The sequence below is a fragment of the Oryx dammah genome, unplaced genomic scaffold, assembly GCF_014754425.2.
Source record: "Oryx dammah isolate SB20612 unplaced genomic scaffold, SCBI_Odam_1.1 HiC_scaffold_27, whole genome shotgun sequence".
NCBI lineage: Eukaryota > Metazoa > Chordata > Mammalia > Artiodactyla > Bovidae > Oryx > Oryx dammah.
In genome coordinates, this window is record NW_024070211.1 from 14,619,460 (window position 1) to 14,691,548 (window position 72,089).

General features: G+C 42.4%; 1 protein-coding gene across 1 annotated transcript; it reads left to right on the forward strand.

Annotated features, from left to right (window-relative positions):
- Positions 1-19,297: 19,297 nt before the first annotated feature.
- On the forward strand, positions 19,298-35,309 carry ZBTB8B (zinc finger and BTB domain containing 8B). The gene is made up of 3 exons (XM_040228042.1): positions 19,298-20,594; positions 31,207-31,385; positions 34,591-35,309. The coding sequence occupies exons 1-3, from the start codon at positions 19,616-19,618 to the stop codon at positions 34,906-34,908; spliced, it is 1,476 nt and encodes a 491-aa protein (XP_040083976.1). The 5' UTR covers positions 19,298-19,615; the 3' UTR covers positions 34,909-35,309.
- The last annotated feature ends 36,780 nt before the right edge of the window (positions 35,310-72,089 follow it).

A 72,089-nucleotide genomic window follows, 5' to 3' on the forward strand; every position in this document is an offset into this window, starting at 1 on the left:
GGGTATGTTATATAAAAGGAATCAAAACACGGCCTTTTTGTGTCTGGCTTTTTCACTTGGCATGTTTTTGAGGTTCATACAACTTGTGGAGAAGGCAATGGGAACACACTACAGTATTCTTGCCTGGCAAATCCCATGGACAGAGGAGCCTGGTAGGCTGCAGTCCATAGGGCCGCGAAGAGTCAGACACGACGGAGCGACTTCACCCTCACTTTTCACTTTCCTGCATTGGAGAAGGAAATGGCAACCCACTCCAGAGTTCTTGCCTGGAGAATCCCAGGGACGGGGGAGCCTGGTGGGCTGCCGCCTATGGGGTCGCACAGAGTCAGACACGACTGAAGTGATTTAGCCGCAGCAGCAGCAGCAGCATGCAACTTGTAGTATATATCAATACTTTGTTCTTTCTTATGCTTGAATAGTATTCCATTGAGTGTTTATACCACATTTTGCTTATCCATTTATCTGTTGATGGGCTTTGTGTTTTTTTTCTAACTTTTGTCCATTATGAATAGGGCTGATGAATATATTTGTGGTTAAGTTTCTCTGTGAATATATGTTTTCATTTTCTTGGGTATATACCTAAGAATAAATGTATTACTATATTTCTGGGTCATACTGTAATCCTATCCAACTTTTTGAGGAACTTATCAAAACTTTCTGTAGTAGATGTACCATTTTACATTCTCGTCAACAATGTACAAGAGTTTCTGTCTCTCCATAGCCTTGTGATCTTTGTTATTATATTATCTGTCCTTTTGTTTAAAGCCATATTAGTGGATGTAAAGTGGTATCTCATTGTGGTTTTGATTTGCATTTCCTTAATTGCCAATGATGTTGACATCATTGTATGTACTGGACATACATGTATGTGCTGGACATGTGTATATCTTCTTTGAAGAAACATCTATTCAAGTCCTTTGCTCATTTTAAATGGGGTTGTTTGTCTATTTATTGTTCAGTCGTAAGAGTTCTTTATATATTCTGAAACCTTATCAGATATATAATTTGGACATATTTTCTCTCATTCTGTAAGTTGCTTTCAAAATTTTTAATTTTTTGAAGTCCAAATTATCTATTTTCTCTTTTGTTTGGGCTTTTGTTGTGAAATCTAAGAATCCATTGCCAAATATGAGGTTGTGAAGATTTACCTCTATGTTCTCTTTCCTACGGGTTTTATAGTTTTAGATCTTATACTCAGGTCAATGATTCACTTTCATTAATTTTTGTATGTGGGGTGAGGTAGGGATCCAACTTCCTTCTTTTGTATATGGTTATCCAGTTGTTCCAGCACCATTTATTGAAAAGACTATTCTTCCCTTACTGGTCTTGGCTCACTTACTGAAAGTCAATAGACGTTTGGGTTTATTTCTGGACTCTCAATTCTATTCCTTGGTCTATATATTTATTCTTATGTAAGTACCACAGTGTATTGATGATTGTAGCTTTGTAGTAAGTTTTGAAATCAGAAAGTCTGAGCTTTCCAGCCCTATTTTTCTTTTTCAATATTGCTTTGGCTCTTCAGAGTCCCTTGCAATTCCCCATGAATTTGAGAATCAGTTTTTCTATTTCTGAAAGAAAAAAAAAAGGCCGTTGGAGTTTTACTAGGGATGGTGTTGAATCTGTAGGTTGCCGAGTGGAATATTGTTCTCTTAATAATATTGTCTTCTAATCTGTAAACATGAAATGTCTTCCCCTTTATTTAAATCTTTTTAAATTTCAACAATGTTTTCTAGTTTTCAGTACACAAGTTTTTTTACCTCCTTGATTACATTCATTCCTAGGTATTTTATTCTCTTGGATGCTATTGTAAATGGAATTGTTTTCTTGATTTCCTTTTCAGATTATTCACTGCTGGAATATAGAATCAAAACTGATTTTTGTGTGTTGTCCACGCTCTCTTTAAATATACTGACTGATGCCCATGGCATGTGGGATGCTCATGGCTAATGGGTTGCACTCTAACCCATGCTGATCCAAACAGCTAAGATGTATTTACCAAGATTGATTTTCCACTTTCTTATAAACATAATCCTGAGACAGCAATATTCCCAGCTAAGAAATTACATTCTCTTACAGGCAAGAGTGGTCATGTGACTACATTCTGGCTAACAAAATGTAAGTAGGAATTATTGGGTAGGGCTTCCAAAAAAGCTCTTTAAAAAGCTGAGCTAGTTCAGTTGGTATATATCTTTTGCCCTCTTATGTTCCCTTTCTTCCTTCCTGGAGCTTGACTTTAATGACTGGAGCTCCAATAGTTATCCTATGACCCAGAAGGAATCTTAAATATGAAAGCTGTGTACTAGATGACAGACAGGATAACCAAAGGACCTAAGTCCCTGATGATTTTATGGAATGACACAGCCCTGGCTGCCTACCTCTGGACTTCTCATTTCATTAGAAAAATTAAATCCAGAATTTAAGTTGTAGGTTTTTCAGGTCTTATCACTTAAAATTCCTACTTTAATCAGAATTTCTGTTTCTGCAGAAAACAAAATCCACCCTAAAGAGGGTAGATTCAGGGAGGAGGTAGGGTCTGGGGCAATGAAGAAGCAGATTTTTGCAGGCTGGAAAACAGGTTATCCTTTTATTACAGAAATGAAACACACACACACGCACACACACACACGCTGCTCAGTCGCTTCAGTCATGTCTGACTCTGCGACTCCATGGACTGTAGCCCGCCAGGCTCCTTTGTCCATGGGATTTCTCAGGCAAGACTACTGATGTGGGTTGCCATGCCTTCCTCCAAAGCATCTTCCTTGACTCAGGGATTGAACTCACATTTCCTGTGTCTCCTGAACAGTGCAGGCCGATTCTTTACCGCTGAGCCACGGGGGAAGTCCCATATGTACATATGACCGAGTCTTTTTGTTGTATAGAAGACATTAATACAACATAACATTGTAAATGAACTATACTTCAATAAAATAAAAAATAAAGTAACAGAAGTGAAATATTTATTCCCAGTGTTGTCTGTCTAATCTTGGAAAGCAGGTCACAGGAACTTCCCTGGTGGTCCAGTGGTTAAGAATTCATCTTGCATTGCAGGGGACAAGGGTTCAATCCCTGGTAGGGGAACTAAGATACCACATGTCCCAGGGCAACTAGGCCCTCTTGCTGAAACTATTGAGCTCGCATGCTGCAACTAGAGGGTCTATGCTCCACAGGGAAAGATCCCGCCTGACTCAATGAAAATCCCGCATGTTGCAACTAAGACCCAAAACACAGCCAAATAAACTATTTTTTTTTTAAAGAAGAAAGAAGGTCATAAACCAACTGAGGTAGTAGCTTTAGGAGCTGGGGTAGGAAAATTCGGATTGTTGGTACATGCTGGCTCCTTCTTGCTACATTTAGTAAAGTCCTTTGATGGAAAGATGCCCTACTCACAGTAGGGCAAGCCAGGTTGTAAGAAGAGATGATTGGAGCATAGCTTTACTATGGAAGGAACTCTGCTTAAAGCCTGAGATCTAAATTGACTAGAACCTCATCATTTGGTCCCTTGCACAACTGAAAAAGCCACCTGCCTCTGTTTCCCAAACTGGACAGGCCATTCCTGGTGCCAGCAAAGTGGTTGCCTTGAAAGAAGATTAGACTGGCTGTAGGACCTTTTAAAAATATCTTTCACCTGCCAGGGCTTGTGTGTAGGCTTAGTCCTTCAGCTGTGTCCAACTCTTTGCAACCCCATGGACTGTAGCCCGCCAGGCTCCTCTGTCCATGGGATTCTCCAGGCAAGAATACTGGAGTGGGTTCCCATTTCCTTCTCCAGGAGATCTTCCTGACCCAGGGATCAAACCCGCCTTTTGCGCCTCCTGCATTTTGGGAGGATTCTTTACCTTCTGAACCCCTGGGGAAGTTCTTGGGGGATTGTATTTGGGGCCATTTCTGGGTCTTGGAATCTATATCACCGAGAAATGGGCTGTGGTGCTCTATCAGGATCCAATCAAGAAACAGAAAATGTATCAGTTGTTTTAAGAGAGAGCATTTAATACAAATAATTGGTAAGCAGATGTTGGAGAATGAAAAAGGCCAAGAGAGAAAGTATCATAAAGAGAGTAACTGCAAGAAGCAGTTACCACCCCTACCTCTGGGGCATCATAGGGAAGAGGGTGGAATCATTTCAATTTAGATATTAATTTCTTTGGCTGTGCCGGGTCTTAGTTGCAGTGTGTGGTATCTTAGATCTTTATTATGGCATGGGAACTCTTAGTTGTAACATGTGGGAGCTAGTTCCCTGACCAGAGATCAAACCCAGGCCCCCTGCATTGGGGGTGAGTAGCCTTAGCCATGGACCACCAGGGAAGTCCTGGAATCATTTCAGTTTAGAAGCTCTAAATATATTTACAAAGAAAAAAATTGGACACCAGTTAAATCTGAATTTCAAATAAATGATGAGCTATTTTATATGTAAATAGGTCCCAAATATCACAGCGGACATACGTATACTAAAAAAAATTATTTATAGTTTATCTGAAATTCAAATGTAACTGGTGGTGTTGCTTTTCTTTGCGAAATCTGGCAAACGAAGCTGGAACCCAGACCTCTGAGAAGAGGAGGCAGCTTGCAATCCCAGATATTTCTCAGGGGACACAGTGAAATAGATTCTATGAATGTTAGAAAATTACAAACCAAAATCAACTGCCACTACTGGAACAAACTGAAGTTGCCAGAGTCAATATCATCGCCAAAATGATGCTGAGGGAATAGGAATAGATAGGAAGAAGGATACATCTTCACCCTCTTCCAGAAATGCAATCTCCCTCTGGGGTCCCCTACTGGCAGCTGGCAAAAAAAGAACTGTGATTTCCCAGAGTCTCAGCTCTGGCATTACAAAGCGGAGCCTTGAGGGTGGGTTTGAAGCTGAGAGACAATAACCAGAACAGCTGGGCAGCTGCCTAGAAGGACATTTTCTCCAGTGCCACCTCGGATGTGGATACAGAAAACGGTGGACTAAGAAGATCCTTCCAGAGAAGAGATCCAGGGGCTGCCTGGCTCCCAAGAATTTACAATATTGACTGGGCAGGAAATCCTCACTATTCCTGCCCCAGAGGGTTTAATAATAGTGTTGGACAATTGCCATGACTTCTGGGGGTTCACACTCTCTACTGTAGCTTTTTTGTGAATTGCAGGTTTCTTTTTTCTTCTTTATCTTTGGGTATTGGGAGTGCTGAATGACAGGCAGGTAGTGTTTTTCACATTTGAACTTGATAGAGAAAACTGCACATCACAGACAGACTTTCAGTGAGATGTAGTTAACAGGATCGGACTTTACACGGCCTGTAAGGGAGGAGATAAGCATGTTTGATGTTTAAGAATAAATGCACGTGGATGTGGGTGTCCAAAGAAGCGGACTGTGCAGAGAGGGAGTAAATACCATCCTTCACAAGTTCTTCCAGGGAAGAGAAAAAGTGGGAACATTCTCCAAGGCATTTTATGAATTTGACATTACCATGAAACCAAACCTGAGGATAGGACGAACATAAAAATTAAAGACCCATCTCAATCATAAACATGAATGCAAAAACCCTAAGTAAGGTATTAGCAAGTCAAGTTCAGCAATTTATGAAAAAGGTAACAATTTAATGACCAAGTTAATTTTACCTAGGAATGCAACATTCGTCAATTAAAAAAAATCTGTTAACATAATCCACTGTATTTGTAAATTAAATGAGAAAAATCATGCATTCACCTCAATAAAGGCAGAAAAAGTGTTTGTAAAATTCAACATGTATTCATGATTTAAAAAAAAACAAAAGGAATGGTAATAAGAGGAACTGAACTTTTGAATCAGACTCATATAAGTCATAGCTCTTTCCCTATACTAGACTAGTGATTTAAAGGAAAAAGGCAATCACAAAACATAGGTAAAGTATTTTTCCCTTGGAGAAGTCCAATACTGTCAAATGGAGCTCCCCATTTAGAGAGCGTGTCCTTCCATTCTAACAATAAGATGTGTTCTAGGGACCTCCCTGATCATCCAGTGGCTAAGACTCCGAGATACCAATGCAGGGTGTGTGTGTTAAGTAGATTTAGTCGTGTTAGAGTCTTTGCGACCCTATGGACTGTAGCCCACCAGGCTCCTCTGTCCATGGGATTCTCCAGGCAAGAATCCTAGAGTGGGTTGCCATGGCCTCCTCCAGGGATCTTCCTGACTGAGGGATTGAACCTGCGTCTCTTATACCTCCTGCATTGGCAGGCAGGTTCTTTACCACGAGTGCCACCTGGGATGGATACCAACACAGGATGCTTGGGTTCAGTCCCTGGCCCAGGAACTAGGGTCCCACACGCCAAAGGCAACTAAGCCCGCACATGGCAACAAGAGAAGCCTGCACACCGCAGAGAAGCCACTGCACAGAGAAACTAGAAGAAGCCAGTGTGCCACAACGAAGTGCAGCCAAAATAAAAATAGATAAATGGAATTAAATAAAAATAAAAGATGCCAAATGCCACAACTAAAGATCCAGCATGCTGCAAAGAAGATGGAACATCCTGTATGCTGCAGCTAAGACCCAGCGCAGCTAAATAAATAAATACATGTTACAAAAAAGAAAAGAAGGATGTGTCTTAGTTTCAGATTTAGCAAGTGAGGTGTGTTCTGAGCAATATGTGGGAAGCCATTGCTTCCTTTTGGTTGTGGAACATCTCCATCTTATATCTGATTAATTACACTGCTTATATTCCCCATTCTCTGCTTAGCCACGCTCTCCATAAATCCGTAAAATCCAGGATTATTTACAGTAAGCAGTTTAAACAGGGCAGGTGTTTTTAATCCTATTAAAAACATTTCATAGATAAGGATTTTCTGTTACTTTTTGCTAGTAAGTATATATTCTTATTGTGTTTATCAAGAGCATGGGTTATTAGTGTGTATACAAGATTTGACCAGGGATATTTTTTTCCCCTTTCATCTCAGGAGAAAGAGGGAGTGGGTTGCAGCCCTGCTGTTAACTCTTTTCTTCCCATTAGGGAACCTCCTTAATCCCCTATGGCATATTTACAATAAATGTACTTTGTATATTAAAATTCTCCAGAGAATTCCCTGGAGGTTCAGTGGTTAGGACCCCACACGTTCACTGCCGAGGGCCCAGGTTCAATTCCTGATTAAGGAACTAAGATTTCACAAGCCTTGCAGTGTGGAAAACACATTCTCCGAAATAAAAAGTAAAATCAAAACAAAACAGCAACAAAATTGAGCTGCTCGTAGCAGAGGATCATTCGTGTGGCTCCCAGGGTGCCAAAAAGTCCACCTAACCATTCTTGATGAGGTCAGGGTTTCAACTGGGAGTAAAATGGACTGAGGGGCCATCTGGGATGTGACCCAGGAGTTAGCACTCAACCCTGGGAAAAATTCACAGTGTTTCACCCAAGGGAAAATGTGTTCACTTAAGAATAAGCCTGGCTGCTCACATTGGCAGGTCAACCCAGAGTTGCTGTTGGGTTAAAATGATATGTATTAAAAAGTATCCTGGCTTTCATTGAGGAGTAGCATATTTGGTGGTGACCACTTCCCGATTCCCCCGAGATGAAGAGAAATGATGATCTAGCCCCTGGAGATGCAGAGCAGGTGGCATGCCAGGGGGTGACTTTGCCCTGTGCACAATATTCATAGTCTATTTTCCAGGACAGATCAGATGTCTCCTGACAGGTGTGCAACTTCTGTCCTTGCATACTGTTGGAAATTGCCCAGCTGCTCCTGGCTCTGCTGTTCAATTACTTTACACAGGCACTCTCAGCGAAAACCTTGGGAAACCCTCAAGAAGAGATGAATTATCTGTTGTTCCTCAAGTGGGTCTCTTTGGAGAGAAACGATCTCATTATTCCAGGTGCTCCTCATTAGAACAGATGTTGACTGTGGCGGGTCACAGTATGTGCAGAGATTACACTGGAAGGAATATGGTTGTCAGTGTTTTTGGTTTCAGCACTGTAGCAGCTGCCATGACCTCTGTCTCATAAGTGGCCCTGTCATAGGCCACATGGGGCTTCCCAGTTGGCTCAGCGGTCAAGAATCTGCTTGCTAATGCAGGAGACGCAGGAGATGTGGATTTGGTCCCTGGGTCAGGAAGAGCCCCTGGAGCAGGAAAATGACAGCCCACTCCAGTGTTCTTGCCTGGAGAATCCCCTGGACAGAGGAGCCTGGTGGATTACAGTCCATGGGGTCACAAAGAGTTGAACACGACTGAGGGACTGAACATGCATGCCCCCAGTTGGTCACACATGTCAAACCCTGGGGCGCCGGTACCGTCGTTGCCCAATGAGAGACTGAGTATCATAAGTTCTTGCCCTTTGCCAAGACTGCCTAAATGATGACTTGCAGAGGCTTTAAAATATATTGATATCTATTTATTTATGTGGTTGCCCCAAGTTTTAGTTGCAGCATGAAGGATCCTCGATCTTCATTGCGACATGCAATGAGATCTTTTCATTTTCGGGTGAGAACTCTTGGTTGCAGCATGAATACAGTTCCAGGTACTATACAGTGTAAGGTGTACCTGGTTTTTCAAATTTATTTTATTGAAGTATAGTTGATTTTACAATATTTTAATTTCTGCTGTACAGCAAAGTGATTCAGTTATACATAGATACACTTTCTTTTTCATATTCTTTTCCATTATGGTTTATCCCAGAATATTGAATATAGCTCCCTGTGCTATACAGGAGGACCTTGTTGTTTATCCATTCTCTACATAAAAGTTTGCCTCTGCTAATCCCAAACTCCCGATCCATCCCTTCCCCACCCTCCACTCCCCCTGGCACACACAAGTCTGTTCTCTATTATCTGTGAGTCTTTTTTTTTTCCTGTAGATAAATTCATTTGTGTCATATTTTAGATTCTGTATGTAACTGATACCATATGGTATTTGTCTTTCTCTTCCCGACTTACTTCATTTAGTATGATAGTCTCTAGGACTATCCATGTTACTGCAAATGGCAAAGGACATTTCCACTGTTCTCATGTCTTGGCTATCGTGAATAAGTGCTGCTATGAACATAGGGATGCATGCATCTTTTTGAATTATAGTTTTGTCTGAATATATGCTCAGGAGTGGGGTTGCTAGATCAAATGGCAACTCTATTTTTAGTTTTTTGAAGAACCTCCAGACTGTTTTCCATAGTGTCTGCACCAATTTACAGTCCCACCAAGAACACAGGAATGTTTCCTTTTCTCTACATCCTCTCCAGCGTTTGTTATTTGTACGTTTTTTAATGATGGCCATTCTGACCAGTGTGAGGTGGTACTTCATTGTAGTTCTGGTTTGCATTTCTCTGATAGTAATGCTGAGCTCTTTTTCATGTGTCTGTTGGGCATCTGAATGTCTTCTTTGGAGAAATGTCTATTTAGATCTTCTGTCCATTTTTTAATTGGGTTGGGTTTTTCAGTTGTTTTTGAGTTGTATGTGCTGTTTGTATATTTTGGACTAAGTCCTTGTCGGTCATATCATTTTCAAATATTTTCTCCCAATCTGTAGGTTGTCTTTTCATTTTGTTTATTGTTTCCTTTGCTGTACAAATGCTTATAAGTTTGATTAGGTTCCTTTTGTTTGTTTTTGCTTTTATTTCTATTAGTACGTATCTGTTAATTCCAAATTCCTAATTTATCCCTCCCTGCCTTTCCCCTTTGGTAACCATAAGTTTGCTTTCTATGTCTGTGAGTCTACTCCTGTTTTGTAAATAAGTTCATTTGTAGGGTATTTTTTAGATTCCACATATAAGTGATATCCTATGATATTTGTCTTTGTCTGACTTACTTTCACTTAGTATAATAATATCTAGGTCCATCCACGTTGCTGCAGATGGCGTCATTTCATTTTTTTTAGTGGCTGAGTAGTATTCTATTGTATATATACCAAATCTTCTTTATCCATTTATCTCTAGAGGGACATTTAGTTTGCTTCCATGTCTTAAAAGCCCCTATATTTTAGCAGCTTGGAATATTTCTATCATCTGGCACAGCAATAAAATTTGATACCTTAAATTCAGATCCTGGATCCAGGGACTGCAGAATTAATAACACAGGGTGAGTGCCATATATGGCTGTAATTAAGGTTAAGGCACCAATGACATGACTTCTCAGGTTAGACGATGTGAGAGGCTGAGCTTGGAGATGCCTCCCTTCCCATGACTATTGCACTGCCATGGGATCAAATGTCCTTGGATCCTGAGCTGGTCATTGGGAACTGTGTGACAGGAGAGCCACCCAGAGAGTAAAGATGTGCTGCTATTCTTCTCTTGGCGTCTAGCTTTGCAAGAGATAAATAAACTGCTTTTCTCTGATGAATTGTACAATGGTGCTTGACTGACATTTCACCTTTTAAATTATTTTTATTTAAATTATCTAAGTTGTCTTTAGAGTGAGCTGCAGTTTAACTGTTGACAAGCTCTACAATATATTGTGAACCAGCCCTCTCCATCTCTTCCACATCTACCCTAACCCCAGCTATCAGCATCTTTTACTGGGACCACTTACTATCACATCATCTCTCTCCACTGCTTAAGTTCTTTCAAAGGTATCTCATCCCAAGTAAAACATACCACAAAAAATCCAACCTACAATTCTCTACATGATCTGGCTTCTGCTCCTTTATCCATTCACATTTCCTGTCACCTAGACTGGGATCTACTTTGTGGGACCCAGTAAAAAATGAAAATATGGGGCTCCTTGTTAAAAAATTATTAAGAATTGCAAGAGAGCAATTAGACCAGCAGAGCCTTAAAGCAAGCATGGAGCCTTTCTGAGAGTGGGGCTCCATGGGATTGCACAGGTTGCGTGCCCATTAAGCCGGCCTGCCTGTCATCCACTTCTCATTCTGAGGTCATCCTCTTGTTTCTGTTTTAGAGCTTTTGTACTAACTCTTCCTTGGCCTGGAATGCTCTTCTGTTTAGTGTTAGCATGGTTTACTTCTCCTAGGTAGGGTCTCAGTTGCAACATCACCAACTGAGAGAGGCCATCCAGGACCCTCAACTTAACCTAGCCACTGACTTGTTCTTTGTTGCTTCACCACTCTTTTTTAGCTCTTTGCCATGCATTTCACCTAGTTCCTTTTTTAAAACCATCTGTCTATTTATTGGCCGTCTCTCCCTGTTATGGGTTGAATTGTACCCCCCATCTCACCACCGCAATTCTTATGTTGAAATCCTAACCCCCAGTATCTCAGAATGTGATCTTATTTGGCAATAGGGTTGTTGCAGATGCAATTATTTAAGAATGAGGTTGTACTTGTGTAGGGTGAACTCCTAATCTAATATGACATGCATGCTTAGTCACTCAGCCATGTCCAACTCTTTGTGACCCTATGGACTGTAGTCTGCCAGGCTCCTCAATCCATGGGATTCTCCAGGTAAGAATACTGGAGTGGGTTGCCATTTCCTCCTCCAGGGAATCTTCCCAACCCAGGGACTGAGCCCGCATAGCCTCCTGCTTTGCGGGTGGATTCTTTACCCACAGAGCCATCGGGGAAGCCTAATTCAATACAACTATCTTATAAAAAGGGGGAATCTGAAGATAGAAATGTATTCAGGGAGAGCACCATGTGAACGTGAAGATGGCCATTTACAAGTCAAGAAAAGAGCCCTGGAACAGATTCTTCCTTTACAAGGAACTAACCCTGCCTACACATGGATTTTGGACTTCAATAGTCTCCAGATCTGTGAGACAATCAGTTTCTGTTGTTTAAGCCAGTTTAATTATGGCAGAAAGTTAAGAAGAACTAAAGAGCCTCTTGATGAAAGTGAGAGGAGAGTGAAAAAGTTGGCTTAAAGCTCAACACTCAGAAAACTAAGATCATGGCATCTGGTCCCATCACTTCAAGGCAAATAGATGGGGAAACAGTGGAAACAGTGGCTGACTTTATTTTTCTGGGCTCCAAAGTCACTGCAGATGGTGATTGCAGCCATGAAATGGAAGGAAAGTTATGACCAACGTAGACAGCATATTAAAAAGCAGAGACATTACTTTGTCAACAAAGGTCCATCTAGTCAAGGCTATGGTTTTCCCAGTGGTCACGTATGGATGTGAGAGTTGGACTGTGAAGAAAGCTGAGTGCCGAAGAATTGATGCTTTTGAACTGTGGTGTTGGAGAAGACTCTCGAGAGCCCCTTGGACTGCAAGGAGATCCAACCAGTCCATCCTAAAGGAGATCAGTCTTGGAAGGACTGATGTTGAAGCTGAAGCTCCAATACTTTGGCCACCTGATGCGAAGAGCTGACTCGTTTGAAAAGACCCTGATGCTGGGAAAGATTGAGGGCAGGAGGAGAAGGGGACGACAGAGGATGAGATGGTTGGATGGCATCACCGACTCAATGGACATGGTTTGGGTGGACTCCCGGAGTTGGTGATGGACAGGGAGGCCTGGCGTGCTGTGGTTCATGGGGTCGCAAAGAGTCGGACACGACTGAGCGACTGAACTGAACTGAATAGTACTTTGTTACAGCAGCTCTCGCGAACTAATGTACCCTCCGTTAGAACGAAGCTGAGAGCATTAAACCTGGTTTGTTTATTTCACAGCCGTCTCAGAACGTGCCTGTACTGTTACTTAGACCACATCAGTACTGCTGTTTAACGATTTCACTTGTATATATAAACCTGAAAGCCTTTCAAGGGAAGAGAGTGTTGCAGGTGTTCAAGAACAACCTGCTGAGTAGATTAAACCATGTCACTCATTTCCAGATTTTTTGTGGAGAGCGCCGGCAGTTGTGTGCGGACTGACCGATCATAAGCTCTTATTCCGTAGGCTGTTTTAATATGTACGACGTGCTTTTAGCTCTCGGGACAAAGAGACATACTTCGCAGGTCTGTCAAGTGAGACTCAGAAGACCGATCGGAGCTCTAGCCTTTTACAAGCGCTGGTCCTTGCTCCTTTTGGCATCTCGGTAGTTGTAGTTTTGTCCACTGTAGCTTTGCTCGAAAAATGAACTGTGAGACCACAACTCCCATCACCCCGCAAGCACTGGAGCCTTCAGAGCGCATCCTCTGGAGGGGGCACCGAAGCCATTGAGCAACTTTCTGGTCCAAGGGCCCGCCTTCCTGAACCCAGAAGCACCGTGATTGGTCGACTGCCCCGCCTCTCAGTGGAGGGGGCGACAGGTGAATGAAAGGGGGGCGTGTTAGTGCGCGTAGCTCGGCGGCGGCGCGGCTGGAAGAACTAGCTGGAAGGTGAGAGCAGAGGAGCGGGTTCACGCTGCCGCTTTCATTGGCTTGGGGAGGATTCGGGGCGCCGTGGGGACGGGATGGGCAACCGACAGGGATGTTCCGCGTTGGTCGGCCTCTCTCGGACCACCTGGCCCTGGCTAATCCCTGGACTCTATCCGGGCGAACCCGCACTCATTGACGGACCCTCTCCCTCCCCTCCAGCGTGGGGAGGCCCATGCAGCGGCCGTTTCCCCCCTCCTCCCAGACACTGGGTTGCCCCCTATGCCCTGAGTCGTCCAGTGGGTGGTATGGGCGCACGCTGATTCTGGTGGTCCCAGGGCCAAGGGCTCGGCCAGACTGAGGCAGTTGGCAGCGACGGTCACTTTGTCCGGGAGAGGCCGTGAGAGGGGCAAGGCCTCGGTTCTCACCATCGGGACCCAAAGACTGTATCCAGTAACGGATTTTGGTGATTTCTGCAGGGTTGTCTACCTGCGGGCGGGGGAGGATCCCCTTGACTTGCGATCAGTTTAGCAGTTGAATCAAAGATGCAGTTGACCCAGAAATACTTTCTGTGAAAATGGAAACTCGTCTTCTGAGTTGTTTCCCTCCACTCCGTGCATTTGGGAAAGGAATGAAAGAGTTCCCCAGCCCTTCTCACGGTTTCCTGGAGGGTTAGGGAAGTCAGGTTGGCATAAGTAGATAAAGATGTAAACTCTGGACTCAAATCAATCTCGGTGCCAGTCCTAGCCTGAGCGTGTTATATGAAAATTGGAACCTCAGTTTCCTCCTCTGAAAAAGAGGAAGTAATGATTTTATCTACTGTACTGGGTTCTTGGGAGGTTAACATTAGTTTATGCTTGTAAAGTGTTAATACTTTTTACAGTGCTTCATGAGAAGTAGTTCTCAGTAAATGCTAACTATTGAGGAGCAGATTTTCATTATTCTCTGGTTGGTGAAACTGCAGGAGGGTTGTCAGAAAGAGTGGGTGGATTTCAAAGCTGCTTTTGGCGCTGGAATAAAGACATTCTCTCAGGGGCATGTGGGAGTTTGTTATAACACTAGTGTTGGCATCTGCCCTCTCCTGGAAGACATGCGATGTTCTTGGTTCACTTTTCAATTCTTGGCATCTTCCTTGTGTCAGGCATTGCTTGTAGCCAATAACTGTTGAATTGAATTGGAACCATGAGAAGGTTAGGAGGGTCCCTGCCAGAGTGTGGATAAATGTGCTTCTGGAAGCAGTGTACCCTATGAGCTTCTTTTCCAGGAGAAATGGTGATCCTCGGTTTGTGCCAGGGACGCAGAGTACCGAAGGCAAGTGGAATTGATGTAAATACAACATGCAGTGGCATACAGCATTCCCACGTTGTATGCCAAATGTGGTTGGAGAAAGGTTTGAAGAAAATATGTGGATAGATTTTTGCAAAGTCAAGGGAGTATTTCCATGATCCAGTAGAATCTAGAATATTTGCAGATAGAAAGCCAAAGGAAATAGGTTTTGAGTGTTATTGCTAGAAAGGCGCATCTTCTAGTGAAAAATACAAGTGCCTGGAGGGAGGCTCTGTAGGTAAGACTGTTCTACAAGTTAAGAAGTATTGGGCCTGGGACTTCCCTGGTGGTCCAGGGGCTAAGACTCTGTACTTCCAATACAGGGGACTCGGGTTCTATCCCTAGTCAGGGAACTAGATCTCACATGCTGCAATGAACACCTGGCTCAGCCAAATAAATAAATGAATACTTCTTAAAAAAGAATTGGGCCTATTTAATAATCTTCCTTAGTTACCAATTCCTTATCCCTCTGTCCCTCCTCCTTTTTCTTCTTTGCTAAAAAGGAAAGAGGGGGGATAAAAGCAATATATGCACACAGTAAAAGATCCTAACAGTATGGAAAGGTTATAAATGAAAAATGAAATCATTCCCAAAACCTCCTACCTCTAGTCCCTCTTCTCAAGGTTCAGTTCAGTTCAGTTTCTCAGTTGTGTCTGACTCTTTGCAACCCCATGGACTGCTGCCCACCAGGCCTCCCTGTCCATCACCAACTTCCAGGGTTTGCTCAAACTCATGTCCATTGAGTTGGTGATGCCGTCCAACCATCTCATCCTCTGTCATCCGCTTCTTCTCCTGCCCTCAATCTTTCCCAGCATCAAGGTCTTTTCCAGTGAGTCAGTTCTTTGCATCAGGTGTCCAAAGTATTGGAGCTTCAGCTTCAGCATCAGTCCTTCTAATGAATATTCAGGACTGATTTCCTTTAGGATGGACTGGTTGGATCTCCTTGCAGTCCAAGGGACTCTCAAGAGTCTTTCTCAACAACACAGTTCAAAAGCATCAATTCTTTGGTGTTCAGCCTTCTTTATGGTCGTACTCTCACATCTATACATGACTACTGGAAAAACCATAGCTTTGACTATATATGAATCTTTGTTAGCAAAATAATGTCTGTGCTTTTTGATATGCTGTCTAGGTTTGTCATAGTCTTTTAATTTCATGGCTGCAGTGAACATCTGCAGTGATTTTGGAGCCCAAGAAAATAAGTCTGTCACTGTTTCCATTGTTTCCCCATCTATTTGCCGTGAAGTGATGGGACTGGATGCCATGATCTTTGTTTTTGAATGTTGAGTTTTAAGCCAGCTTTTTCACTCTCCTCTTTCACTTTCATCAAGAGGCTCTTTAGTTCCTCTTCTCTTTCTGCCATAAGGGTGATGTCATCTGCATATCTGAGGTTATTGATATTTCTCTTGGCAATCTTGCTTTCAGCTTGTGCTTCATCCAGCCCAGCATTTCTCACGATGTACTCTGCATATAAGTTAAATAAGCAGGGTGACAATATACAGCCTTGACTTACTCCTTGTCCTATTTGAAACCAATCTGTTGTTCCATGTCCTGTTCTAACTGTTGCTTCCTGGCCTGCATACAGATTTCTCAGGAGGCAGGTCAGGTGGTCTGGTATTCCCATCTCTTTCAGAATTTTCCACAGTTTGTTGTGATGCACACAGTCAAAGGCTTTGGTGTAGTCAATGAAGCAGAAGTAGATGTTTTTCTGGAACTCTCTTGCTTTTTCTGTGATCCAACAGAAAAATTTGATCTATGGTTCCTCTGTCTTTTCTAAATCCAGTTTGAACATCTGAAATTTTCAGTTCACGTACTGTTGTGGTTATCTGCTATTAACTCTTGGTTATCTGCTATTAACTCTTGCTCATATAACCTTCCAGAAAAAAATTCTCACATATACCAACAAAAACATATGTATATCCCATCTATGTGATGGGATAATACTGTACATTTTGTTTTGCATCTTATATTTTTCCTTACTATATCTTGGTGAGTGTTTTATATGAACACACACAATTCTCGCTCTTTAAAGCACGGTTGCATAGTATTCCACTGTGTGAATATACCTCATTGATTTAACTTGCCCCCTACTGGTGAATGTTCTGATTGTTTCTACTTTTGTGCTTGTACAAAAACCTGGTGTGATGGGCATCTCTGAGCTTATGATTTAATGTACTTTTGGGAATACATCCAAAAGGGTAAGTTTTTAGCCATGAAATTTTGGGAGCAAAAGATGTGTAAGTTTTGTAGGGGGGGGCCACACCATACCTCCTTTGGGGATCTTAGTTTACTGACCAGGGATTGAACCTGTGCTCCCTGCAGTGGAAGGACCACTAGGGAAATCCCAAAAGATGTGTACATTTTAAATTTTGATAAATATTGGCAAATTCCCCCCTAAAATGGTGTTCCCCATGATATTTCTATCAACAGTGGATATTATTACTTTGAAAATTTTTTACCAGTCTGATTGGTTTTCTTTCAGTTCTGAGGAAGAACTGAGTTTGATATTTAAATGTAGCATTCTCCTGTGTCTTGTTTTCCCCTTGATATGATTGCCAAAAGGAGGAAGGTTTGGCTGGAGCATTTAGAAGAAGTGAGAATGATCAGGAACTCTTAATCCTGTGAAAACTTTCAGGGTTGATTTATTCAGGAGAAGAGTTTTTCAGATATCAGACAGTTCTCTTCCTTTCTGAATCAAAATGTTAATTTTAATTACTTTGGATGAAAAAACATTCCCAAAATTAAACCTCCTGGAGTTTAAAATGAATATAAAAAGAATCATCTTGATGACTTAGGCCCATCCATCATAGCCCTGGGGTATAATTTAGTGATATCCTTAGGCCATTTTGAATATGTTCAGAGCATTTAATACCCTTAGCTAAGTGGCCTCAGGCTGATATTTTGAAAAAATGTCTGGGTCTGTTTTTGATAACTTTTTTTTTTAACCTTTTCCTAGCTATCAATTCTCACTTTTAAGTTTGTCAGTTTACTTACAGAGACTCCTTTACTTCTTTGTTCTCTAGTTTCTCAACTTAATGTGTCACTTATAAATGTGTAGAAAGTAGGTGTAAACTGCCATTTAATGAGGTTGTTGTTGGTCTTCATTGAGTAAAGTCTGTTAGGTTAACACACAGGCCTTGAGGGATCTCTTAGCAGTGGAAAGACTGTCTGCTGGTAGAGATGCCTCATTTCTCTTGGGTGGGGTAATTGTTGTGTTCCACTTGTAGAAAAGAAGAGTGCTGAAGAGTTGTTAGCTGTGGTTGGCAGCTTTCACTAGGCCTTTTGGGATCCCAATAGAAGAAGAAGATATAGGAACTTCTCTGAGCTCAATGGGTCAGTAAATAAAAGGGGTAAGTTGATCAAAGGCTATGTGGTTTGTGTGATGAGGAAAGATAGAGAGGAGAGCTCAGGGGAGGTCAGCTTCTGTCTTCCTCACTTGCAGAAGGATTTTAAACTTGATTTATACTTTATATTTGTTCTGGGGACTTCCCTGGTGGCTCAGATGGTAAAGAATCTGCCTGCAATGTAGGAGACCTGGGCTCAGTCCCTAAGTCAGGAAGATTGCTGGAGAAGGGAATGGCTACCCACTCCAGTATTCTTGCCTGGAGGGCTCCTCTGTCCTTGGGGTCAGAAGAGTCAGACCTGAGTGAGCAGCTAACAAGTGTATTTGTTGCATACTTGTTCTACTTAGCAGGTAAGAGAGGAGTATTCTTTTGTATTCAGCTGACCTACTTTGTCCAAAGCACTGCCAAATGCTGTGAAAGTGTTAGTTTCTGTCAACTCCAACTCTTTGTGATCCCATGGACTGTTGCCTGCCAGGCTCCTCTGTCCATGAAATCCTCTAAGAATACTGGCAAGAATGCTAGAGTGGGTAGCCATCCCTTCTCCAGGGGATCTTCCTGACCTAGGGATGGAACTTGGTTCTTCTGCATTATAGGCAGATTCTTTACCATCTGAGCCACCAGGGAGCCCTGCCAGGTGCTTTATGGGAAATCAAATGAAATAAGACATGGCTCATGCCTTCTGAGGGCTTATAGTCCACTGACAGAGAAGGACTGAGACATAAAAAATACAGAGAAGAGAAGGAAGGGTTGTGGAGTCAATCAATTAGGAATATCTCAGTTGCACTGAGAAAATTCAACCAAAGCAAAAAGGGACTTGATGGCTTCTGGCAGAGCATGAGCTGGGGCTCAGATGGTGTCCCTGGCCTCCATCTGTTGCTCCTGTTTGAACTGGGCTATCATCTGTATTAGGCTGGTTCCCTTTGTGGTGTGGCAGCAGCATCCCTCATATCCCACATGCCCACAGAGCAGAGAGCCATTCTTTTTTTGGATCCCCCAGCAAATGTTTCATTGCTTTTCATTGGCTCTGGCCTAGTCACATGGCCGTTTCTGAGCCAATCACTGTGGTCAGAGGGTAAGTTATATTGATAGGTTTAGCCTATGTTACAGCTTACACATCTGGAGCCTGGGCATGGTGCTAGTTTTATGCAAAGCACATTGGCTGTGGATGGGGCAAGGATGATTCCATCAAAGCCAAAAAGGGCAATAAAATCATAAGAATGGAGAATACATTCTGGCTAGCCCAAGCATCCACCAAGTGTTCCCACAAACTTATGGTACTCAGTGTGAGCTGAGACTAGACATGCCAGTCTCTAAGTTCTGTACTGGGACACTGGAGACTGAACTGGAGACCGTAATTCTTAGATTCAGGTATTATTTATATTTCGAGCCTTAAAGAAAGTCAAATGTCATTTATAAGAGCATGAACTCTGAAGGTTTTGAGTCCTGGCTCTGTTGCAGCTGGATCATCACCATCCTCTGAGTCTTAAAAGTACAATATTGTAAGTATAATATTAGTCCTTACTCATAGGGTTGTTATAAAAGCTCACAGAAAGAATCTATGTAAAATACTAAGTTCTCACCCACATACAGTTAGCTATAGTTACTTTTACTGTTTCTCGTTAGTTAACCCAGTTAGACAATCTTTAACTTTTGTTAGCCCGTATTATAAAGATTTACTTAACTGAGTTTTGGGGAAGAATTAAAAAAAAAATAAAAAGAACATCTTATTTGTAAGGTTGGCATGTGTGAACTGAAAAAAACAACAACAACAAATCTTGGCAGAGATCCAGGCTCCTTTTGAGCAGCACCAGCTGGTGGAGAAATGGAGATGCAATCCTATTATGCCAAGCTCTTGGGGGAGCTGAATGAACAGCGGCAGAGGGACTTCTTCTGCGACTGCAGCATTATCGTGGAAGGGCGGATCTTCAAGGCCCACAGGAACATCTTGTTTGCCAACAGCGGCTACTTCCGCGCCCTGCTCATTCACTACATCCAGGACAGCGGGCGGCACAGCACCGCCTCCCTGGACATCGTCACCTCCGACGCCTTCTCCACCATCTTAGACTTCCTTTATTCTGGAAAGTTGGATTTGTGTGGGGAGAATGTGATTGAAGTTATGTCGGCTGCCAGCTACCTGCAGATGAATGACGTGGTGAACTTCTGCAAGACATACATCAGATCCTCCCTTGACATCTGCCGAAAGATGGAGAAGGAGGCTGCAGTGGCGGCCGCGGTGGCCGCAGCAGCAGCCACTGCGGCAGCGGCTGCAGCAGCCGCCGCAGCTCATCAGGTGGACAATGGAAGCCCCAAGAAAGGGACCGCGGGTGAGACCAAGAGCTTGGTCTCTCCAGCCGCGGGGGAGGAGAGTGTGGACCGACCAAGAGAGCCCCCCAGTGGTGATCACAGAGGCTGCTGCCCTCTGGAACTGGTGGGGAAAGACAGCCACGGTAGTGGCTGGGCTGACAGTGACCGCTCCACTCGGCCAGAACAGATGGAGCCCAAGGTGGAGTTGGGTGCTGCGGACGTGGAGATGGATGGACAGCTGCAGCCGCCTGCCACCCCACTGAGCCTAGCTTCCCGGGAGGAGGGTTTGCCCAGTAGCCAGGCTATCGACTTGGCTTACAGTAACTACCATGTTAAGCAGTTCCTGGAGGCACTCCTGCGCAACAGTGCCGTCCAGAGCAAAGAGGATGTGGACCGTCACTTTTCTCGGAGTTTGGAGGGAAGAGCAGACGGTGCAGGAGTGGCAGCCATGAGTTCCATGATGGATGTGCAGACTGACTGGTATGGAGAGGACTCAGGTGAGCTCCATGAGCCTCCATCGTCTCTGCTGCTCATTTAGACATGCTCGTGTGCCTTCTGGTCCCCACCATCACGTGCATCATTGTTGCTGGCACTGCCATCATCATCACCACCATCAGCATCCCCATCCTCACCGTCGCCACCGTTATCTCCACATTATCACTGCCACAACTGCCAATAGTATGAATTGAGCACTTGCTGTGTCCAGGGCATTGCCTCTTCACATATGTTGGGTTTTTTTTAACCTCTACAACTAGAGTATAAGCATGTTGAATGCAGTTTGGAGACATGGAAAGAACCCACTCTCTTCTGTTAACCACAAGGGGGACTTTGGTGAATTCATGAAATTTCTTTGAACCCCTTTTTTTTTTCAGGAGATAATCACTCCCACCTTGCCTTCTTACAGAGTTGAGGACCAAATGAAAAGGTTTTCAGAACTTTTTTTCTCACATATGAAAACATGTTCTGTACAGGTAGGAAATGTATCCTTCTTTGTGTCAACCGTGGTGCCTGGCCCATGTATTCAGTTAACATGTCGTGGCTGATAGTGTGATGTCCTGGAGAATATTTGAGAGTTGAATTGGGCTTCATGTAAGTAAATTTCTTGTATCCTTGGTAGGATTTTGTGTTTTAAGAGAACTTAGTTTTTTGCCTGAGCAATTCTGAGAGATGGGATAATATGGTTAACTCTTCTTACAGATGAGGTAATTGTGTTGTAAACGGTCTTGTAGGAGATGGAAATAGATGTGTCTGTCTCCTTACTGATGAAAGTACCCTTGGCTTCTTTTCAAGCCAAGAAATTAATGAGTCACATTTCTAATTCACCCTTCAGTACTGTGCAGTGAAAGTCGACTAAGTAAAGGGGGGGTGATCTGCTCTTATTCGTTACTAAATGACTATTTTGAGACTTAAAAAAAAAAATAACAGGTACACATGGGGTCGTGAAAGAGTTGGACATGACTTAGCAGCTAAACAACACCACACAGGAGAAACCCAGGAAAACTGAGTCTGTCTGGAGACTTTAAAATTTTTTTTTTTTTCATTTTAACATTTTTTAATGAAAACTTACTTCATCCCTGCATCAAAATTTCACTTTTTTTTTTAAAATCAAGAATGCTCTGTATGTCTGACCTAATCTAGACTTGCAAAACTTGCAAATATGCTTTCTGGTCGTCAGAGACACTGGCTTAGCTAGCATGCAGAAGGTAGCGGTTGTTTTCAGTGGTTACTCTATGGGAACTTGTTGAAATCTAATTTCTTTTTAAAAATGTAGTTAATTAATTTTGGGCTGCACTAGGTCTTCATTGCTGCACCTGGGGTTTCTCTAGGTGCGCGAGCAGGGGCTACTGTTCACTGCGGTGCACGGGCTCCTCATTGCAGTGGCTTCTCTTGTTGCGGAGCACAGGTTCAAGGCGTGAGGACTTCGGTAGTTGCAGCTTGCAGGCTCAGTAGTTTCAGCATGCGGTAGTTACCCTGCAGCATGTGGAATCTTCCCAGGCCAGGGATGGACCCTGTGTCCCCTGCATTGGCCAGCAGATTCTCAACTATTGGAGCACCAGGGACTTCCAAAATCTAATTTCTGTGTAAGAGTAACACTTCACAGTCTGTGTTCCCCTTTTCCATCCATCAGCCCCTCATGCTGCTGCTAAGTTGCTTCAGTCGTGTCCGACTCTGGGCAACTCCATAGATGGCAGCCCACCAGGCTCCCCTGTCCCTGGGATTCTCCAGGCAAGAACACTGGAGTGGGTTTCCATTTCCTTCTCCAATGCATGAAAATGAAAAGTGAAAGTGAAGTCGCTCAGTCGTGTCCGACTCTTCGCGACCCCAAGGACTGCAGCCCACCAGGCTCCTCCGTCCATGGGATTTTCCAGGCAAGAGTACTGGAGTGGGGTGCCATTGCCTTCTCTGTCAGCCCCTTATGTAAGTTAGGTGGAGGAAGTATGGAGAAACTGAGACCCAGAGGGTTTGGTGAGTTCCTTAAGAATATAGGACTGGCGCATGTCACCACTAATGCTCGTTATAGCAACCCAGGCTGGCTTCATTTCACTCATGAAACAAACTGTGAAGGCAGCACAGGTGGTCAGAGGATTTCAGTGCACTGATTTTGTCTCTCAACCCCTCTGCCTGTATCACAAGTATCAAGAAATAGAAATTCAGATCTACACCACCTTCATTCAGATCCATCTGTCCATCTATAAAGTCAGCTTTCCAGCTCATCCTGTGGCAAGACAGTCTCCTGGCTTCTTGCCGTGCCTGTTGTCTGCCAGGTTTTGATTCCATTTGCATGGCTCCAGGGTACATTTACTCCAAGTGCCAAGGGACAGAGTAGGACTGATTTGTTTGGTTTTTCATATATTTGCTCAAATACTTGAGCACTTTCCTTGTGAAGATACAAAGATAAATCAGATATGGCTCCAGCTCTCAAAAAACTGATGGTTTGTTATAGAAGCTAAGCTGTGTGAAAATGGCACCATGTGGTACAAAGGTACTAGGGCTGGAAGACAGATGGAGGTGTGAATTTCACAGCAGTCCAGAAGCAGAACTGGCTTCCACCTGTTAGATTAGGGAGGCTTAATGAAAGTGGCATCTGAGTGCTCACTACTGTATAAAAATCAGTAAGTAGTGACTTATTGTGTAGCACAGGGAACTATATTCAATATCTTGCTGTAACATATTAATATAATGCAAAAGAATCTGAAAAAGGATATGTATATGTATAACAGTCACCTTGCTATACACTTGAAACTAACACAATATGGCAACTCAACTATATTTCAATTTTTTAAAAAAGTGGCATTTGAGGGTAAGAAGAGAAAACAGGGAGAAATTGGAGTCGGTCATGGAAAGCCTTAAATGGTAAGAGGTAAGTTAGGCACAGGGGAATTTTTGGTAGTCTTTGAGCTTGGGAGTGGACAGGAAAGATTAATTTGGTCTAAGCATAAGGTAGTGAAGAAATGGGAGACCGGGGCAGGGAGATGGTGAGGAGGCAGTTATAGTACTTGTGTGTTCACTCATCTCTGACACTAGCAGGCACTGTCAAAGCATGTGGTCCTCCTATAATCTCTTCTCCCCTGGACCTCCCAACGCCAGCCTCACTATCTCCCGTTGCTTCCTGAAAAGTTCATCTGTCAATACACTTCTACTGTTTCACTTCCCATTCTTTTCTCAGCCCACTGTGAGGAAAGACCCCCACCCAACACCCCACCTGCTTCATGAGGTCAGCCGTACATTTCCAGAGCTGATCCAGTGAGTAGTTTTCAGATGTTATCTTTCTGACCACTCCCAGTAGTTAACTCTGATCTTTCCTTCTTGAAATTCTTTCTTCCCCTGGCTTCTGACACCTTGAGTACCCATTGCTGTTACCTTTGTCCATTTCTATTCAGCCTCATCATGGGATCGTTTAATGTCAGTGTGTCCAGCATTCCATCATGGCCTTGCTTCTTTAACATCTTATCATTCCTGCTCATTTGTTCACTTAACAGATATTTATTAAGCACTTCCTGTATGCCAGGCACTGTTTATAACAGTGAACAAAAGACAGTGCTTGTCCTCGTGGAACTGACATTCTAGCGTTGTGAGCCAGACAGTAAACACATAAGTACCTGTATAATATGAAGAAGAACTAAAGCAGGGACAGAGTTGACTAAGAGTGAGGGGATGCTAGTTTATTTACTGTTGACCAGGACTTGCTAACAGGTTGTCTTTAAGCAAAGACCCTAAGTGAGTAAGAGAGCAAACTGCAGAGATATCAGGGGGAACATTCCAGGCAGAGAGAACAAGGTGCAAAGGCCCAGGTGTAGGATCACACTTGGCAAGTGAACAAAAGGAACAGGCAGGGTGCTAGTGTGGCTGGAGGGGAGTGAGCAAGGCAGAAAGGGGATAAGGTCAGAGAGGCTGAGTAAGGGTGGACCAGGTAGGCCCTTGAAGGCGATGAGAAGGTCTTTGAGTATTGCTCCACAGAGAGTGACTTGAGATGACATGTATTAAAAAGATCCTTCTGAGTACTGTGTGCAGTTACCTTCTAAGTGCCTCTTGCTTCTCCTCTTGCTTTCCTGTAGACTACAGGGGAACATAGGCTACGGGGAGCATAGGCTACTGGGGAGCGAGGTGGGAGCAGGAGGACCGCTTAGGAGGTGACTGCAATAACCCAGGTGAGAGAGGTGTGCACCTTCTTATTTTTTTTTTTAAATAGATTTTATTTATTTTGTCTTATTTATTTATGTACTTGGCTGCGCCAGGTCTTAGTTATGGCAGGTAAACTCTTAGTTACAGCACATAAACTCTCCGCTATGGCATGCGGGTTCTAGTGCCCTGACCAGGGATTGAACCTGGACCCCCTGCAGTGGGAGCGCAGTCTTCATCTCTGGACCACCTGGGAAGTCCCCGTTTTCTAATTTTTTTAATTTTATTGTATTGTTTGGATATAATTGCTTTACAAGGTTGTGTTTCTGCTGTACAACAAAGTGAATCAGCTATTCGTATATATATATAGCCCCTCCCTCTTGCGCCTCTCTCCCACCCCACTCTCCTTGAATCAGTGTGGTACCAGTAGACAGGTGAGATGTGATTGGGTTAGGACTGTATTGACTCTGAAAGATGGAGCTGACCAGAGTTTCTAATGGCTGTGTGAGGGTTATGAGAAAAAGGAACATTAAAAATGGCCTCAATGTTTTTACCTTGAGCGGTTGATTTAAATGTTATGTTTGTGGTGCCTGTTGGATATCCCAGTGAAGATGTGCAGTAAGCAGTTACATCTATAAGTCAGAGCTGAGATATAAATCCAGGGGTCGTTTTTGGATCTGAGCAATTTAAATCCTGTGTATTCCATAGATCTAGAAGGAGAAGATAAGAGAGCTAAGGACTGAGCCCTGGGAAGCTCCAACACTGAGAGGTCAGGAAAATAAGGGAGCCAGGGAAGGAAGCTGAGAAGGGGCAGTCTGTGAGGCAGCAGAGAATCAAGAAAGAGTGTTGTACTTCCCTGGTAGTCCAGGGGGTAAGACTCTGTGCTTCCAATGCAGAGGGTGCAGGTTTGATCCCTGGTGGGGAAAGTAAGATCCCACGTGCTGCATGGCACAACCAAGGAAGGAAGGAAGGAAGAGTGATGGATGTCAAGAGGAGAAAACGTTTCAAGATAAAGGAGAAATCAACAACATCCAGGACTGTGTGTAGGCAGATTGAGAACTGATCATTGGGTTTAATAATGGAGAGGTCATGAGTGAGCAGTATGAATGAAGTGGTAGGCAAAAGATGAAATGGAGTAGGCTTAAATGAGGACACAGAGACTCCCCTGGCAGTCCAGTGGTTAAGATTTCCCCTTCCAATGCAAGGGGTGCAGGTTTGATCCCTGGTCAGGGAGCTAAGATCCCACGTGCCTTAGGACCAAAAAAAATCAAAACATGAAACAGAAGCAATATTGTAACAAATACAATAAAGACTTAAAAATGGGAGGGGCAACATCAAATAGGATGCCTAAAACTTAAAGAAAAATGAAAATAGATAAGCAGCAAAGATATATTGTATAGCACAGTGAATTGTAATCATTTTCTTGTGAGCATAAATTGTAAAAAGACTGAATCACTATGGTGAAACCTACATAATATTGTAAATTATACTTCAATAATTAAATAAAATGATGATTATGGTGATTATTGGCATATTAGAATAAAGCACTAAGCCCAGAGACCTCAAAAAAAAAAAAAAAACACTCAAACGTAGATGTAAAGATGGTATAGTACTTCTTTCAAGAAATTTACTGTGAAGGGAACAAAGAAATGCTTCCATGGCTGGAAGGAGATGTAAGGTCTCCTGCACTGCAGGTGGATTCTTTACTGTCTGAGCCACCAGGGAAACCCAAGTTTCAGCTTAGGTAGGAGAAAAATTCGGGAGATGGATGATGGTGAGAGTTGTGGAACCATGTGAATGTACTTAGTGCTACTGAGCTGTACAGTTAAATATGGTTGAAATAGTCTGTATTATATTATGTGACCTTCACCACATAAAAAAACATTTAAAAAATGTGATGCTTGGGTCCCACCCCACCCATTAGCTTGGGATGGAGATTGGGCATTAGTATTGTTTTTCATTTTAAGCTGCATTTTAATATGCAGGCAAAGTTGAGAGCTCTTCATCTAGGATTGGGTGGCTGAGGTGGATTGGAGGACAAGGTCTCTGGAAGAAAGGAGATCCAGGAACAGAGAGGCCAGGGCATTGGAAAGGTCATCTTTGGTATTCACACCAAGAATTTTTCCAGGAGTAGAATCTGAAGGCAGTATGATCAAATCTCCAAGGAGTGAGATGACCCGGGGACTCCTAGATGACTGTAACAAGGATGAGCATCTGATGGGATGACCTTCAAAACATCTTAGGCTTTTGCTCTGGAGATGACAGTGAAGCCCGAGGAAGACCCACCCTCCCCTGATCCAGGGTGTCAAGGCCATGCGTTAACAGGATCAGGGTGCTTAGGGGAGAGCCAGGCCTCAGTTAAAGCAACCACTCAATCTACTGAGGACTCACAACTGCATTCTTCGCTTCTTTCCCCAAGCTCCAGATCGATCTGTCTAATCCAAGTATTCCCCAATGGATGCACTGAGCCTGCCTCAAACATGATAAAATCTCGACTGACCTCATTCATCCTGTACCTGCTTTTCCTCCTGTGTTCCCTGCCTTGGTTTATTCCACATCACCTATCACGTCAGCTAACCTAGAATCAGTGTCATTTAGAATCTTCTCTTTCCTCTGCTCTGTCCTCCCCATTGAGGTCATCATGTGCTGTGGATTTTGTTTCTCAATCCTCTCTCCTCTCCACCTCCACAGTCACAGGCTTTAGTTCTGTGTCTTCTCTCATCCCCTCCTGCCTTTAATCTTGCCTCTCTTAAATCCTTCCTCTGCATTATCCCCAGAGGAATCCTTTAAAAGTCCTATCACCTTGTACCTTCCTTGCTTAAAACCCTACCTGCTTAAAGGATAAAGTCTGAGTTCATTAATATGTTAGTGTCGCAGAGGCAGGGGTTTTTGTCTTTTCTGATCACTACTGTATCCTCAGGGCCTAGAACGCAGTCCAGCACATTGTAGGCGCTCAGGATAAATTTGCTTAGTGAATTCATAAATGTGACCTTGGGACCTTCCCCAGAAGTTCTTGCCCCTTTCCTTGGCTTCATTCCTCATTCTTCTCCACCCTGCTTTGTATTCCCTATTCTCATTTACCTCTGTGCCTAAACTTGTGCTGTTTCCCTGCCTGAGATACCCTTTCTCTTTCTCAAACTCCCAGTGAACTTCTATTCATCCTTCAAAACCTTGCTCAAAAGTCACCTCTCCTGTGAGATCATCTCTGAACTCCAGGAGAGAATTCATTACTTTTCACTATCTTTCTTTCTTCTTTAAAAAAAATTTTTTTTATTAGAGTACAGTTGTTTTCCAATGTTGTGTTAGTTTCTGCTGTACAGCAAGATGAATCAGTTATATGTATACATATGCGCTGTGTTGTGCTTACTCAGTTGTGTCCGACTCTTTGCAGCCTGTCAAGCTCCTCTGTCCTTGGGGATTCTTCAGGCAAGAATACTGGAGTGGGTTGCCATGCCCTCCTCCTGGGGATCTTCCCAACCCAGGGATTGAACCTGGGTCTCCTGCATTGCAGGCAGATTCTTTACCAACTGAGCCATCAGGGAAACCCAGGTATACATATATCCCCTCTTTTTTAGATTTCCTTCCCATTTAGGTCACCATAGAGCTCCGCTGGTGGCTCAGATGGTAAAGAATCCCCCTGCAAAGCAGGAGACCCAGGTTCGATCTCTGGGTCAGGAAGATCCCTTGGAAAAGGGAATGGCAACCCACTCCAGTATTCTTATCTGGAGAATCCCATGGACAGAGGAGCCTGGTGGGCTGCAGTCCATGGGGTCACAAAGAGTCAGACACGACTGAGTGACTAAGCACAGCAGGACAGGCCATTGAGTAGAATTCTCTGTGTTATACAATAGATTCTTATTAGTTATCTATTTTATGCATACTAGTGTATATATGTCAATCCAAATCTCCCAATTCGTCCCACCGCCACCCTTGTTTACATTTCTTCATCACTTTGAACTTTGCATTTGTTACATTATATTGTATGAATTTATTTACATGTCTTTCTCTCCTGCTAGACTTATCTTCTTGAGTGAAGAAACAAGTATCTTGATGAAAATGCACCTTGACACAGTGCCTCACATGTAATAGGCATGCAAGTGAACTGCTCTTCTGGGGGAATCAGATCATAAGAGAGAAGGGAAATGTTGCAATAATTCATACTTTTCTGATGGAGGTGTAGTTAATGGCTTTTTTTTCCCCCGAGGCCTAACAGTGGACCCATTTTACTTAATGTTTTTGTAGATAATCAGGAAGAAGGTGGTAGCCCAATGCCAGGCTGATGGGGATAAATGATGGGAAGAGTCCACAGTGCCAGGGGAGTGAGCAGGAAACTGGTCTCTCAGCCCCAGTGTAAGCAGTGAGACGTAAATAATCCAACATGTGTATGCAGGGCTGAGCCGTGAGCTGCTGCTTTTATTCCGGGAGACAGATTTTGGAGTCTTTAGTGTTGTTCAGTCGCTCAGTCATGTACGACTCTTTGCAGCCCCATGGACTGCAGCACACCAGGCTTTGCTGTCCTTCACCATCTCCCAGAGCTTGCTCAAACTCATGTCCATTGAGTTGATGATGCCATCCAATCATCTCATCCTCTGTTGCCCCCTTCTCTTCCTGCCCTCAATCTTTCCCAGCATCAGGGTCTTCTCCAATGAGTCAGCTCTTCTCATTAGGTAGCCAAAGTATTGGAGCTTCAGCTTCAGCATCAGTCCTTCCAATGAATATTCAGGGTTGATTTCCTTTAGGATTGACTGGTTTGATCTCCTTCATTATAGATTATGCAAAATGTTAGACATTATCAGCATGGGAACTAGAAGCTAAAGAAGATAATCTCCACCCTTACATAGAATGATGTTGGGTACTCACTTGACATTCAGCTTGCACTTGACATTTGGCAGCCCCTCAGGAAAGGTATAAAGCCCAGGGAAGTGTCCCAAGAAGGTCTCAGAGAGAAGGAGTTACTCCTGTGTTGAGAGAGACCGTAGGAGCCTGGCCAGATTAATCAGGAAAGAAACACCGAGGTGATGCTGATGTGACAAAAATGGCTGACGTTTATGAGAGCTTATTATGCGCCAGGTGCTGGGTTTTAGGTATTACCTCATTTCGTTCTTACCACAATCCTGTGAGGTGGGAATTATTATTATCCCTGTTTACAGATGAGTGAATTAAAGCACAGAGAAGTCAAGTGAGATGTCCAAGGTCACACAGCTTGTAAGTGGCAGAGCCAGAACGTGACTCCTAATTTCTATGCCTGGAAAACTTGAGTTATTAGTGCCTCCACATATATGATATGATCAAATTCTGTAAAATCCTGAAGGGGATGGATAGAGGAAATGAATCTCGGCATACTGCGAGTAGGGTAACTCAGGAAACTTGAAAGGGTCGGTCTCTATACATACGGGTGATAATCATGTTGTCACCTAACAGCTGTATGAACAAGGTGAAACAAGGGAAAAAGATTTAAATGAATTTTTAGATATTTAATGATCTCATATATACAGAGTTAATATAAATTCCAAACAGTGTGGGGGCTGCTTTATAGCAAACCTCCTCTACACATGCCTGAAAGCTATTCCAGGAGCTCTTGTCAAAGAAAGCATGAATCCTGGTCTGGAGATCTGATCCATCATAATCGTTTTGTTTTTTTTTTCCACAAATTTTTGAGGGTCATTTTATCAGTTCAGGAGGCTTTCATTAGTCAACTCAGGCAGCCATAACAGAATATCACAGGCTGAGTAGTTTTATCAACAGAAATTTATTTTCTCACAGTTTTGGAGGCTCAGAGTCCAAGATCGAGCTACCAGCATGGTTGGTTTCTAGTGAGAGCTCTCTTCCTGGCTTGCAGACAACTACCTTTTTGCTTGTCCTCATGTGACCTGTCCTCTGTGCAAGAATAGAGAGAAAGCCATCATTCCTGGCACCTCTGGCATTGTTCCTCTTCTTATAAGGACCCCAGTCCTATCAGATAAGAGCTCTACCCTTACGACCTCATTTAACTTTAATTATCTCCTTAAAGGCCCTATCTTCACGTACAAGTGGCACTGGAGGTTATGACTTTAAGATAGGAATTTGTGGGGAGGGATGCAATTCATTCTATAACAGGGTCTCGATCATTATTTTCCTAAAATGAAATCAAGGAGAATAGACATTATCAGAGTGAGTATTATTTTGGGAAGTGTTTCAAGCTATCCACAGGAGGATACGTGTGTTCTCAGGCTGTACCATAAGCGCTGTTTCTAACTCTGAGCCACAGAGAAGTTTCAAAGTTGATGCCTCACAGCATTCCTTGCAGTCTTGTATCAGAAGCCTGTTTCCCTCTCTGGCTGACCCGGAGCCCAGCAGAGTCAGGGTCTGCAGACACCATCTTGCTGTTAGCTGCTGGTGGAGTTGGGATTCTCCCTCTTGAACTGGGCTGGTGGAGTTCTCCTGCTCTGGATCCCATCCACTGGAGGGCAGCCAGTCTTGTTGCTGCTTACAGTACCATTTGTTCCCCAGGTGATGTGCTGGTGGTGCCCATCAAGCTGCACAACTGTCCTTTCTGCCCCTACACTGCCAAACAGAAGGGCATCCTTAAGCGGCATATCCGCTCGCACACGGGGGAGCGGCCCTATCCTTGTGAGACCTGTGGCAAGAGGTTCACTCGACAGGAGCATCTGCGGAGTCACGCGCTCAGTGTAAGTGTCGCAGCTGGTGGATCTCTCAGGATGGCGGAGCGTGGCGGGGCATGGAAGGTGGTTCGTGAAATGTCTTTCACTTCTCTGTCCACTGGGGTATTGTCAGAGAATTTTAAACATGTATTTCTGCTACTAAATTATAGCTGGGTTAGTGGCACTTAGAAAAAGTGAAAACTTATATGGTTACAGACTAGTTTTCCTAGAAGGAAAGTTAAGAAAGTTCAGATCCTAGTCTGAAGATGGTTGTCAAAAGGCAGAGAACACTGGGGCTTAGACAGGGATTGGGGGTCTGCTCCCCCAAGCGTAAGCTGCAGCCTCAGTTTCCCACCCAACCTCAGCACCCCGGGGTGGGGAAGAGGTATAACACCATTTATGGGGCTGCCTGTTAGCAGCAAAGAGGACCCCTGGCCAAGGGGCCCTCCCTGCCCACTGGCTGCTGCCTAGGATTCCGTTTTCCATGTAAGTGGGTGAGTCCCAGCTGCTAAAAAGCATTCAGACCATTTAGAAAGGCATTGTATTTAAGATTATCTTTGAGCAAGGCAGCCATCAGGGACTTCCCTGGTGGCTCAGATGGTAAAGAATCTGCCTACAATACAGGACGCCCGGGTTCGATCTCTGGTTTGGGAAGATCCCCTGGAGAAGGGAATGGCTACCCACTCCAGTATTCTTGCCTGCAGAATTCCACAGACAGAGAAGCCTGGCAGGCTATATTCCACCAGCTTACAGAGTCAGACACGACTGGGTGACTAACACTTGAACAAGTCAATGAGTCTTTGAAAACTGCAACATAAAAGTGATTTGGATTTCAAAAGACACTCTCAAGAATGTGAAAAGACAACCCACAGAACAGGAGTGGTGCCACTTCACACAAACTTGGATTGCTATAATCAGAAATTTATAATAACATGGTGCTGGTGAAGATGTGGAGAAACTGGAATCCTCATATACTGCTAGCGGGAACCCAAAATGGTACAGCCACTGTGCAAGACAGTTTAGTGTCTCCTCCAAAGGTTAGGCATAAAGTTACCATTGTCGCTGAGTCATGTCTGACTCTTTGCAGCCCCATGGACTGTGGCCCCCCAGGCTCCCCTGTCCATGGGATTCTCCAGGCAAGAATACTGGAGTGGGTAGCCATGCCCTTCTCCAGGGGATCTTCCCAACCCAGGGATCGAACCTGGGTCTTCTGCATTGCAAGCAGATTCTTTACTGTCTGAGCCACCTGGGAAGCTCAAAGTTAGCATTAGGACCCAGCAATCCTGTGTCTAGGTATATACCCAAGAGAACTGAAAACATGCATTCACACAAAAACTTGCACACAGATGTTCATGTCAGCATTATTATTATTTATTACAAATAATAGCCAAATTATTTATTACGAATAAGAATAATAATAGCCCCCAACATAGAAACAATCCAAATATTTACCAGCTGATGAATGAATAAACAAAATGTGGTGTATCCCTATAAGGGACTATTGTTTAGCCATAAAATAAGATGAAGTCCTGACACATGCTACGACATGGAATAACCTTGAAAGCATTAGGCTCCATGAAAGCAGCAAGTCACCAAAGGCCATCTATTATGTGATTCCATTTATATGAAATATACAAAGTGGGCAGACCCATGGGGATAGAGAGTAGATTAGTGGTTGAGGCCTGTGGGCATGGGAGAGACAAGACCATTAATGGACACAGGTTTTCCTTATGGAGTGATGAAAATGTCCTAAAATTAGATGGTGGTGATAGTTGTACAACCTTATGAGTGTACTAAAAACCACTGAATTGTACACTTTAAAAGGGTGAATTTTATGATATGTGAATTACAGTTTTGATAGAATAGACTTAGATACATTCAAGGTGACTGACTGCCTTTCCTCTTAGTGTTGGCCCAGCACACTTGTCTGAGAATGGCTTTATCCCAAGGTGTTAAGTTTTTATTTGGACTTTTTTTTTTTTTCAAATTAATCTCCAATCCATCTTGGCAAAAATCGGTCCCTGGGTGCCTCTAAGATGTTTCATTGGTTGTAATCCCCATTCCACTCTGTACTAGATCCAGTCTACTATTCAAAGGCTCTATCAGGCTACAAGGGTCACAAACACATTCAGGTTGACTCAGGAAACCCAGGAACCCTCATGGGAAGCCAGGACATATAAGGGCAGCTCCAGCAACCTAGGTATTGTTATTGGCCCTTCTCTTGCATCAGCCTCTCTGTCTCTCTCGCCTCTTGTGTGTATCCTGCATCCAGAGCTCTCCACAATGGAGGCTCTCATTCATTCACAGATCCTCAGTTGGCTGGAGTTCCTGAAGAATGCACACTTCAGATAGATAGTTCCTTATACAAAGAGGACCCCTGGGGCTGCTGTCCTCCTGAGGAGTTGCATGGGGTTAGGAGATCAAGTTCTCTTTTCTAGTATGCAAAGCTCTTTTCATATGTAAGGAACACATTTATCAACAAAAAAGTCAAGGCTGAAGCATCCACTGGCATGTTTGGGAAATACACTGTTTGGCAAATCTGCCTTCTTAATAACTAAACATTCCAAAGTACTTAAGAAGGCATGCCTAAAATCCTAATTGGCTCACCGATTGCCCTTTCCATGCCAGGCACTAGGAATACAGTAACAGATGTGACACAGAGGACAGGGAACATGGGTGAAGCTAGTCCATGACCTCGTGGAGCTTATAATCTGTCAATTTTTATAGATCTATAATCTAGTAAATTATAAATCTATAACCTAGTAAATTTTACCAATGATTTGTTAGACATGAAGGGAGAAGTATAGGTGAGACTATATAGCTGGGAGATCTAGTCTGGCCTGGAGCATCAGAAAAGACTTCCTTGAAAGGCATTAGTGGGAATTCCTTGACAATCCAGTGGTAAGGACTCCACGCTTTCACTGCCAAGGTGCAGGTTTCATCATTGGTCAGGGATCTAAGATCCTATAAGCCTGTGGCACAGCCAAAAAAACCACAAAAGGACTTTAGTAAGAGGGGAGGGTGGGCAGTGGGGAGGAGGGCTCGCTCCATGCACAACCGAGGGCCCTGGGCTGGAAAGGATCTTGGTGAGGCTGAGATGGTGGCAGAAAAAGCAAAAGGGAGAGTGGTGAGAAATGCAGCCTGAAGGTCATCCAGGGGCCATATCACATGGGGCCCTGAAGGCCATGGCTCGTCCTCTTTTCTCTGACATTCACTGTGCTGGTGATTTTAGGTTCATAGATCCAACCGCCCAATCATCTGCAAGGGCTGCAGAAGAACCTTCACGAGTCACCTGTCGCCGGGGCTGCGGCGCTTCGGGCTGTGTGACAGCTGCACCTGCGTTACAGACACGCACGACGATGATGACGAATTGATGCCCATCAACCTCAGCCTGGTGGAGGCGTCGTTCGAGAGCCAAGAAAAGAGTGACGCAGACAATGACTGGCCGATCTATGTGGAGTCTGGGGAGGAAAACGACCCCGCCAGAGAGGATTCTGACGACAGACCCCAAATTCAGCCCAACTTAGCTGATGGAGAGACGCTTACGTAGCAGCAACTTGGTGGAGGAGAGGGTTTAGAATTTGTTCTTGCTGATTCTGTGAGTGAAAGCCACCCTTTGTCCAATGTCGTGGAACCCTGAGAGGAACATTTTTTCACTGCCCATTATTTGCATTTCTGTTAGGCTGCACAGTGGAGGTTGGATTCTGTGACTCAGAGGACTAACGACTTTTTAGTGGTGCCCCCGGTTTCCGAAGGCTTTCTGAGTGAATCAAGGTTGGCCCTGAGGCTTGCTGTTTTTTCCAGAGCTATGCATCCAAACTCTGGTTTGGAGACAGATAAGAAAACCTCTGTACTTGTTTTTGTAGTTTCTCAGTCTTCTGCATTCCTGCGTCATCATCCTCTTTCTCTGAAAAGGTGGGCAAGGATATATTAAATTTCGAGATCAGTCTTCTGCCAAGCCTCTCCTGATCAATTCCATACTTTAACTTTCTGGTGAAGTATTAAGGAGAAAGCTTGCATGATTTAAGGTAGGCAGGGCTGTCTGGCTTTATGATTGTAAAAGGTACTTTCTAAATCTAAGATTGCAGTCTTAGAGGCTGAGGGTATTTATGTGCAGACAAGCATGGAAATGAGCTGAAAGGCTCCTTATGGCACTGTGACTTGCCCCCATTGAATTACATTTTAAGTTAGCCCCAGGAAGGGAGGCTGAGAGCCCAGGTCTGGGTGGTTTCCCTGTCTGGCTTGGTGGTTGACGATTGTGCGCACACAAATAACCCATTTTACGATCATAAAGCAAGTCATTTGGGCAAAACTCAAAATGCTCCTCTCTGTTTTCCAGCCATTTCTGAGAGCCACCACTGTGTAACCCGGCAATGCAGCCATCACTGACATTCTTTTACCTTATGAATAGAACTTTAATTGGAGGGAAAGGGTAAGCCTACATAAGCAAGTTATATTTCCTAATTGTTTACCTTTAAAAGATCATCTGGAGGGAAAGGGAAGGTTAGTAGAAGAACAGGTTTTTAAAACCAGTCTGTTCTTTATTCACTTTGCAGCCATGCAATTATTCTAACAAAAGAGACTGTATTTCTTTAAAAGGCTAAAGAACAAGAAGTATTATGGATTAAAGATATTTCAGGCACTTCCATAATTTTGTCTTATGTTTAAGTATCCTAAATGGATTTTAAAGGAAATTCCTTTTCTTCCATTAATTTTTTGCAACCCCATGGACTGTAGCCTTCCAGGCTCCTCTGTCCATGGGATTCTCCAGGCCAGAATATTGGAGTGGGTTGTCATTCCCTTCTTCAGGGGATCTTCCCAACCCAGGGCTTGAACCTGGTTCTCCCACATTATAGGCAGATTCTTTACCGTCTGTGCCACTAGGGAAGCCCTCCTTTAATTTTACTATAATTATATTTCAAAAGGTAGTAAAAAATATCACTTTCTACCTCTTTAACAAAAAGAAATAACCAAAAAAATATAAATTTGCTTGTAAATAAATGTTAGCATTGAAGGGTTCAGAAAGTGTTTAGACCATGCTTCTCAACAGAAGTTGGAACCCCAGGACGGTGCTGTTCAAACTGAGGCCTGAAACAGCTGCAGCTCCATGAATTCTTGGATCCCAGTCCATGCAGTAGGGCCATACCTTGGCCTGCAGGTGATTGGAAATTTTAAAATGGGTCTTTTGGGAATTCCCTGAAGTCCAGTGGTTAGGACTCCATGCTTCTGCTGCAGGGGTCTTGGGTTCCATCCCTGGTCGGGGGACTGAACTCCCTGGAAGACACACAGTGCACAGCAAACAAAAAAACCAACAACAAAAAAATGGTCTTTTATCAGAGGTAGTTGGAAAATTATTGTTCTAGGTCAAGAGTTACACACGGAAAATTATCAAGGACCAGAAATACTTTTCTTATCAGAAATGAGACTATTAGTGTTGTTTTAGAAGAGGGACCTTAGCAAAAGGGAAACCTAAATGGAGGTGTAAAAGATATACTTTGCAAAGAGTTTTGTTATCTTTTGCTTTCTTTGTCTAAAGTATTTCTGATGTTTTAATTTGACCTTTCTACCTCACAGCTCAACTCTCAGCCTGCTTTCTCCAGTAGAGCAATGACCCTTCCTGGTGACCCCATGATCTATTCATATCCCTGGGTGCAAGATAAAATATTTTACATTAGAGATTTCACTCTAAGTGATTTTCAACTGGGGGTGATTTTGTTCCCCAGAGGACCTGTACCTGGCAGTGTCTGGAGACCTTCTCAGGTGTCATAGCTTGGGGTGGGGTGCTGCTGGCATCCAGTGGGTGGAGGCAGGGATGCTGCTAAATGCCCTACAAGGTATAGGATGGTCCCTACAGCAAAGATGAATGGAGTCCACAATGTCAAGAGTACCAAGGTTGAGAAACCAGCTGTAAGATAAAGCAGGATTTTAAAAAATGATATCTTTAATGATCTTATTTTTGTTGTACATTTTAGGCTACCTTTTACCTTCATAATATTTATTAGGTCCTTATGCTTCTCTGGTGGCTCAGATGGTAAAGAATCTGCTTGCAGTGCAGGAGAGCTGGGTTCAGTTCCTGGGTCAGGAAGATCCCCTGGAGAAGGGTATGGCAACCCACTCTAGTATTCTTGCCTGAAAAATCTCATAGACAGAGGAGCCTGGCAATCTATAGTTTATGGGGTCGCAAAAAGTTGGACACAACTGAGCGACTTACACTTTCACTTACACTCCCACAAGTTTTGGAAAATAGTGGATTCATAAAATGAAGACATGAGGCCAGATGATAGATTGTCCATGACTTGCCTGATATCTGATTAGATTTGTGATGTGGAGACTTAGAAATTCTGATCTGATTTGTACTGCTAGAACTATTACTGGGCTCTGATTTTAAAGTAGCAAAATCACTGAGAAGAAAATGAAATGTGAAGCTTAGTATTTAAACAATTCTATTTCTCTGTAATGTCTCAGATTGTTACATTCCTGGTTGGTTGTTTGGAGTTTGTGTGTTGGCATTGGGAATAACTAGATTTGGTAGTTGAATTCTATTACATTTAAGGGAGATAATTCCTCTGTGTGGACTATCAGATGATAAACTGCCCTCAGTTTTAAATTTATGTTCACATTTGGTGGTCAGTATTTTTAACCTACACAGCGTCTCTGAGGTTTAATTTGTGGAGTTGGTGATATTTTTATAGGTAGATTCATAGTTGGTCCAATGCAGACCATCCATGATCTAGTTTATATTTGGCATCTTTCTGGCACATTCAATCCAAATCTTTTTGTCTTATATTACGTATATTGAGTGGATGGGAACAAGATTCTTACTTGTAATGGAATTTTAAGATGGCATCCTTGGAAAGTTGTTTCTCTTGGGAAAAGGGAACAGGCTTTCAAGGCAAGGGTTAGAAAGGAATGAAAATAAGGCATGTTATCTGCCATACATTTAGAAATCCTCATCATGGCTTCTGGTCATTTGGTGGGAAGATGCCATTCGGATGTAAATATTTTGGTGGTCACTAGACTTTGTATATTCTTTAAGAAAGCTATTGACTTAGTGGTCTGCAAAATATTGTGAAATTGAGTATTCTGGAGGATATAGAGGTCAGAATACAACAAAGGTTTTTTGTTGTTGTTGCTGTTGTTGTTAATTGATGTTGTGATAAACCCCATGGAGAGAAAGGCAACTGGTAGGACTACAAGTGCTGGTTCTGAGGGTGGTGGGAAGACAGGAGTGGCCTTCAGTCACCTGAATTACTACTGCTTTATTTGGACTTCTGAGTTGTCCTTGTGTGTCCTCTGTGCATTGACAATCTCTTATCTCCATGAAGTCTAGCATAGTGGGGTAGGGAGGTGCAGGGGGTTGGGGTGGGTGAGAAGTTCCCATCACACTGTTTTGAGCATCACCGCTGTACTTCCTGCTGTTGTTTGTCCCTTGTAGCTTGCTTTTTGCTTTCACATGGTCACACTATCTTCTCACTCAAAAAGGAGGCTGCTTTATTCAGCTGCTTATGATAGGCAGTGTTTTCATTGATTTTTGTTCAATATTTCCACCAAATATTGCCGTGTTCCTCACACTTCTCATTAAAGTTCTGACAATTTGAATTCTTTTCTTCAAATAATGCTTCTGTAGAGATAAATGGAAAGTTGTTTGTTTGGCAGGGGTGGCTTTGTTAGTTTCTAATATGTTCCTAGTTTTCAGAGGTGACACTAACTCACACCATTGTGATCAGATGATATGGAGTCTTCATAACTTGAGGAGGACATTTAGCATCTGTTCTGATCCTCCAGATGGATAATATTACTACTGCCAATTCTTCATGGGCAGTTGTGGTTTGGGGGAGCAATTTTTATATCCAGCATTTGATTTTTTTTTGGTCCTCTCTCAGTAGCATCTTAAAAATCAGTGGGGGTTAGGATTGGGGTTATGTGCTTATATGAAGAAGGTTTAGCAATAACTACCTTGGGGATTTTAAAGGCAGGTGTCAATTTGAGATAAAAGTCTTCGTGGCATATAATGGATATGGATTATATGTCATGCAGACTGTGAAGGGCATAATTAGGATTTCTTTTAGAAGCAGAACATGCTAGAACATGCCAAACAGTTTCACATCTTTCTACTACCCATGGTCTCTGTGGAGCTTCTTCTATCACCAGAAACAGCAAACAAATAGTAATAAGGTGTCTTCCAGGAGGCTACTTGGGCTCAACTAGATGTTCAGAAACAGTCAAACTCATAAACCATCACATCAGATTCACTAAGAAGGAGATAGAATGGTGGACTTTCCCTGGTGGTCCAGTGGTTAAGGATCTGCCTTCTAATGAAGGGGATGCTGATTTGATCCCTGGTTGGGGAACTAAGATCCCACATCCCGCAGAGTGCCTGAGTGCCACAACTAGAAAGTCCGTGTGCTATAACTAAGACCCAACACAGCCAAATAAATAAATATTTTTTAAGAAAGAAGGTTATAGGATGGGAAGCACGGCTCACCAACAGGGCAGAGCCAGATATTACTCTTTCATCAGAGTCTCTGCAACTGTCTGTGTGACTCGGGTGCAAGGAGATAGACATACATCCCGCAAATATGGAAGCTATTCTGGCTTAAAAGCTTCTTGTTCCGTGGAAACGAGTATCTCTTATAACTCCACTGAAATATCTCCCCCACAAGAGACATGTCTCTTCCAAGAGTCACTACAGTTAGGGAAGCCCAGAGCTGTGGCTTCCTATCAGGCATTTAATAGTTCTCCCAGTTTACAGTTTTCCAACTCGGGGTCATTTCTACCATATGGAATGTTGCCTAGCTACGTGGTTGATATACTACTCTTTATTAGGTTGCTGGGGGAACAGAGCTGGAAAATTAACCCAAGGTTAAATTCTCACACAGAAGGGGAAAATGTTTTGTTAGTCCTTTGCCAAATGGTATGCTGAGCAATTATACAACAGATACTGCACCTATTTCCTATAAAATATAGCCAGAGAAAATTCCTATAAAGAGATGGCCTACACCAACTTATTTTTCCTTCCTTGAAGAGTATTCATTCTTTGTACTTAGTTACTTGTGATTAATACACTCTGCAAATTTTGCTGAGGTGTGTTTAAGAGTTGGATAAATTGTCCCATCAAAATGTCTTGTATCGTTTTGCGCTACTCAGCATAGGCAGGTATAGTGTGACATCCTATAGGGACATCATTAAATGGAAATTTCTGGGGATTCCATCATTCACACTTTGATAGGAACCTATGTCCACCTGGCAACCACCAAACACCAGGTTTTTTATAATGGTGCCTCTTATCATTGGATCATGTGGTGCTCCCCTTGCCTGCTTCTGTTGCTCCTGGCCGATCAATAAATGAAGACAGCTGGTTATTTATTCAACAGGTATCCAGTAATTATTTATGGAGTCCTTGTTGTTTGTCAGACACTAGGGGTACCTGTGAGATACATCAGTGAAAAAGCACAATCCCTGTCCTCAAGGAACTTGCAGTGTGTAATCAGGGAGGCTAACAATTAAACCATACAGTTTGGGGTGTGACGGGAGAGGCAGGAAACAGGGTGTTCTGAGAGTGCTTGGGCAGAGTGTCCAGCCCAATCTTAGAGCTTTGGAGAAGACTTTCTTGTCTTTTGTCCAATAAACTCCTACCTTTGGGATACAATTTATAAACAACTCAGTTTCTGATATTTCTTGCCTTTTTCATACATGGTAGCTTTGGACATTGACAGTGTTTAAATTACATGTTTTATTCAATTATATATAAATAATACAAATATTTCAGAACATCCTAGTCTTTAGCAAATATGCATCAGGTGCTATGGTTTTCTTATTTAAGAAACAACAACAACAAACAACTTCCCATCATCTCCATCCCCTGTAATAAGTTAGAAGAAACATATTATTACTGTGACAGATGGAGGAGCCCCATTGCATATGGATTGAGTCTTGGTTGGCCATGTAAACTAGTTAATTCCCCAACCAGAGAGATACAGAACAGAACCATTAAATCAAAGGACTAGAGATAGTCTCCTCCAAAGAGATTTTATAGAGAGATGAAACAACTAGTATTTAGTTCCCACACAACTAGTTAGGATCAGAAGCCAGATCTTGCCAGGCCAATGCTGATAACAAACAAACATGTCTGGGCAGGCAGCAAAGACCATCTGTAGACAGCATTTGTTTCCTTGGGTACCTATGAGACTAAAATTACAGCAAAGGAAAATACTATTTTAGCCTCATGTGGCTTTGTGTGATCCTGGCCTGAATTCTTGTAATGCTTAGACAGGGAAGGGGAAGTCACATGTTGAACATAAGGGAGTTAATTTAATTTCTTTTCCTATAATACCCACACATATTTGAAACAACATAAACTACCATCAACACACAGCAGATCAAAATTTTATTGTCCACTTATTTAATATGTATCAGGTATTTGATATTAATGTATTTACTTTTTAAAAACTTTGAAATTAAAAAAATTATGAATTAAAAAATTTACAGCATTATCTTGAAATTACTTTTGCCAACCTCTCTAGCTGATTTTTGAAATATAAATTGGGTATGATTCAGAGAAGGTGACAATGATAATCATATTTGAAACAAAAACCCACGTATTTTAAAGACAGCGACCCATATAATATGATATTGAGTGAAAATGTATTTTAGGTATTTCTTGACTCAATGGATTTTAATAAATCTATTATAAGAGCTAATTTTATTTAAAGCTATGTGGTAATATATGAAACTTCAAAGTAAAACACATTAGCCACTTGACAATCTGAAAATACCTAGAAGCATTGATCCTGGTTGTTAATGAAATAACAAGTTTGGGATTAAAATAAATGCAAATCACCTTTAATTTGGTTACATCAACCTGGGGGTAAACAGGAAATAGTCTCAAACTAAATTTTTGTTTTGATTTCCAAAAAGTCAGATTAAGACACCCTAATGACAAATTTGGAGTAGAAACAGTATTATCCAAGTTCAAGGACAAGTCTTTTGTTCCTTTATTGCTCATTTTATCTTCAGAAACAAGTGTAATTTAACTGACTTTCCAGGGCATTTATTTTACATGAAATTTTATGAATATACTATTAGTTAAAGAAAACTCACAAAATAAAGAAAATAGAGCTCCACATTAAAACTAATTTAGAAAATAATTAAGACTTATTAAGAAAATAATTAAGAAAATAAATTAAATAGAGCTCTAAACACAAGAAGCTTCCATCAACATCTGTTCCCATCTCTCCGTCCCGTGATGTTAGGACCAATTACTTCCTTATATTAGACAGTTTCTGAGCAGAGTATTCCAAGCCAGGACATTTTAGATTCTGTGACAGAAGACTAGCCACCCCTTGATGAGTGGGAGATGCAAAATAAGCAGAAACTATGGCAGAGAACACAAAAATCAAGAGGCACAGCCATTCTAAGTGCTTAGCTCTACAGGCATTCACTTTCCAACAACTCTTAAAAGAAAAATAGAAACTGACTTTATTTTTAATCCACAAGTTTCCAAGTGGATTAGTTCCTCTAACAAAGGCACTTGTCAATACTGCTATCAAAAAAAGAAAAAAAGGACAAAGTTGGAAATGATCCTGATCATTAAAACAATAGCAACTGATTCCTTTTTTTAAAGGAGTGGGAAACTTTATGCTTTTTGGAATGGAATTGGTCTTTATGTTATAGTGGTTATGTACCAGATATTTTATACGATTCAGTGTTGTCCACGTTGTGTGCTGTTTTGCTATTTTTACTTTTTATTTATAAAGAACTAAAAATAAGACAGAATGAAGTAATAAATTGGTGGATATAATCTATATAATCTAGATCTGACCTCATTTCTGTTGTTTTGACATTCCATTTTTAAGATAAATCTCTAAGTTGTGTGCATATTTTTGTTTTAAAAATTACTTCTGCTTAAATAGTTTCAAATATTTATCTTCTAAAGACAGGAAGTTGATTCAGTGTTAGCAATGTATTGATATAATTTTACATTTTAAAAAATGTTGAGGCAGGTTTATTTAAGATTGGCTGGGCTCACTGCCAGCTCTTGAGAAAAACATTTATAGCTTATAGACTTTAAAAAAATTTCCACATAATAATATAGAACTACTAACACTAAATACACTTTACATCTGTTTGAAGACTCAATTTCATTTAGTAATAGGCACAAAAAGTTACTGTCTAGAGCACAGGTTGGGTCAAAGCTGCTAGCTGCCTGGTTTTGGCAAATAAAATTTTATTAGAACACAAGTTCACCCATTCTTTTCCATATTGTATATGCCAGCTTTTGCACTACGGTGGCAAAGTTGAGTGGTTGCAATAGACTTTTCATCCATGAAGCACAAAATATTTGCTATCTGGCTCTATATAGAGAGTTGGCCCACCTGTGATCTAGAATGTTGGACAGGATGTGAAATCTGTTATTCCTTATGTAGAAATGATGAAGGCAAGGTAAGTTCTATCGATCTGGTGCACATAACCAGAATTTAACCAATCTGTGAACATCACTAGGGTCTAAACAAGTCTGGTATGTATGAGAATCAGTGGAGGTTTGCAGCTGATGTATATGAAGCATTGGCGGGAAGTCGCTGGAAGGATCTGACCAGGAGAAAACAAGTCATTTGTCTCAGCTCCAACGAAGTATGCCTGAGCCTTCAATGTGAGAGCTACAGGCAGAAACTAAATGAGCATGATGCAAGATACTAGGAGCTCAAACTCCTAGCAAGATGCTAGGAGTGAGATGCTAGGAGCTCAAACTTCACTGCTTTGAACATCTGATGCCCAAAGCTTGATACCAAGTGGGAGGGCAGGAACACTGATTGCTCTGCACTTCTGTAAGTGCACTTCCTTGATGTATTCTCAGTGGGCTTCCCTCATAGCTCAGTTGGTAAAGAATCCACCTGCAATGCAGGAGACCCCGGTTTGATTCCTGGGTTGGGAAGATCCCCTGGGGAAGGGATAGGCTATCCACTCCAGTATTCTCAGCACAGCTGTGGCTCACAGCTGTAGCAAGACAGGTTAAATCCAGCCGGATAGGGAATTTCCTGGTGATCTAGAGAACTGGTTAGGACTCTCTGCTTCCACTGCAGGGGGCATGGGGTCGATCCCTGGTTGGGGAACTAAGATCCTGCAAGCTGCGTGGTGCAGCCAAATCAATCAATCATCCAGCTGGACGGCCTGTAATGGTGAGCACTGGAGGCAGGTGGGATGTCAGCTTTCCCAGGCACGCATGAATTCAGCAGCAGCAGACAAGCAAGTGCTCTTCCTGGTCAGGGCACTTTTGGTTTCAAGGAACAGGCACTCAAGCAAGCTTAAAGACAATGATCCTCAAAGTGTGGTTCTAGTTCTAGCAACATCAGCAGCATTCCTAGAGGCATTCGGATGCAAACTAAAGCTTGAGAACAGTTTTAAGAGCATTTATTTCAAGAGCAAAATGAGTGACATTATGAGTGTCCTAGAAGAGCAAGTCAGCAGATCACCCAAAATTTGAAAGTCAGGAGTGAGGCTATTAGGGTTCTGGTTCATGCTCTTTGTCTGCCTCTCTATGCCTGTGTCAGGCTCCCCAGCCATTCTCAGACTAGTTTTCTTCTGCCACCATTCATCAGTTCTAAATGACTGCTCCAGCCCCTACCTGTCCTTTAGTTAAAATCCTCCAAAGGTGGGGCCTCCCCGGTGGCTCAGTGGTGAAGAATTTGCCTGCCAATGCAGGAGACACAGATTCGATTCCTGATCTGGGCAGATCCTACATGCCACAGAGCACCTAAGCCTGTGCCCCACAAATATTAAGCCTGTGTTCTAGAGCCTGGGAAACAACTACTGAACCCATCTGCCCACAATTACTGAAGCCTGCATGCCCTAGAACCTGTACTCCACAACAAGAGAAACTACTGGAATGTGAAGCCTGCAGAGTGACCCAACTACAGAGTGGCCCCTACTCGCTGCAACTAGTGAAAACCTGAATGCAGCAATGAAGACCCAGCACAGCCAAAAATAAATAAAATTATTAAAAAAAAAAAACTATTTAAAAAGTCCTCGAGAGGAAAACACCTCAGTTTCTGCCCAGCAAAGGATAGGTTCCCTCAGGTCAATAGTAGCTGGGGCAGAAGAGGGCTCAGTCTGGAGATGAGGGGTGGAGGGATGGAGGGGTTAGCGGATGTTATTTATAAGTTTAAGGTGGGCCATGAGAGAGGATGAGGCAAATCCCCTGAGAAGCAGCACTGGGGAGGGCAGATACATTGATATATATGTCTCCCATACCAAGAATATCAAGGAAGACAGGAAAATTTGGGGGAGCATGCCTTATACAGCTCCAGGAACTCTGAGAATCAATGGCAGAACTGTACATGGCTGTAGCTGTTTCCTTTAAATGTGGAGCAAAATATTGTTATATACCACAAAGAATTGAACTTGAAAACAGGTGTTCCCACAAAAACTTGTATGCAAACATTCTTAGCAGATCTATTCATAATAGTCAAAAGGTGGAAACACCCAAGTATCCATGACCAGATGAAAGGATAAACAAAATCTGGTGTATGCATACTACAGAATATTACTCATCCATTAAAAGGAATGAAGTTCTGATGCATGCTACAACTTGGATAAACCTTGAGAACTTTAAGTTCAGCTAGAGAAGCTGGTCACAAAGGACACCGGTATTGCACAATTCCATTTATAGAAAATACTCAAAATAGGCAAATCCATAGAGACAAAAAAGCAGAGTGGTGGTTGCTAGCAGCTGGGTGGGGAGGAGGGAATGGTTGCTAATGGGTGGTTTCCTTTTGAGGTGATGAAAAAGTTCTGGCACTAAATAGGGGTGATGATTGTACAACCCTGTGAATTGTACTTGATGTACTTGATGTCACTGAATTGTACTTCAAAATAACAAATTTTATACTATATGCATTTTACAATTATATATATACAATACATATATTGTATATATACATACAATATACAATATACTATATATATATACAATTATATATATAGCCCCACTATATATATATATATATATGGGACTCCGCTAGGTACTCGCCGAAGGGCAGGCTGGCGTCGTGGCAGCTGAGGACCGGCCCGCGAGCCTAGAGGAGGGCGTAGGCGCCCCGGGCGGGGTACCCCGAGAGGTCCCCGGACCGGGAGCGCGGCGGCGGGAGGCGCAGAGGCGAGCGGGCGCCATTTGCAGCCCCGGGCCCAGCGGCGGTGGCGCGCCGGCTCTGAGGGGCTGGAGACGGTCACAAAGGAGGCGCGGCGGGCCGGCCGGCGCCAAGGACCTGGCCTTAGGCGGCGGCGGGGCGCACCGGCTCCCGGCCTGCGCGCTCGCCTCGCCCTGCTGGCCGCGCCCGTCTGGCCGCAGGGCCCGGCCGCTCCGGCCGCGGCGCAGGGAAAGGCGGGAAGGCGCGCGGGGCCTCCTGGCGGCGGCGGGAAGGCGGCACGGCGCCGGGGCCCAGCGTGTCTGGAGTCGTCGGGCGCCGCGAACTCCCAGAGGGTCGGCGGCCTCCTGGGCTCGAGCTGCGCAGCGAGGATGGGGCGGCCTGGTGGGGGCAGGCCAGCTAATTCGTAAACTCTCCGTTTGGTTTTGTGTGCCTCATCTCACCAAGATTGGGTCTCCTCTCACTAGATTGAGGCTATGCGTTCCGACAGGACTATCACAGAAGAGAGGCTGCGTTCTTCTCAAAGCATCACCTCAGTGACCCCTTGTCAGTCTGTCAGTTTGCCTCCTTCCTGACGATGTTCATGTTGATCCTTGTTTAAAAGGACGCCTGACAAGCTTTTCCACTGTGAAGTTCAGTTCAGTTCAGTTCAGTCGCTCAGTCGTGTCCGACTCTTTACGACCCCATGAATGGCAGCACGCCAGGCCTCCCTGTCCATCACCATCTCCCGGAGTTCACTCAGACTCACGTCCATCAAGTCGGTGATGCCATCCAGCCATCTCATCCTCTGTCGTCCCCTTCTCCTCCTGCCCACAATCCCTCCCAGCATCAGAGTCTTTTCCAATGAGTCAGCTCTTCGCATGAGGTGGCCAAAGTACTGTGAAGTTACGCTTTTATTATTTGTAAAGTATTACATAGTGTTAGTCACTCAGTCCGACTCTTTATGACCCCGAGAACTGTAGCCCACCAGGGTCCTCTGTCCACGGAATTTCCCAGGTAAGAATACTGGAGTGGGTTGGCATTCCCTTTTACAGAGGACCTTCCCAACCCAGGGATCCAACCCAGGTCTCCTGCATTGCAGGCAGATTCTTTTACAGTCTGAGTCACCAGGGAAGCCAGGAGGTATTAAATATTGTGAAACTCCATAAATCGCTCATTTCTCATCAAAGTGCTAAAATTTTATTTATTATTTTTTCCTTCCAGTTGTATTCAGATAAAATTGACATACAACACTGTATATGTTTAGGTGTATAGCATATTGCTTTGACTAATAGACATCATGAAATGGTAAGCACAGTAAGTTTAGTGAATATAGATCATCTCATGTAGATATAAAATTAAAGAAATAGAAAAAAATATTTTTCCTTGTGATGAGAACTCTTAGATTTACTCTCAACAACGTACTCTCATATATAACATACAGAAGTGTAAGTAATATTTATCATGTTGTACATTACATCTCTAGTACCTATTTATCTTGTAAACAGACATTTGTCCATTTTGACTTTGTTGTTTAGTCACTCAATCGTGTCTGACTCTTTGTGACCCCATGGACTGCAGCGTGCCAGGCTTCCCTGTCCTTCACCAACTCCTGGAGCTTGCCCAAACTTATGTCCATTGAGTCGGTGATGCGATCCAACCATCTCATCTTCTGTCGTCCCCTTTTCCTCCTGCCTTCAATCTTTCCCAGCATCAGGATCTTTTCCAACGAGTTGGCTCTTTCCATCAGGTGGCCAAAGTATTGACACTTCAGCTTCAGCATCAGTCCTTCCAATGAATATTCAGGATTGGTTTCCTTGAGGATTGACTGGTTTGATTGCCTTGTAGTCCAAGGGACTCTCAAGAGTCTTCTCCAACACCACAGTTCAAAAGCATCAGTTCTTCGGCATTCAGCCTTCTTTATGGTCCAACTCCTTACATCCATACACGACTACTGGAAAAACCATAGCTTTGACTAGATGGACGTTTGTTGGCAAAGTAATGTCTCTGATTTTAATATACTGTCTAGGTTTGTCATAGCTTTTCTTTACACAAATAGCTGACTAGACATTTCTAAACATTTCCAAATGAAAACCGTGATTAGTCTGGTTATGATGTGTCACTATACAAATGCATTACATAATTATTGGCTATATTTCCCCACTCTGTGCCTTTCATACACATGACTCATTTAATTTTGCAACTGGAAGTTTATACCTCTTAATCTCCCAAACCTATTTACTTATTAAGTCATACAGGATCATGGTTTTCTGTTTTATTTATTGGGCTGTAATCTACTGCTGTCATTTATTTTAATATTCAAACTGTCCCAGATTTGGCCAGTGAAAGCCCATTCAGGTCAACTTTTGTGTCCATTGGATTTCATATGGTATTTGAGCACTTTATTCATTTCTTACACAAGATGTTCCAGGCTCTTTGTTGTCGTTGTTTAGTTGCTGAGTCGTGTCCTCTTTTGCAGCTTCATGGACCGTAGCCTACCAGGCTCCTCTGTCCATGGGATTTTCCAGGCAATAATACTGGAGTAGTTTGCCATTTCCTTCTCCAGGGGATCTTGCCGACCCAGGGATCTAACTGTTATCTCTTATGTTGGCATCCAAGTTCACTGTGTCTTTTTTCCCTGCCCCAGCCCCCAAATCACATACTTCTCCAAAAAGCTTTGGTTCTTTTTAGTGAAGAGCCATTATTTAGAAACCAAGATCTGGGGACTTACCTGGTGGTCCAGTGGTTAAGAATCTGCCTTCCAGTGAATTTGAGTCAGTTCTAATAAGGTGGATGAACCTAGAGCCTGTTATACAGAGTGAAGTAAGTCAGAAAGAGAGAAACAAATACTGTATATTAACCCATATGTATGAAATCTAGAAAAATGGTACTGATGATCCTATTTGCAGGACAGGAATAGAGACACAGACATAGAGACCAGACGTGTGGACACAGCAGGGGAAGGAGAGGGTGGGACAAATTGGGAGAGTAGCATTGAAACATATCCATTACCATATGTAAACAAAGTAGATAGCCAGTGGACTTTGCTGTGTAACACAGGGAGCTCAAAGTGTTGCTGTGTGACAACCTAGAGGCATGCGATGGGGTTGGGAGTGGGACAGAGGTTCAAGAGGGAGGGGATATATGAATACTTATAGCTGAATCACATTGTTGTATGGCAGACACCACACAACATTGTAAAGCACTTATCCTCCAAAAAAAAGAAAAAGACCAACTTCCTTCCAATGCAGGGGTCTTGGGTTCAGTCCCTGTTGTGGAGGAACTAAGATCCCACATGCTGTGGGGCAAGTAAGTCTGCATTGAAACTACTGAGCCCTTGCACTGCAAGGAAGGTCCTGGGTGCTGCAACTGAGACCCAGGACAGTAAAATAAAAAGTATTTAAAAAAAGAAAAGAAACCAAGACCTGGATGCCAGGTGTGCGCATTGCTTATGAAGAGTTGTTTTCAGGACCTCTCAGTGGATATTTCCTTGGATAGACCTATAGATAGATTGACGTAGATAAGTAACTCTAATTCCAGTCCAACACCACAGAATTCATTTTTATTTTCTCCTTGTTCTTGATTTTTGGCATATGTGCTGTTAAGAGGAAGTATGACTACATTTATTCTTTCAAAAACGTCTATTTCCATCCTTAAGGTAAGATATTCCAGTCTATAAAATCTGAAACTACCAAAAACCACATGAGGAAAATCAACCATAATCTCAGCATTAAAAACAAAAAACATGTTTTGTAAGTGTACTTTCAGCCTTTTCTTTATATGTAGGTCTCCTCCTTTAAGTTATAGGAAATCATACCACGAATACAATTCTGTACCCTCCTTTTTTCATTTAACTTTGCAGGAGTAGGCAAATTACAGCCAACAGGCCAAACCTGGCCCACTGCCTGTTTTTTCCCATGAATTCAGATTGGTTTTTAAATTTGAAGTGATTGAAACAAAATCAAAAGAGGAATACTGTTCTGTGACATGTGAAAATTGGATAAAATTCAACTGTAAGTGCCCATAAGTTGTTTCATTGGAACACAGTCATCCATATCTATTTATAAATTGTCCATGGCTGCTTTTCCCTAGGACGGCAGAGTTGAATGATTGTCGAAGAGCTGTATCACCCACCAAGTATAAATTAAAATACTAGTTGGCCCTTTACAGAAAAGTTTGCCAACCCCCGAAATATTAGATATTAGTCATGTTCTTAAATTAGCTGCTAAATCTGTGCTTTGAAACATTACGGGAATGACAACAATAATACTTAGCATATTTTAGGTGCTTATTAAGGGAATTTCTTCCCAATAATTCAGGAAGAGAAGGAAATAGGAGGAGGACAAGGAAGAGAAATAATGGTTGTTAGATTTGTCTCTTTTCAGGTGTTTGCTGAGCTTATTATTTCCAACTACTAGAAAAGATGTCTTTGCCCTGGTCATTAAAAAAGATGTCCGTTATCAATCTTTCATGACTAAAATAATAATGTCTTAAAGTCCTTTGAAACAATTATTTGGGGCCCAAATAATCTTATTGTTACCAATTTGATAATGTGTCTACTTTTAGCTAGGCTTTCCCCTTTATGGAAGCTTTGGTGAGTTGTAAAAATGGCTCTATAAGTCTCACAGGTGTAGAGGACAAGCTAGTGGCTACCAGTGAGGACAGGGAAGGGAAGAGGGGCAGCACAGGGGTAGGGAAAAGGGTTATTATGGGATTATATGAAATTATGTGTGTGAAGCTTTTGAAAATTGTAAAGCACTGTAGAAATGAAAGAATGTTTCATTCAATGAAAAAAATTTAAGGGAATTCCCCGGCAGTTCAGTGGTTAGGACTCTGTGCTTCCACTGCAGGGGGCATGGAGTTCCATCCCTGGCTGGAGAGCTGAGATCATACCAGTTGCTGGGCAGGTAGCCAAGAACAACAACTACAAATAACAATAGTAATAAAACCCTGGCTCTGTAACAAACGTGGGAAGATGGTGGGGCACTGAAGAGGCCTTGCCTACCTTTCTTCCCCCACTGCTAGCCACATGGTCTGAGCAGGATAAATACTGAGAAACCTTTTGTTTAGATCTCTTTGACCGAAAAAGAGCCATGAGTTTATTATTTTTATTATTTATGTCTGTAGTTTTCAAGGTAGCAATTAATGATTTCAATACTTATTGAGAGGTGAGGTTTTTATACTCTCCTCTTGAATCTACGTGGGTTTGTGACTGCTCTACGATGTAACATATGGCAGAAGTGATGTTTGGAGGCTAGGAAAGGCCATATTCTTTCCACCTAGCTCTCTTGGAATGCCGACTCTTGAGATACTCCCTCTGGGTTTGCAGTCCCAGAGAACCCAGACACCGTAAAGTGAAAAGCCAAGCCATATTGGAGAGGCCATGTGCGTAAGCGCTCTACTTAATAGTTCCAGTGGAGCCCAGCCTTCAGCCTTTCCAGACCAGGCTGAGCCAAGTGAATGAAGAAGCCATTTGAACTCCTAGCTGTTAAGTCACCAGCTGAAGCCTGGAACAGGATGCAGCAGAGAAGGGCAGCCCCCACTGTGCCCTCTGAGAATTCATAAGCCACAAAATCAATATGCCCAATAAAATGGGGATTGTTTTATAGCACCAAGTTTGGGATGGATGTTGTACAGCAAAAGTAACTGAAACAACACCATCTCAATATGGACCTCACATTAAACTGTACAGTGCTGCTGCTAAGTCGCTTCAGTCGTGTCCGACCCTGTGCGACCCCAGAGATGGCAGCCCACCAGGCTCCGCCATCCCTGGGATTCTCCAGGCAAGAACAGCGGAGTGGGTTGCCATTTCCTTCTCCAGTGCAGGAAAGTGAAAAGTGAAAGAAGTCGCTCAGTCGTGTCCAACTCTTAGCGACCCCATGGACTGCAGCCTACCAGGCTCCTCCGTCCATGGGATTTTCCAGGCAAGAGTACTGGAGTGGGGTGCCATTGCCTTCTCCAAACTGTACAGTAAGTATAAGCAATGAAAAGCCATGGAGAGTGGAAGGATAATTAAAGCTAAAGATTGTTAGTATAACTGAATATAAATATAGTTCTGAGTTTTCTTGCAGCCAAAATTATAAACAGAGAGATTGCTAAGTGCAGTGGTTCTCATTGTATAATAATAGGAAAATAGCTATTTGTCAGGAGGAAACTTTTTCTGGCCCTAAACTCTAAAAGGAATTTATTAACACAGTTCCCTCTAAAACAGATATTGAAAAAATATCATGGTCAAATTCTTTACTGAGGGTTTTTACAGAATTCACAAGGGCTGTTTCTAATATGGACCTTCGATAAGCCCCAAGTACACAACACTAAATCATAAACTGTGCTGTCTAGCTTGATATGGAGACAGAGCTCATAAAATCCAGAGGAACAAATAGCACATTCCTTTGACCCTCTGAGCAACCATACAGACCAGGCTTTTGATAAGGGCTTGTCAGCAGTCAATCATTAAAAGATAACTTTTCTGGTCAATATCTGGGTTGCAGGAATTCTGTGATGTTGATTGATGGTCCCTTACTCTCTTTAAAACATAAAAAGACAAAGTTGCAGTACCCACAACATCTCATCAAGAAGGCAAAGCTACAGAACGGAGATTGGGCTGAAGTTTTCCTTAAAAATTATTCTTGAGAGACTTTCCTGGCAGTTCAGTGGTTAAGACCCCATCCTTCCACTGCAGGGGCATAGGTTCAATCCCTGATCAGGGGACTAGGATCACACATGCCTCCCAGTGTGGCCAATAATAATAATATTCATATAATAATATATTTTGTTTAACTTTATATATTCAAAGTATTATAATTTCAATATGTAATCAATATAAGATATTATTAAAGAGATACTTTACATTCTTCATACTAAGTCTCAGGAATTTGTAGCTTACACTTACAGGGAAATCTATCTGGAGCAACCATATTTCAAGTGCTCAATAGCCACTTGTGACTAGAGACTACCATATCAGACTGTACAGGTCTAGATCATGATCTGAAAAAAGGTAAAAGCATTAAGTAAGTAGGATATTTTCACCAAGTAGAATATATTACTTAAAATGATCAGACTTTAAAAATATTAAAACAAACAGTGAAAAGTTATAAAAATATTAACTCAAAGGAGTCATAGTTTTGCTAATTCATCCAAACTGGCATCATCTTCAAAGGTGACCTCACACTCCCCCTTGCATCATCTGTGGTACTCCCTGAAAACACCACTCCCTTTCATGTTGCGTTTGCTCTCATTTTCTTCTGCTCTCTTATCTCTTCCTCACTCCACACACCCTATACACTTCACCCTGGGGAAAATTTACTTCTCCTTTTAGACCTGGTCCTAGTGGACTTCCTTTTCTCCAAATTCCTGCTCCAGGAGGGCAGGAACCAAGCCTTGTTTGTTGCAATTTTGATACCAATTCACGTGTACGGGGTTTCCAGCCCCACAAAGCAACTTTTCCACCATCAAATAGGTGGGTGTCCTACAATTCAGCTCAGTTCTGACACCACCTGGAGACAACATCAGATCAGTCCTCCAAGATTGACCCCCACTCCTGCCCACTTAAGAGGCCAATCTCAAGTGTAGATTGCCGCTTGTGCTTCTGACCTCCTGGCTATCCACTGGAGGGTCCAATGACTTTCTCCTCCTCCCTTTACTCACTGGGGCTTCCCAGGTGGCACAGTGGTTTAGAATCCACCTGCCAGTGCAGAGGATGCAAGAGAAGTGGGTTCAAATCCCTAGGTTGGAAATATCCCCAGGAGTAGAAAATGGCAACCCACTCCAGTATTCTTGCCTGGAAAATTCCATGGTCAGAGGAGCCTGGAGGGCTACAGTCCACGGGGTCACAAAGAGTCTGAGCGACTGGGCACACATGCAAGGCTTACTCACTAAATTACAGGTTTATTATAAAAAAATGGGACTCAGAAACAGCCAGATGGAAGAGATGCATAGGTATGCGGGAAGGGGTGCAGAGCTTCCATGCCTTCTCTGAGTGTGTCACTCCTTCCCAATCTCCAGGTATCCACCAACCTGTGTCAATGAAAAATGAATCAGTTGATCTAAGAAAGAATTGGAAAATTTTATTCAAGCCAAATTTGAGGACTATAACTGGGGAAGAGTACCTCAGAAATCTCTGAGGCCTGTTCCATCCGCTAGAAGTCATGACACAGTCTTTCTAAATTTTTTGAGACAGAGGGCTCATTAAATAGCATATGTTTGACAGTTTACATAATCTAGATTTAAACACCATCATGGGGGAGGTCATGTGACCTTTTATAAGACCAAGAAGGAACGTAGTCTTTTAAAGAGTTGTCTTGTTGATACTGGAAGAATGTTGCTATCTGTGATTGAACCGGTGTTCCTGCTGATCGGAGAGCTTTGGTCGATGTGAAATGCAGGCACACAAAGCACAGTAGGGAGAGATGGGAAGCCAAAGGGAAAAGAAAAAAATTTTGTTTATTTTTGGCTGTCCTGGGTCTTTGTTGGTGCAAGGGCTTCTCATTGTGGTGTGTTCTCTTATTGCAGACGAGGAGCAAGGGCCCTAGAGCTCACGGGCTGTCTTAGTTGCAGCTCCTGGGCTTAATTACCTCTTGGCATGTTGAATCTTCCTGGACCAGGGATCGAACCCATCGTCTCCTGCATTGGCAGGCAGGGAAGTCCAGTGAGAAAATGTTTTATGTCTAAATTTTTCTTGTCTTGCCATAAACATGAATTTTATTTTACACCCAGAAAGTCTCCAAACCCCATTCTTTGGGACTTCATAGAGGCTTCATTATATAAGAACAATTGATTAGATCATTGGCCTTTGTCAACTCAGTCAAACTCCAGCCTCTCTTCCTTCCTCTGAAGTCAGGGGGCTGGGACTAAAAGTTCCAAACCTCTAATCACATGGTTGTTTCCCCTGGTAACCAGTCCCCACCTTTAGGTGCTTTCTGAAAGTCACCTCATTAAGATAAACTCGGGGCAGCTGAAAGGAGTTTGTTGTAAGTATCAAGACACCTCTTGAGCTCTCATCATTTATGAAATTCCAAGAGTTTTAGGGGCTCTGTGCCAGGAGCAATTACAATATAGCACACACACTTTAATGACCCTCACCACTTGTTCTTTCTTCTAATATCTGTTGAATACCTCTAGGCACTGGGGATACTGAAGCTGAATCTGGCCTATTTATCCCAACACTGAATTAAATCTCAGAGATAGAGTGTTAGGTGAAATAGGAAAATATGGCTTTATTCCTTTGCTAAGCAAAGGGGGCCACAGCTAATGCCCTCAAAACTGTATCCCAATGAGGAGGAGGGTGGTGGTGGGAGATTGTGAGAAGTTTTATAGTCAAGGGGAAGGGTTGCTAATAAGGATCAAGGAGCATGCAGGGCCTACATTCCTTCAATCCAGAGGACATCTGGTTGCAAGTGATGATGGGTGAATTGTGACCTTCTCTGGAATGAAAATGCTTCACCAAGTAGTTAATCTCTTCCATTTGGGTAGGGTTTTAGTTCTGCAGAAGAGCTCAAAGATGTTGTTATGTGTACCCCTTGAGAGGGAGCCAGGAAGCTGCCCCCAAGGCTACACTTTTTTTTTTTCTTAAAAAAGATTTTTTAATGTGTTTATTAATTAAAAAACTATTTCGGCTGCCCTGGGTCTTCATTGCTGCGTGTGGGCCCTCTCCAGCTGCGGAGGGCAGGGACCACTCTCCAACTGCGGTTCAAGGACCTCTCACTGCGGTGACATCCCCTATTGCAGAACACTTGCTCTAGAGCATTTGAGTTTCCGAAGTAGAAGCACTCGGGCTCAGAAACTGCAGCTCTTGGGCTCTGGAGTGAGGGCTCAGTAGCACAGCTGAGCCTTGTGGTATATGGGCCCCGTTGCCCTTAGGCAGGTGGAATCTTCACAAACCAGGGATCAAACCCATGTCCTCCACACCAGTAGGTGTATTCTCAGCCACTGGACAGCCAGGGAAGTCCTGCACTATTGTTTCTTGACTGCTCCTCCCTTGTCCCTGCATCCCCTGCCTTCCTTGGTTAGCAGCTATTTGAACCTGCCCTTTGGTACTCAGGGAAGGGAACACAAATGCTTTTGTGCCCAGGAACCCCACAGCGTTCTGCTCAGTCTCAATACCTGGGTGAATGAGACACAACCTGCCCCCAAGTATCTTGTGGTCTTTGGGGATGACCAACAAATTAATGAGGCGCTTTAATGAAGTTAGATTAGGGTTAGGGTTAGAGTTACATACCAAAGCATAGTGCTTGGAAGCAACTAGGATGGGAACCAAACCTGGTGCTTGGGAAGCCAGACTTTTCTGCCCAGTTTCTCAGGTAGTCCCTTCTGATTTTCCTTTAAGGGATCACTGAAAACTGCTTACTGTTTGTTGAATGACTAAGAGACCTGTCCATGCTCACCAGCACAGAGCTGAGAAGAGTGATGTGGCAGACCTGGAGAGATGTGCCACTGAGATCTCCGTTTACGAAAGAACTTGCTGACAGCCTCCTGCAGTTAGTGCCTTCAAGGACTTCAGCTTTCCAGAAGCCCAGCCAAAATCTGGGGCTGCTCCATCAGGCAACATTTGCCCTGGAGATTCCCAATGAGCTGGCAGAAACCCTGTCACTAACTGATCTCTTTTCTCAAGCCTGCTTCTGCTCCGTTTCCTTCACAGGTGTTTCTCCCCATTAATCCTTTTATATTCCCAACTTGAACTCAGCATCTACTTCCCAGAAAACCCAACCTGTGACTTTAGTCTTAAACTCATTCATTCTAGACTAGTATGAAAAGCCCACAAAATTGTGGCAATAAGTCGAAGTTGATTGACTGCATAGGAAGTAATAACAATAATAAATATTTCTTAGTGTGTTTTTTTTTTGGCCATACTGTGCAGTTTGCAGGATCTTAGTTCCCCCAGTAGGGATTGAACCTGGACCCCTTGAAGTCAAAACACGAAATCCTAACTACTGGACCGCCAGGGAAATCCTCTTGTACAAGGTTACTTGCTAAAATTATACATTAAATTTTTTAAATTTAATATTGGAGTATAGTTGATTTGGGCTTTTCAGGTGGTTCAGTGGTAAAGAATCCACCTACCAACCCAGGAGACCCAGGTTCAGTTCCTGGGTTGAGAAGATTCCCCTTGGAGAAGGAAATGGCAACCCACGCCAGTATTCCTGCCTGGTAAATCCCATGGACAGAGGAGCCTGGTGGGCTAAGGTCCGTGAGGTCACAAAAGAGTTGGACATGACTTAATGACTAAACAACAACAACAATAATTGATTTATCATGTTGTATTAGTTTTCAATGTACAGCAAAATGATTTAGCTATATGTATATTAGGTTGGTGCACATAATTGCAGTTTTGGACTGTGAATTTTAAATCATTATAACTATTCTCAGGCTCATCTTTATTAGTCAGAATAGGAACCATTACAATCAACACATTTTTGCCAGCAAGAAATAAATTTGTTTATTTCTGTAGTGTAAAAATCCGTGCTTTGGGATTTGACGAACTCATTTTCTCCCTCCTGCTGGTTGTGGAAACATTTTTCCTGCAAAAAGTTGTTTAGATGCTTAAAAAAGTGGTAGTCAGTTGGTGAGAGGTCAGGTGAATATGGCAGATGGGACAAAACTTCGTAGCCCAAAATTTGTTCAACTTTTGAAGCACTGGTTGCGTGACGTGTGGTCAAGTGTTGTGTGGAGAACTGGACCCATTCTATTGGCCAATGCCGGCTGCAGGCATTGCAGCTTTCAGTGCATCTCATCAATTTGCTGAGCATACTGCTCAGATGTAGTGGTTTCACCAGAATTCAGAAAGCTGTAGTGGATCAGACCAGCAGCAAATCACCAAACAGTGACCATCACCTTTTTGTAGTGCAGGTTTGCCTTTGGGAAGTGCTTTGGAGCTTCTTTCTGGTCCAGTGACTGAGCTGGTCATTGCTGTTTGTCGTATAAAATCCACTTTTTGTTGCACATCATAATCTGATAGAGAAGTGGTTCATTGTTGTGTAAAATAAGAGAAGCTGACACTTCAAAATTGATGATATTTTAGATTTCTGGACAGCTCATGAGGCACTCATTTATTGAGCTTTTTCACCTTTCCAGTTTGTTTCAAATGCCAAATGATAGGGGCTTCCCAGGTGGTGCTAGAGGTAAAGAACCCACCTGCCAATGCAGGAGAAGTAAGAGGTGCAGTTTCGATCCCTGGGTTGGGAAGATCCCCTGGAGTAGGGCATGGCAACTGTCAACACAAATTGGCACTTACCAAGAGAACTGCCAACAACTGAACAGCAAAGGCATTTGCCATCTGCCTCTACCGAGATTGAACCCCATGCTGCTATAGCTGTTGACCTTCACCAACCCCTGGGGGAGTTCAGGGTGGAGTGAGACACTCTGTACTCCAGAAATCTGGTGGGATAGGTCTTTAGATAGTTGGATGTTTTTAGGAACAGATTTTATGATCTCAGTCCTTGCATCTCCTCATATCTAGAGAAGCTCTAAATCTCTTCATGGTGACATTAGATCCTCATGACTAACAAAAAACCTTTTGTAAAATGAGTGCTTCATGGTATTGAACTCCCCTTTCATCAAAACCTTATATATTGATTTTCCCCCACTGTGGCTTTGGAGCAGTCTCTCAGTGCTATCTGAGATGCTGCCTCCAGGCTGCAGTCCTCATTTTGCCCCAAATAAAACTTAACTCGCAACTGTCTTTTTTTAGTTGACAGTTATGGCGACCACGAAGGGACCCAGAGTGGACTTCCTTTCTTTGACTGGACTCCACGAGGAACCAGAGCTTTGGTACCAGCAGTGGCCCCTTGCACCCATTCACCTCCTTGGGGAGTGCAGATGAATTTGGGTAAGTCTCTCCGGGTTCTCGAATCTGGGGCTTGGTTGAAAGACACTGAGAAATTCCCACCCAGTCAAAAGATACTGGGTGGGGGGCTGGCTGAAAAATGCCAGGAGAATTGCCCACCTAGTGGAAAGGTACTGGATAAGGGGGCTCAACTGGGAAAAAATTAAGGAATACCCAGGTTCAGCTGAAAGATGCTGAGGTTGCTCCGTTGTAGGGGACTGAATGGTCTTGGCTGAGTGGTTAAGAGGCTGATCTGACACTTTTCCTCAATTTGACTGTGATTATAGAATTTGTCAGGATAAAAGTGAGGAAAATATTTGAGAGCTTTGCTCCAAAGAAAAGAGACAAGTCACCTCCTGGCCGTTTTCCGTTTTTTCAGGTGGCTGAGAAATTTATGGGAGTGGTGAGGCCTAGTCCTCATACCGTGCCGTGCTCCTATAGGGAAACCCACTTATTAATTAAAAGACTTGTTCATCCGGGGGTCGCATGTAAGAGCTGGCCATTCAGCGACCTGAGCAGCCACGGTGGTCTTCGATTGCCGGAGGCATAATCCAAGACGTGTAAGACGAGCTGAAATGACTCTGGGGTGACTCCTGGAGGAGATAAGCTCACAAGCAGCACATGGGCCCACTACACAAGTTCACTAGTGATTTTTATCCCTGACAAATTCAGCTTAAGATGGGAAATGGAATCTCTCAAAAACAAAAGCAAAGGGGTATCAGAAAGCCAGCCTCTGACCAACACTCCAGCCAGATTCATGTACAATATGTATGGAGCTCATACTTGCAAGTACCTAGTTAATTGGAGAAATTATACTAAAAGAGATCTTAACCTAAAATAGCCAAATTGGAGTTCTTCTGATATTCCAAAATTGGTAATTTTGTGCGCACAATTAGAAAAGGCTGGCCATGCTTTGACTGGTATCTAGAAGCTTCTAAAACAGAAAATGATAGAGTAACTTCTTTGCAGGAAACCAACAAGAAATTGCTTGAAACTGTATCAGAACTAAAAAAGGCTGCTAGCACTGACTTTGCTAGGTCACAGGTCTAGTAGAAGTGAGAAGTCACTTTTGGCATTTATGCCATTTGGCTTTTGATTTCTGGGCATCACTTTACCATCTTTTCAGGGCACTCTTGTTACTTGGCTTTTCATTTCTGGGCATTTCTGCCTTTTGTTTCATTTGGAGTGTGACTCCTGTGAAGTTCTGGTTCAGTTTGGTTTTGTTGGTTTGGTTTGAGTGCACAGACATCTGGTACAAACTGCTCAAGTTAATATGGGAATTTGCTCACTCTAATGTTCCCCACTCCACCTGGGAACCCCTTGGGGGAAAAATTTTGTTTTTTTTTTTGACTGGTCAATCTATAGCTATGATCCAAGGACAAGAAAAAGGCCTAAAAATATTAGATCTTTATTGACATAGGATAGGAAAATGGACTGAAGTTCCCTCATGTCCAGGACTTCCTCCTGTAATCAACAGCCTGGTGCTGATCAAACTTAGACCCTTACTTCCCCGGAGGGACAATTCCTGCTGGGACCAATCTGCCCTTGTTATCATGGGCCAAGTTGAGCACTATCTGGTCTAAATTTTTGCTATAAAACTATGGTCACGGAAAAATACAATTTTTGACAATGTGGTCACAATATTCTTTAGACTCCAGAGGAAGCTCTTGAAGAAAAAAATTTTCTCTTTAAGAATTCTTGCCCTGAGGAAATAACTCCTCCTATACTTTTAGACCAGAGTTCTCTGGATCACTTATCTAGACCATCTCTAATTCCTGAAACCAAAAGGAAAAAAAAAAAAGAGGAACAAAGCCTTTTAAAATCTTATTCCAACCATTTTTTCTTCATAACTAAGTTTGGAAAACAAAGCTATAGGATCTCTTGTGTTTATTTGGATATATGTATGTCTCAGTGTATGTCTTTGTTTTTTGGATAATATTGCTGATTGCTAAGATCAGTTTGTAAATGAGCTCTAATCTAATTGGCCTTAAAAAAAAAAAAGGTTGAGCACTTACAAATCAAATAATTCTAAATACAAGAGAAATTAACCTAAATGAATTTCAGGTTCATGTGAACTGAGAAATATTCAATATTAAATCAGAGAAGGCAATGGCACCCCACTCCAGTACTCTTGCCTGGAAGATATTAAAATTAGTTTGTTGATCTAACTAATGTAGACATGTCTAAGAGTAATTAACATTAAGCAGAATATGTTCACTGTCAGTTCAGTTCAGTTGCTCAGTCATGTCCGACTCTTTGCAACCCCATGAATCACAGCACGCCAGGCCTCCCTGTCCATCACCAACTCCCAGAGTTCACTCAAACTCATGTCCATTGAGTCGGTGATGCCATCCAGCCATCTCATCCTCTGTCGTCCCCTTCTCCTGCCCCCCATCCCTCCCAGCATGAGTCAACTCTTCGCATGACCTGGCCAAAGTACTGGAGCTTCAGCTTTAGCATCATTCCCTCCAAAGAACACCCAGGACTGATCTCCTTCAGAATGGACTGGTTGGATCTCCTTGCAGTCCAAGTTGTACTAGATTTAAAATAAGTTAAATATTATTATATCTGTTGCAAGTTTGTCAGCAAGGAAATTACCTTAAGTGAAGAAACTTTTAAAAAATGTAAATGAGATATGAGTCTTTAGATAGACTCCATTAAAAATAATTATGCTTTTTAGGAATATGTGTCTAAAATAGTCTCTCCACATTGGGATAACTTGAACTTCTAAGGGTTGTGCTAAACTAAGTGTTGGAAGTCTTTGTTGAATAGCTAAGTCATTTCCAAATAAGATTTTGAAACAGTTACTACTAAACACTAATTTCCTGTTACAGAGAAACTAAAGAGATTTGGGATTAAAAATAAATGATGTTTGGTGCCATCTTAAAATGTTCTGTCTAAGAAAGCAAGGCTCTTTAGAGTCCCTTGGACTGCAAGGAGATTCAACCAGTCCATCCTAAAGGAGATCAGTCCTGATTGTTCATTGGAAGGAATGATGTTGAAGTGGAAAGAATTTTGTACGTGGCTAGGACTAAGTTTAAAACAAAGTTAATTAAATTTACCTTTCAAATAAAGTTCAGTTCAGTTACTCAGTCGTGTCTGACTCTTTGCGACCCCATGAACCACAGCATGCCAGGCCTCCCTGTGCATCACCAGCTCCCGGAGTTTACCCAAACCCATGTCCATTGAGTCGGTGATGCCATCCAGCCATCTCATCCTCTGTCATCCCCTTCTCCTCCTACCCTCAATCTTTCTTAGCATCAGGGTCTTTTCAAATGAGTCAGCTCTTTGTATCAGGTGGCCAAAGTATTGGAGTCTCAGCTTCAACATCAGTCCCTCCAATGTACACCCAGGACTGATCTCCTTTAGAATGGACTGGTTGGACCTCCTTGCAGTCCAAGGGACTCTCAAGAGTCTTCTCCAACACCACAGTTCAAAAGCATCAATTCTTCTATACTCAGCTTTCTTTAGAGTCCAACTTTCACATCCATACATGACTACTGGAAAAACCATAGCCTTGATTAGATGGACCTTTGTTGACAAAGTAATGTCTCTGCTTTTCAATATGCTGTCTGGGTTGGTCATAACTTTCCTTGCAAGGAGTAAGCGTCTTTTAATTTCATGGCTGCAATCACCATCTGCAGTGATTTTGGAGCCCCCCAAAATAAAGTCTGACACTGTTTCCACTGTTTCCCCATCTATTTCCCATGAAGTGATGGAACTGGATGCCATGACCTTAGTTTTCTGAATGTTGAGCTTTAAGCCAACTGTTTCACTCTCTTCTTTCACTTTCATCAAGAGGCTCTTTAGTTTTTCTTCACTTTCTGCCATAAGGGTGGTGTCATCTGCATATCTGGGGTTATTGATATTTCTCCCAGCAATCTTGATTCCAGCCTGTGCTTCTTCCAGCCCAGCGTTTCTCATGATGAACTCCGCATAAAAGTTAAATAAGCAGGGTGACAATATATAGCCTTGACGTACTCCTTTTCCTATTTGGAACCAGTCTGTTGTTCCATGTCCAGGTCTAACTGTTGCTTCCTGACCTGCATAGAGGTTTCTCAAGAGCCAGGTCAGGTGGTCTGGTATTCCCATTTCTTTCAGAATTTTCCACAGTTTGTGGCTCAGAGGTTAAAGCATCTGCCTGCAATGTGGGAGACTGGGGTTCGATCCCTGGGTCAGGAAGATCCCCTGGAGAAGGAAATGGAAACCCACTCCAGTATTCTTGCCTGGAGAATCCCATGGAAGGAAGAACCTGGTGGGCTACAGTCTATGGGGTCGCAAAGAGTCGGACACAACTGAGTGACTTCACTTCACTTATTGTGATCCACACAGTCAAAGGCTTTGGCATAGTCAATAAAGCAGAAATAGATGTTTTTCTGGAACTCTCTTGCTTTTTCGATAATCCAGCGGATGTTGGCAATTTGATCTCTGATTCTTCTGCCTTTTCTAAAACCAGCTTGAACATCTGGAAGTTCACGGTTCACGTATTGCTGAAGCCTGGCTTGGAGAATTTTGAAAGTAAGCTGGTGCAAAAACTTGAATTTAGCTTTTCTCTCTAAGAGGACCTCTTTCTTCAGATATTGAACTGCCTTTGATAATAGATTTAAATTTCTTTATCTCTTAAATGATCTGTTCTGGAATCCCTTATTGTTACTTTGGCTAAGTGAGTAGCTCTTGTTTCACAATGACCCATAATCTGACTGAGTGTTCTAAACATTTTGATATTTGCTGACAAAACTTCCTAAATCATTCTAATGAATAAGATTTCTAGCTAATTTTGGGATGCTTCAGTGGGCCCCTGAAACATCCCAAAGAGAGATATTACACTAATTAGGTTTATTTTGTATACAGAATTGATATATAGCTCAACTGGAATTCCATCACCTCCGCTAGCTTTGTTTGTAGTGATGCTTCCTAAGGCCCACTTGACTTCAAATTCCAGGATGTCTGGCTCTAGGTGAGTAATCACACCATCATGATTATCTGGGTCATTAAGATCTTTTTTGTATAGTTCTTCTGAGTATTCTTGCCACACTACAAAGCTAGTGGAGGTGATGGAATTCCAGTTGAGCTATTTCAATTAGCCAAAGTAACAATAAAGGATTTTAGAACAGATCATTCAAGAAATAAAGAAACTTAAATCTATTATCAAAAGCACTTCAATATCTGAAGAAAAGATATCCTCTTAACAGAGAGAAAAGCTAAATTCAAGATGAGAAAGCCTTCCTCAGTGATCAATGCAAAGAAATAGAGGAAAACAACAGAATGGGAAAGACTAGAGATCTCTTCAAGAAAATTAGAGATACCAAGGGAACATTTCATGCAAAGACGAGCACAATAAAGGACAGAAATGGTATGGACCTAACAGAAGCAGAAGATGTTAAGAAGCAGTGGCAAGAATACACAGAAGAACTATGCAAAAAAGATCTTCATGACCCAGATAACCACAATGGTGTGATTACTCACCTAGAGCCAGACATCCTGGAGTGTGAAGTCAAGGGGGCCTTAGGAAGCATCACTACAAACAAAGCTAGTGGAGGTGATGGAATTCCAGTTGAGCTATTTCAAAACCTGAAAGATGATGTTGTGAACGTGCTGCACTCAATATGTCAGCAAATTTGGAAAGCACAGCAGTGGCCACAGGACTGGAAAAGGTCAATTTTTATTCCAATCCCAAAGAAAGGCAATGCCAAAGAGTGTCAAACTATTGCACAATTGCACTCATCTCACATGCTAGCAAAGTAATTCTCAAAATTGTCCAAGCTAGGCTTCAACAGTATGTGAACCATAAAATTCCAGATCTTCAAGCTGGATTTAGAAAAAGCAGAGGTACTAGAGATCAAATTGCCAAAATCCACTGGATCATAGAGAAAGCAGGAGAGTTCCAGGAAAACATCTGCTTCAGCTTTATTGACTATGCCAAAGCCTTTGTGTGGATCACAACAAACTGGAGAATTCTGAAAGAGATGGGAATACCAGACCAACTTACCTGACTACTGAGAAATTTGTATGCAGGTCAAGAAGCAACAGTTAGAACCAGACATGGAACAACAGACTGGTTCCAAACTGGGAAAGGAGTACACCAAGGCTGTGTATTGTCACCCTGCTTATTTAACTTGTATGTAGAGTACATCACGAAAAATGCTAGACTGCATGAGTCAGAAACTGGAATCAAGATTGTCGGGAGAAATATCAATAACCTCAGATATGCAGATGACACCACCCTTATGGCAAAATGTGAAGAAGAACTAAGAAGCCTCTTGAAGAAAGTTAAAGAGGAGAGTGAAAAAGCTGGCTTAAAAACTCAACATTCAGAAAACTAAGATCATGGCATCTGGTCCCATCACTTCATGGCAAATAGATGGGGAAACAATGGAAACAGTGAGAGACTTTAGTTTGGGGCGCTCCAAAATCACTGCAGATGGTGATTGCAACCATGAAATTAAAAGACGCTTGCTCCTTGGAAGAAAGTTATGACCAACCTAGACAGCGTATTAAAAAGCAGAGACATTACTTTGCCAACAAAGATCCATCTAGTCAAAGTTTTCATTTTTCTAGTCATCATGTATGGATGTGAGAGTTGTACTATAAAGAAAGCTGGGCACCAAAGAATTGATATTTTTAAACTGTGGTATTGAAGAAGACTCTTGAGAGTCCCTTGGACTGCAAGGACATTCAATCAGTCCATCCTAAAGGAAATTAGTCCTGAATATTCATTGGAAGGATTGATGCTGAAGCTGAAACTCCAATACTTTGGCCACCTGATGCAAAGAATAGACTCATTTGAAAGGACCTTGATGCTGGGAATGACTGAAGGAGGGAGGAGAAGGTGACGATAGAAGATGAGTTGGTTGTATGGCATCACCAACTCGATGGACGTGAGTTTGAGTAAGCGCCAGGAGTTGGTGATGGACAGGGAAGCCTGGCATGCTGCAGTCCACAGTGTTGCAAAGAGTCAGATACGACTGAGCAACTGACCTGAACTGTATACAGAATTACATGGGGAGTATTGTCAAGTGAGTAATAAGTCTCGGGTTATATTGTATGGTAAATGTTACTAATATAGATATCCTAGAAACTATATGGAGTTCCTAAATTTCTGATATGTTTGGGTAAAATATTATCAGACATAATTCTAGTTACTATCTCAAAATATTGTCATAGCACTAACCAAGTTTCACAAAAATGCTTCCTCTTCAAGAAGATTTATAAAAAGGACTTTTGGATAAATACTAGTTTCTGAACTGGATAAAGATTCTAATGGAAAACCTGATGACTTCACAAAGGTTAACAAAAGGACTAAATGAACTGGTGAATATGCTTATATTTTTTATGGTTTCTATCTGAAAAATTACTGATTTGAATCTGTGTTTTCCAGGTGTAAGACAAAAAAAAACCCTTCCCCTCAAACTAATTATGATGGTAATTTGGTAAAATTATATTCTATAAACAATTTGAAACATTTATCTTTTCTCTCTATCTGAACCCTCCAGAGATTGGAAGCTCTTAGTTTCCAGTAACTTTATCAGATAAGTTAGGAAGGTTACCTCAATAACAGGTACAGAAATCTCAAGGAATTTTGGAGACCTTGAGAAGGGAGGAATTTACTTAGATCTGTTAGGCAAAATCTATGATAAACTTTTGGCATGACTTTCCTAGTCCTGAAAGGTTTTACTTTCAAAGTTCAGTCTGAGACTCTATAAAAGTCTCAGCAAAGCAAAAAAAAATCTATGATCAACTATGGTTATATAAATCATCAGGCCAAATTTATTGAGACCAGACCTGTATTACAAACAAGTCTTAATTTGGTTATATTTTGTAAAATTTATGGTGATTTTAGGGAGAAAACGATGTTTCAATGAATGTTAAATCCCAGGTTGTTAATGGAGGTCTATATCTACTAAGACTCATTTCCTGGATAGTTCTTTGCTGTTAGGGTATATTAATGTAAAATTTAATTTAATTATTAAAGGACACTCTAGGATTGTTTCTGAAGCTTATCTCAGTAATCTTTCTTTGGATGAAGATCAGATGCCTCCTTCATGATCAGCAACCAAGACTGGAAGAAGACATAATTTAAGGAACTGTCTCCAACCTGAATGGAAGGACCTTTCTATCAGGTACTCTTATGAGTAGTTCATGCACGCCCCATGAAATTTAAGGGATATTGACTCAGGTTAACTCCCACTTCCAAAGCTGGACTGGTCTATAGAGAGGCCTGCTGACCTCAAACTCACCTTAAAACAATGCTCAGAGGAAACTACACTATGCTAGGATGAGAAGACGACGTCAGGAGTAGACAGCTTGCCCTAGATGCTGACCTGACTTGTATGATCATTTATAATGTTTTCTTGATTCCTCTGACCTATCCCTATAAATCAGATGCTTTCTATCATGGACATGATTCTGTGATAGTTTAAAACTCAATCCAATTGTTGGGTTGTGGCCAGTTACCTGTGTCTAGCACTTCTGGGTTACCTTGGTGGATTTCTGTTCTCTAGGGCTCTAATTGGATACCCCCTAGGAAATTAATTTTAGATGAATGTTCAGTCCTGTTCTATCTATTCATGGTATTACCAGATGGGATCCTCTCACCTGGCCAATTAATAACACTTGCTCTGATGCAGGCCATAAATTTAAGTTTTCTCTTAGGGTTATTCAAACTCAATCAGAGTGACAAGCTAAGTATCAATAAAAAAATTAACCTCTTATCTATTAAACGGAAAACTCCCACAATCACGGCATGGGTCTACATGGTTAACACCAGGCTACGGTCGTTTAGGGCTTCCCTGGTGGCTCAGAGGGTAAAGCATCTGCCTGCAATGCAGGAGACCTGGGTTTGATCCCTGGGTGGGGAAGATCCCCTGGAGAAGGAAATGGCAACCCACTCCAGTATTCTTGCCTGGAAAACCCCATGGATGGAGAAGCCAGGTAGGCTACAGTCCATGGGGTTGTAAAGAGTTGGACATGACTGAGCGACTTCACTTTCACTTTATGGTCATTTAAATTTAAAAGGTCCTGTATGTTGCTGCTAAGCTGCTGCTAAGTCGCTTCAGTCGTGTCCGACTCTGTGTGACCCCATGGATGGCAGCCCACCAGGCTCCGCCGTCCCTGGGATTCTCCAGGCAAGAACACTGGAGTGGGTTGCCATTTCCTTCTCTAATGCAGGAAAGTGAAAAGTGAAAGTGATGTCGCTCAGTCCTGTCCGACTCTTAGCGACCCCATGGACTGTAGCCCACCAGGCTCCTCCGTCCATGGGATTTTCCAGGCAAGAGTACTGGAGTGGGGTGCCATTGGGAAGGGTTAAATCATGCTAAAAATGATCAACCTGGTAATTATGAGGCAAGGCTGGGTGCTTTATGAATTTTGTCTATTAGTGATTGGTATGGAACTCAGTGGATTTGTGGCACTAGTTAATGGCTTTCACATATACAGGGATGGATAGAAAGGTATAGCCTGGTATAGCCTTAAATTCACTCCCATGAATTTAAGGTCATACATGTAAACAAATTAGAGGTAACCCCAACCAATCTACCATTGGTATGATCCCAGTGGGTCAAGGATCTGTATTCTACTGGTATGACCATTTGGCAGCTTTGTGTGTGTGTGTGTTTGTGTGTGCCTTCAGTGGGGTTAGAGGATGTAATTGGCCTTAATAACTTTCATAAGCTTTAAAAAAAAAACTTTCATAAAGCTTTAACTGATAACAACCGGGCCATTAGCCTATTGAATTCCGAGATATCTATGATGAGAAAGGCAGTGCTACACAACTGCAAGGCCCTTGACACTTGACAGCCTCTCAGGAAGATATCTGTGCTCTAGTTCAAAGTGAATGCTATATTTTCGTACCTGATAAATCCTTTAATGTAACACATTTGATGAATCACATGAGAAATCAGATTTCTGCTTTAAGTGTCCCATTCCCTAGTCTTGATGATCTTTTTTCAAAAAAACTGGTTTGGTGTGGGAGGCTCATGGCTAAAATATTTACTTTAAATTCCACTAATGTTTTTAACTATACCATTTGTATTTTGCTTGTTTCACAAGATTATTATTTCTTGTATTACTAGCTGTATGACTGAGCCTCCAGTGAACATGATGACTAGACTTGAAGCAGTTGCTCAAATGCATAGCTCGATATATGATCAATGATTGTAATAGTATAACTCTAGATATGGAAGGTGCAACAAAAGGGAATACTTTCCTGGACCACAACTAGAAGACGGGTGTCCAGAGACCTTTGACTATGAGGACCTAGTCCAGTAATAGCGCATTGAGTGGCCTATTAACAAAAACCTTCTTTAGAGTTGGGAACGAGCCTTCCCAGCAATGTGAGACAAAATGGTCATGAAATGCCCCCCAGAATATGGTCAGATTTATGACCACAAGGGGGCCATGTCAACTACAAACTGGCACTTACCAAGAGCACTGCCAACAACTGAACAGCAAAGGCATTTGCCATCTGCCTCTACCGAGATTGAACCCCATGCTGCTATAGCTGTTGACCTTCACCAACCCCTGGGGGAGTTCAGGGTGGAGTGAGACCCTCTGTACTCCAGGAAATCTGGTGGGATAGGTCTTTAGATAGTTGGATGTTTTTAGGAACAGATTATGTGATCTCAATCCCTGCATCTCCTCATATCTAGAGAAGCTCTAAATCTCTTCATGGTGACATCAGATCCTCATGACTAACAAAAAACCTTTTGTAAAATGAGTGCTTCATGGTATTGAACTCCTCTTTCATCATAACCTGATATATTGATTTTCCCCCACTGTGGCTTTGGAGCAGTCTCTCAGTGCTATCTGAGATGCTGCCTCCAGGCTGCAGTCCTCATTTTGCCCCAGATAAAACTTTAACTCGCAACTACATCTTTTTTAGTCAATACAACCCACTTCAGTATTCTTGCCTGGAGAATCCCCATGGACAGAGAAGCCTGGTGGGCTACAGTCAATAGGATCACAAAGAGTCGGACATGACTGAAGCGACTTAGCAGACACACACACACACCAAACGATAAAATGGTCAATTTTGAGTTCTCTGGCAACTTCTCATGTAGTTGTAAGAGGAACAGCTTCAATGATTCTCTCAAAGGGTCGTTGTCAATTTCCAATGGTTAGCCACTGCACTCCTCATCTTCAAGGCTCTCATCTACTTTGCAAAACTTCTTGAACCACCATTGCACTGTAAATCATTAACAGTTCCTGGGCCAAATGCGTTGTTGATGTTGCAAGTTGTTGCTGATGCTTTATGAACCGTTTTGATCTCGAATAAGAAAATTGCTTGAATTTGCTTTTTGTCTAACATCATTTCCATAGTCTAAAATAAATATAAAATAAGTGGCAGGTAACAAGTCATTAGAAGAAACATAAAGTGAGAAACATGCATTAAAATGATGTATAACATATCCACACTTACTTAAGAATATATTCCAAAATCAAACAGCAAATTTCAACAATGCAAAACTGCAATTACTTTTGCATCAACCTAATATCTATTCTTTTTCAGATTCTTTTCCCATATAACTTATTACAGAGTATTGAGTAGAGTTCCCTGTGCTATATAGCAGGTCTCTGTTGATTATTTATTTTACATACAAATATATATCAGTTCAGTTCAGTTCAGTTCAGTCACTCAGTCGTGTCTGACTCTTTGCGACCCCATGAATTGCAGCACACCAGGCCTCCCTGTCCATAACCAACTTCCGGAGTTCACTCAAACTCATGTCCATCGAGTCGGTGATGCCATCCAGCCATCTCATCCTCTGTTGTTCCCTTCTCCTCCTGCCTCCAATCCCTCCCAGCATCAGAGTCTTTGCCAATGAGTCAACTCTTCACATGAGGTGGCCAAAGTACTGGAGTTTCATCTTATCATTCCTTCCAAAGAACACCCAGGAGTGAACTCCTTTAGAATGGACTGGTTGATATGTTAATGTTATTTTTAGTGTAAAAACGAGCACTAAAGTGGCCAGAAAAGGAAATGTACCATATTAAGCCTTAATAAAAAAGTTATTTCACTTAAAATTAATGTTGCAAAATATAACACAAAGCTACAATAATCGAAACAGTACAATGGTACATCAATGGATAATAGATGAATGGGACAGAGTATCACATCCAGAAAAAGACTCTTGAATATATGTAAATTTAATATCTGATAAAAGCGACTTTTTAAACCCATAAGGAAAAGTGAAAGTGATGGATGTTGCTCAGTTGTGTCCGACTCTTTGCGACCCCATGGACTGTGCCTACCAGGCTCCTCCGTCCATGGGATTTTCCAGGCAAGAGTACTGGAGTGGGCTGCCATTTCCTTCTCTAGGGGATCTTCCTGACCCAGAGATCGAACCTGGGTCTCCTGCATTGCAGACAGACGCTTTACCCTCTGAGCCACCAGGGAAGCCCCATAAGGAAATTATAACATTTATATAAATACCACTGGCACAACTGGATAGGTGCATTGGAAAAAAGAAGTAGATCCTATACATCAAAACAAAATTTAGATGGATTTTAAACATAGAAACACAAAGTTAAAGAAGTAGTAAGGGGCTTCCCAGGTGGCACTAGTGATAAAGAACCTGCCTGCAAACGCAGAAGACATAAGACACTTGGTGAGAGGGTAACAGGTAGGAAGGCTAGGGGTCCCCAAGCAGAGGAATCAAACCACAAGCGTCAGACTGTTTTTCCCCATTCTCTATACAAATTTAAAAGGTTTCTTTTAAAATTCTGTGTTGCCATGATGACATCTGGTTCCACCTGAACTTTTCTCAAACCTTGAGCTAACCAATGCGGTTTTTC

Excerpts from the sequence above, each read along its gene's own strand:
- ZBTB8B (XM_040228042.1), top strand. The coding sequence starts at position 19,616 with ATGGAGATGCAATCCTATTATGCCAAGCTCTTGGGGGAGCTGAATGAA. Across the intron at positions 20,595-31,206 it reads CTGGTATGGAGAGGACTCAG|GTGATGTGCTGGTGGTGCCC; the intron begins GTGAGCTCCATG and ends TTTGTTCCCCAG. Across the intron at positions 31,386-34,590 it reads TGCGGAGTCACGCGCTCAGT|GTTCATAGATCCAACCGCCC; the intron begins GTAAGTGTCGCA and ends TGGTGATTTTAG.